This window comes from Ursus arctos, unplaced genomic scaffold, assembly GCF_023065955.2.
Source record: "Ursus arctos isolate Adak ecotype North America unplaced genomic scaffold, UrsArc2.0 scaffold_31, whole genome shotgun sequence".
Lineage (NCBI taxonomy): Eukaryota > Metazoa > Chordata > Mammalia > Carnivora > Ursidae > Ursus > Ursus arctos.
The window spans coordinates 15,613,703-15,685,791 of NW_026622997.1; the positions used below are offsets into that span (position 1 = coordinate 15,613,703).

At 41.2% G+C, this 72,089-nt stretch overlaps 1 protein-coding gene across 1 annotated transcript; it reads left to right on the forward strand.

Moving 5' to 3' along the window:
- Positions 1–14,569: 14,569 nt before the first annotated feature.
- Positions 14,570–49,344, forward strand: TMEM170B (transmembrane protein 170B). The gene is made up of 3 exons (XM_026511493.4): positions 14,570–15,230; positions 32,026–32,196; positions 41,425–49,344. Exons 1-3 carry the CDS (start codon positions 14,912–14,914, stop codon positions 41,553–41,555), a joined length of 621 nt encoding a protein of 206 aa, XP_026367278.1. The 5' UTR covers positions 14,570–14,911; the 3' UTR covers positions 41,556–49,344.
- Positions 49,345–72,089: the final 22,745 nt, after the last annotated feature.

Genomic DNA, 72,089 nt, shown 5'->3' on the forward strand with positions numbered 1-72,089 from the left:
GACATACAAACGGACAGCAGACACATGAAAAAATATTACACCTCATTTTTGCTCAAAAGAAATATTTTCTCAGGCTGGTCACTCAGCTGATATTACACCAGGCAACTTCTGACTATTTCCAAATAACAAATCCACCGTCAAATGATAAACATTAGTAGCATTGATGGCATTTTTAAAAAGCATGCTAACTATTTATTAAAGTAAGCCTAAAATATCCAAATGTGAAGGAAAAGATTCTGATTTCAAATAGAAAAGCAACCTTATGGGCATAAATGCTTGACTTCAAACCAGGAAAACTTTTTAACATAACTTTTTAAAAGTATATATTACATAGCAATCTGTTCCCATATACTTAAATAGTTAGCCCCAACTGGCTACTATTACTGAAGCAATGATGAAATTTTCAAGGATGCATTTCCAATGGAGGTCAACTCAGCAATTTCAAAGTAAGTAACCAATTTAAATACATGCATTTGTTTTCTTCCTCATCTCTTAGGCCTCAGTATGCATGAGAAGGAAATGGCCTTGTTTTTCAAAGGCTCACAAAGACTAGTAAGGAATAAATAATGATTTCAAAATGCTTAATAATCTATTCACATCATGTTTAGACTTTCAGAAAGGAAGGACAAGCAAAAGAAAAAGGGTCTTTAATTTGTCCCCAGTTTAAGTAACTTTCTCAGAGTTTCTGGACACCCCCCGCCCAAATAAATCATTACAAAACAGTCACTCTTTTTAAAATGTGATCTTTTTAAGTGGGTTCCTTAGTACACATGGACCACAAATTTTTCACCGCTGATCCTCACTCTGGAGTAAATGAATATGTTTATTCATCCTTCTGTATTTTATGTATCATATTTCACAGTAAAATACTAAACTGAACTTTATTTGAGCTTAGAAATCCACGATAAATACAAGGAGGTTGAATTAAAGGGGAGGCTCCCTTGGAAGCCAGGCTCTGAGAAGCAAGAAATGCTCCCTGGCTGCAGAGAGGAAGTTACACTTTATTGTGCAACTTGTTTGTTATCCGGAACCCTTGGCCTAATTCTGAGAGATGCCACTTCAACCGTTGACCTAACTTAGAGCCTTGCTTAATCAGTATCTGTTAATTTGATTTTAAGATACTGTGTTCTATTCCGTCGGTCATTGGGAATGATAAATTAAGAGAGGGAGCTGAGAGGTCTAGTTGATACAACCTTTTCTCAGATTTGGAATTGAGTCACATGATTTTGGCTGTGAGGAGGGCTCCGATTTATCCTATTTTTGTAATTCCTTCAGCATTTATGGAATATGTACATGTATGTATATGTACACTTACATTGTTTATGTATATATGTAATATATTTTACTGAGTACACACATATACTTTGTAATATATGAAAGTATATAATGTATATTATTCATATAATGTGTAATACATATGTATATATTATACATATCACATATAATACATATATAATAATATGCATATACATACACATATACATAAATAATTTGATTGTATATTATATACACATGTATAATACATGTCACATATGTATATTTTATATGTACATATTACACATGTATATTTCATATATGATGTTAGTGTATGCTCAGTCTCAGGTTATTTTTTTACTTGTTTCTTTATTGTTTCTAACGTATATTCTGTTCTTCCTTAAACCGATGCTGAGGTCTTCAAGGGTAGGAATAACAGCTTCTTTTTAAAAAAACCATATATAAATAGTATGAGGAAAGAAAAATGATGAAAATTATTAACTTGGGTTCAAGGTTGTACTTTAACAATGAGCCCAATGTTTTCCTTATATTCCCAGTTACCCCAGATATTTTCTATATGAGCTTGAAAAAGTTATATTATCTAAGATGGCATAAAAAATGGCCACTAAAAAATTTATATTCAGAGTTTTACTTTTCTTTAATGTGACGAGATATTTCCAGTTGACTTCAATCTATGATAGATTGGTTATGTAACTTATTGGATGGAAATTTAACATGGACTGGAGTGGTGGGGTAATGTTCATTCTGTATGTGATATAAAAAATTAGGCAGTTGGAATGGGGGCCGGAAGTTGATCTGGGTGAGTTCTCCAGGAAATGCCTTCCTTAGCTGCAAAAGTTTTGCTTGGGTAGAAGGGTTTTGTGATAAACAAGATCCACTCAAATTGTTTGGGTCTGATAGAAAATTTGGATCACCTAGATTTGATTACATTGAATTCACTAGTAGATTCCAAAAAATAGAATCACATTGAATTCACCAGTAGATTCCAGGAAATAGAATCAATGAAAACATCAAGTACAAGAGAATGCATTCTCTATCAGAAAAGTGTTGGAATATTAATTAGTTTAGCTAAACTGCTGAAACAAAAGTTCCAAAATACAATAGTTCAGTACCGAGAAAGTTCAAAGTAGGGTCCAGGTCAGTAGGGGTGCTCTGTGCCCTATTCCATGCACCCTTCCAAGAACCTGGGCTGATGACCGCTTTGATGTCTTCAAGCTGTGGCTTTCAAGGCTACTTGGATATCACCATCCCAATGGGACAGAAAAGCAAAAGAGTGTAAAGGAACAGTTATAAGAGATTTTTGTACACCAGGCCTGAAAGGGGCACACAGCACATCTGGGCACATTCTCTGGCTGTTCCCTAACTCCAAGGAGGGCTGGAGAACATATCTGGCTGTGTGCCCAGAAGGAAAGGAAGAATAGAATTTGGTGAACAGCTAACATCTCTGCCACAAGTATCATACAAGAAGATCTTCTGTAGTTTCTATAAATTTCAAGTCTCAGAAATCTTACTTAAAGAAAGGGGTATTTTGGGAGAGTAACAGTTAGGTCTTGGGGGTCTGAAGTTAAATGGAATTATGCTAGGGGACCTTGGCAGGTTACTGTCTGCTCAGAGCTATACTTTACTCATTGGAAAAGTAGAATAACAGCCGACCCTTAAAAGGCATTGTAAGGGTCGTAGTCGAGCAACTGGGAGATAGAAAACATCAAATGATAGCTTTTAAGCTGTTTGTAACACTTTCACCTTTCATTTCAGAGCTTCTTCCAATAATATGAGGGATATCCCCTCTGTTGAATATATTCTATAACCCAGATGTCTTCAAGGTTTTTTATTTATTTTTGAGAGAGGGAGAGAGAGAGAGAACACGAGCGGAGAGAGGGGCAGAGGGAGAAGCAGACTCCCCGCTGAGCAGGGACCCTCCCCCGCCCCCCCGATGCAGCATCATGACCCGAGCCGAACACAGACACTTAACAGACTGAGCCACCCAGGTGCCCTAACCTAGAGGTCTTCAAATCTCCTGAATTTCTTAGGTTACCCTTGCGATGGTTAATTTTATGTGTCAACTTGACTGGGCTATGAAGTGTCCAGATACTTGGTCGAATATTGTCCGGGGTGTTTCTTTGAGGGTGCTTCTAGATGAGATTAAGGTTTGAATCTGTAGACCAAGTAAAGTAGGGTGCCTTCTCTAATGTGCGTGGGCCTCACCCAATCAGGTGAGGCAGGACCCTTTTCCTGCTCTTCAAGCCACAACAAGAGGACTTCTCCTGGGGCTCTCTCTGTTGGCACCTATGTCCCTGTCCAGGTTCTGTGCTGTCCTGAGCCTGGGCCAATGAACACCAGAGGAACAAAACATGGGAAACTCATGGTCTGCTTGGTGGCAGTTCAAATTCTTGTCCTCTTCTCAAAGCCATTTGCTACTCTTTACTTTTCAAAGTTCCTCCCGCTTTCTGTCTAAGCGTAATAGCTGAATTCCGCAGAGGACACCAGGTGAAGGGTTTACTCCATCTTTCCTTGAACTGGGCCGTGACTTATTAGTTTTTTACTTAATCAAGTTTTCATTTAAGTATGAAGCAAAAACAACAACAAAAGATTTTAAGGAATTTATTGTATATTCCACAGACATTCTTAATGTCAATGATGAAGTAATATCGTGTAACTTATAGAAGTTGAGAGGGCAGAAGGTAAAGGGAATGTTTAAACCTATGGATTTCCTCATCTTTCATAGCTGGGATTGAAATGATATTTAAAGTGGCTAAGACTTAGAAAGAATCTGCAGAAGAGTTAATACCAATGGATGCCTGAGGAGTACCAAATGGTTGGGGACCAGGGGTGGAAGAAGGCTTTTCATTGAATATACTTCGTATGATGAGAGCTTTCATGTATTATGTCTAAAAAAGGGGTCAGAGCACCTGGGTGGCTCAGTCAGTTAAGAGTCTGCCTTCAGCTCAGGTCATGATCCCCAAGTCCTGGGATTGAGCCCCACGTCAGGCTCTCTGCTCAGTGCGAAGTCTGCTTCTCCCTCTCCCTCTGCCCCTCCAACCAATTTATGCATGCTCTTTCTCAAATAACAAATAAAATCTTTAAAAAAGGGGGGTTGAGGAGAAATAGAGGTAGATGTTTATCCATCAGAAGAATTCCTTACAAGTCCTTTTTGTGTATTCTTTAGAAGAAATATTGTTCAGAAAGTTGGCATTTCCATGTAGTTTTGTAAAAATCTATTAATATTTAAATAAGGCAATAATAAAAGCTAGCTTTAATTAAATATTTATAGCTCCCAGACTCCATTCTGAGTACTTGTCTGACCCTCACATTAGCTCTAGGAAATGTTAAAATAAAATACATAATATATAAATGAATAGTAGAAAAAATAAATATATATATTTTCCATTACAGGAGTACATTGGAGATTAGACAGGTTAATTTGCCTAGTGTTAAATATTCACATCTGGAAAAACATTCCAACTAGGATTAAACCCATGTAGTTTAGCAGTAGAAGTAAAGAGTAGAAAAAATATATAATCTACTATAATCTGTTGGGGAAGAGGAGGAAAAACAGATGTGAGGAAGTGGAAATAAGTAATTATAGGACTGCTTACAGTGGGTCAGGAGACAACCTAAACAGAGGATGATGTGTATATTAGTGATGGTAATAGAGATTACGATAAGAAATAAAAATAGAATCTACCCTTTTAGATTATAAGAAACACATAAAAGAAACACAAACCATACTAATTAAATACCTCTTTTAAAAAGCAACACAAATAGAAAGAATAATAAAACTATGCTACAACTGATACCACATACCTATTATATCAACAAACGGAAATGGTTTAAAATTTTCTATTAAAATAGTCTCATGGTGCATCACAAAGTCAAACTCAACAACAGAACTGCTAGAACAAAGTTATTCAGAAAGGTTGAAAAAGAATGGACAAAATTATGCTTGGCAAATACAAACAAGCACATTTTATTTAAGTCATGACCTTAACATCAGACAAGATTAAATTAAATGTTAAAAGCTTCTATAATACAAATAAAAAATATTATTTTTTTTAAGATTTTATTTATTTATTTGACAGAGAGAGCACAAGCGGGCAGAGTGGCAGGCAGAGGGAGAGGGAGAAGCAGACTCCCCACTGAGGAGAGAGCCCCATGCAGTCCTCCATCCCAGAACCCAGGGACCATGACCTGAGCTGAAGGCAGGTGCTTAACTGACTGAGCCCCCCGGGAGCACCAAACGAAGACATTTTAAGTTGAAAGGTGTTAACCTTAAAAATAAAACTGCCAGTTATTTTACCAGCAAAAATGTGTTTATTTGGGAATAACAGAGAATTGAAATCCTGGACACGCAAACTAAGGCAAAAACCAAAGGCAAGTCCACTGAACAAAGCAGGGGAGTGCTCTTTACAGAGGAGAGGGGCAAGTTGGGAGGCTGATACAAACAAAAAGTCCATTGGAGTAAACTGGGAGTTAGAAGTATAGTGACTCCTCATTGGCTGAGGTGTGACCTGCTCTAATTGGCTCGGCTGTTGCCTGGGAAGGAGGAAAACCTTTCTTCCTCCTGCTGGGGTAATAAAGTAGTAGCCAGGAGCAAGGTCTGTCTCTTCCTGTCAGGTTTGCAATTGATAACAAGTGCTAGGGCCCCAGGGCTCCAGTCGTCCAAATTCTAGACTCCATTTTAGTGAGGTTTCCTTTTGTTGGTTTTCACAAGAGTAAAAGTCATCATTAAATTCTAATATACTTGAAAATCTGTTCACTGAAAAGTATAGAATCAAAATTCATAAAGCCCAAACTACAAAAATAGGAGAGGGGCGCCTGGGTGGCACAGCGGTTAAGCGTCTGCCTTAGGCTCAGGGCGTGATCCCGGCGTTATGGGATCGAGACCCACATCAGGCTCCTCCGCTATGAGCCCACTTCTTCCTCTCCCACTCCCTCTGCTTGTGTTCCCTCTCTCGCTGGCTGTCTCTATCTCTGTCAAATAAATAAATAAAAATCTTTAAAAAAAAAAAAACTACAAAAATAGGAGAAATAGGCAGACACATTGAAAAGGTTCTATTCAAAGTCCCCTCTCCAGCCAAGCTTACAGACAAATCTCACAGGTGTCTGTACTTGGCCCTAACTTTGTTTTTTTGGTCATGGTGCCCCACATTCTCAGAAAAGAGACCACAACTACCAAACATATTTTTCTCTAGCTGGACCACAACCCACATCGTGGACCAGCCCTGGACAGAGCCCTTTGTGAAGTCTGTCACCTCCTGCTCTACCTGGCCAAGGGTTGACCTCCTCCTCACACACCCTCCCCCATGGGCACAGCTGCAACCCTCTCACATCCTTAAATTCCCTAGCAGAAACACAGGGCTGACATATCTCTTGATGACTGGCCCCTCTCCTCCCCTGGAGAGTGAATAAACTCTGTCCTCTTTGCTACTCTACTTCTTGGTGCAATTCTTTGCTGCCCATGTCACCGGCCACCCTAACACATATGTTATTTGTAGGAGACTGACCTCACTCAGACTGTTTTGGACTGTATTATTTGTTCAGATTATTTGTTGCCTTCATGCACCCATCTTTCCCCTCCTTCCTTATAGGTAGAATATACTTCTTTTTCCTATTCATTTTGGTCTTGATCATGCAACCTGCTTTGGCCAAAAGAATGTGAGTTTATGCGACATGGACCATGTCTGTTCATAAACTTTAAATGCACCTGCTTAGTTTGGCCCTGCCTCTCCTGTTCCTGCCAGCCCTAGAATCAGGGGTGAGGCAGGTGAGATAGGGTTATGCAAGTGCAGGGTCAGATTCTGTTTTTATTTAAAACTTTTGACATTTTGTTCATCATGGATTTTTGTATTAATATTGATTTTTTAAACTATTACACGAGAACATTATTTATCTTGATCACTGAGTTTTTGGAGTCCTCTTGAAATTTGCAGGCAAGGCCAGAGTGTTTGCTGTGACCCTGCTTCCTGCCCTAGACCATGAGAACAGCATGAACCCAGACAATGGCTCCTCCTCCAATCCCACATCTGAAATGAATAGACCTGGAGCTGGACTGAGCCAAAGCAAACAGATAGCAGGGGAACCAGCAACTGATCTGCACTCCTCGTGCACCACAAGCAAGAAATGAGATGTGTTGTTTAGGCCAATGCAATTTTGAGTTTCTTGGTTACGTAGCACAGGCTAGTGAAACCTAATGTATGGACAATGGACATCTAGCAGGTAAAAATAAGTGGAAGACTGTTAGTAACACAGTAAATATGGTAGATCTTATTCATAGACACCATGTTATTTCCTAAAAATAGAATACACCTTTTTTTTGTGCATACTCATTTACCAAAGTTAACCATATCCTGGGCTACAGAGAAAATGTGAATAAATTCCTCAAAGTAGAAATGGTATAGATAACATTCTTTGACCAGACTGTAATTACATTATGAATGGCTAATAAATATAAAACCTCCTCCCCCAAAAGCCAAAAATTAAATTATCTCTTTGAAATAATTTTAAAGTAGAAATCAAAACTACAATGGCAGAATTTCTGGAAGGTAATAATAGGAAATATTAATGGAACACTATGTTTCAAAAGCTCTAAGATAGAACTGAAATAGCTCTCAGTGAACACTCAAACTTATGTACTTATTAAGAAACAAGAACAAAAGTAAATGAATCAAACAGCTAATGTGATATTAATAGAAAATAATAAGACAATACAAAGGAAAACAGAAGAAAACTGATACTGATAAAAGTAAAAAAGTGAATGAATATATAGACACATGGAGAACTGATAAGTATCTCTAAGACCTAGTTAATTGGGAGAAATATAAAATGATCAGCAAATATAAATAAGATAAAACAAGGGAACCTGTAAATTCACAAAATAAGCAATGTCCTGGAGAAGTTAGAAGAATTACAGGAGGGATTGGTTAACAATGAAAATCGTTTTTTAAAATGGTGTCAGAGAGCTAAAAGTAGGTCAGAATAAAAAAATTATAAAAAGGAATCAAGAAGAGAAAAAACATAGCCAAATGGATTGATTGCCACAGGGAAAAAATATTAAATAGAAAAAGTTGACAAAGAGCTGCTTCCCCAAAACATCAACAGCAGTTTTATGGTTGAACTCCTCCAAACATTTAAGGAAGAGAGAAACCCAAGTAAGGGCAGCTTCCAATTATTTTGTATAAATCCAATACAAAATTAATTAGAAAAAAAATCCCTAAGTTAAACATGTCTCTAAACAGAGAACTGCAGATTAATCTCACGTATATCATCAATGGTACATTTTTTTTTTTTTAATTTTTGAAGTCTTTTATTTTTTAATTTGTTAGAGAGAGAGAGAAAGAGCACAGGAGCAGGGATTTAGGAGCAGAGGGAGAGGGAGAGAATCTTAAGCTCCACACCCAGTGTGGAGCCTGATGCGGGGCTTGATCTCATGACCCTGTGATCATGACCAGAGTCAAAATGAAGAGTCAGATGCTTAACTGACTGAGTCACCCAGGCGCCCCTCCCACCTTTTTAAAAGATTTTTTTTTTTTAAAGATTTTATTTATTTATTCGACAGAGACAGAGACAGCCAGCGAGAGAGGGAACACAAGCAGGGGGAGCGGGAGAGGAAGAAGCAGGCTCATAGCGGAAGAGCCTGATGTGGGGCTCGATCCCAGAACGCCGGGATCACGCCCTGAGCCGAAGGCAGACGCTTAACCGCTGTGCCACCCAGGCGCCCCTAAAAGATTTTATTTTTAAGTAATCTCTACACCCAATGTGGGACTTGAACCTACAACCCCGTAGTCAAGAGTCACATGGTGTACTGACTGAGCCAGCCAGGTGCCCTTGATGGCACAATTCCAATAAAAAATTAAGATACAGAATTGAGTAGCGTATTAAAAGAATGAGAGATCATGACCACGTGGCATTACTTGTAAGAATTCAAGGAGAATGCATTAGGGGATATATTAATACAATTCGCCATGTGTGGAAAACCAAAGGGAGAATCGCACGGTCATCATCAATAGATGTTAACCAGACATATTCAACCCCTTTTCAAAATCCAAATTCTTAAAATATGAAGATTTCTCAATTTCCCCTAAACTTATTTATAAATTTAACATAATTCCACTAAAAATATAACCAGTAATATTTTTAGAATTAGGAGGCTGATTTTAAAGTTCCTCTGGGATAATACACATTCAAGATTAATCAGAAAAAAAATTTTGAAAATGAAGAATATACAAGAGGGAATTTAGATTCTGAAGCATATTCTACAGTTAAAATAAAAACAGTGTAATACTGACACATGAACAGACAGATAGATGGAAAAGAAATGAATGTCTGGGGGCACCTGGGTGGCTCAGTCATTAAGCGTCTGCCTTTGGCTCAGGTCACGGTCCCAGCATCCTGGGATCTAGCCCAGCATCGGGCTCCCTGCTCCGCGAGGAGCCTGCTTCTCCCTCTCCAACTCCCCCCTGCTTGTGTTCCCTCTCTCACTGTCTCTCGCTGTCAAATAAATAAATAAATAAATAAATCTTAAAAAGAAAAGAAATGAATGCCTGGAAATAGAAGTATATAAAGAATTTTGTACATGATATAGCTGGCATTTTAGGTGGTTAGATATTTTAGGCAGTTAGATATTTTAGGCATTTAGGTGGGAAAATGATGGATTATTCAATAAATGTTTTGGGACAACCAAGTGGCCATCTGGAAAAAAAAATTGGATGTCTACCAAACTCCTTAAATTAAAAAACTTCCAAGTGGACCAAAGTTGTGAACAAAAACACTCATAAAATGTTTAGAAAATGTGTAAGAGACTTTAAAAATCAAATCTGAGAGAGAGGAAGACTTTTTCTAAAGCATGGCTGAAGACTCAGATACCATAAAAGGAAAGCCTGACAACGTAAATAGCAGAAATTTCTGTAGGACAAAAGGATTTTGCTGAAATTAAAAGGCAATGGAAAAACTTTATGGAAAAGATAAATGCAACACATATCACAAATGATTCACACTTGTTAAGTATCTAAAAGGTCTCACATGTAATTTTTAAAAGATAAAAGACCCAAAAGAAAAATGGGTAGAAGTCCCTGGAAAAGGTAATCCAAATGTTCCTATAGACATGAAAAAATGTTTAACCTCACCCAAAATTAGAAAAACATTAAGTAAAATACAATGAAATACCATTTTCACCATTTTGTTCTTGGCATACAATGTTCGCTGATGTTTAGCTCAACAGTGAAATAATTTAAGAACTGAATGTAGTGTGGACTATGTGTCACAAATTTACAGTTGCTGTTCAGTCAACAGACTATTTAATGTTTTATATTTGGCCTTCCATCTGTAATATGAACAGGATGGATGCAGGGTAATTTGTAGACACTGTGTTTTAGGGTGAAAACTGAGTCTTGTATGTTGCAAATGCAGGATTTTGTGTGTATGTGATTTTAGTAGTATTTTTCTTCTTATGCTCACATTTAGGCTTCAATGTATGAATTTTTAGAGTCCAACTATCATTATGTATTCTCTCTTTTTAAGACTTGGGATAATAAACAAGGTGGTTTGAATACACAGGTAGAGGGAGGGCACAAAAATAAGGTGGAAAATGGAGCTGGGGGCACTGAGAGTTATCTATCTGTCCTTCCATCTCAAACATACCCCTGATACTTCGTGACTGTGGATGGATGTCATATCCATCGCCAATGTGGAGAAGCTCCTCCTTTTCTGGGCAGCTCCATAATGGTAGCTTGGCATTCTAAGTGTGCCATATCTTACTGGGGAGATACAACAGGACACACCTTTGTATTTCCTGGTCCCAGAAATTTCAGCTTTTTAAATTCCCAAGGTGGGCAAAGTGGAATGATTCTAATTGTGGTAGGTAGATTACATTTAGGATGTGAATTTCCACATTTTCATTTTGCAACATTGTTTTTAGAATTACAGCTTTTAGAGAAGGAAATACTCTACCTTGTTTCTCTGATTTCATGTGATGGAAACGTCTCTAGACTGTAATAGGTGTTCTGAGAAACATTGCAACATGTAAATTTCAGTGCCATAGCTATCTTAGGATAATATATATGACTTCTTCTTCTTACTTCTGTCATTTCTTTCAACTGATTTTATTTTCTTCAGAAAACAACCAACAGTGCTCTCAATTTGTGTGCGTGTGTGTGTGTGTGTGTGTGTGTACAAAGAAGATTTGGACAGCTTTGTGTATGGATTTTGAAAACAAAATAATTTAATAGTGTTGTGAAATTTTAACTCATTCTTGTGAAAGTTAAATCTATAATATTTGACACAAGGCCTGACATGAGAAAGGAGCTTGGCGTTCATCATTACTACTTCTTAAAGGACACCAAAAATTTGAAGAGAGAGATAATATTATTCCCATGTTAAAGCTAGTAAGTGTTGGAGCCAGTGTTCAAACCATATTTTTCAGATAATCCATCTTTTTAACCTACTCCACCACTTAGGGTTTGGAGCCGCTGAAATGTGCAAGAAGATGAAATTAGATTGCCTGCATAATGTGATTCTATGCTGTACTACTGTAGAGCAAGAAAGGAAGATAATAAAGTGAAGGGAAAAAATTCTCAATAATTAATGTTTTTCTCAAAGGATCAATATCATTTTATATCCCAGCTGATTTTGAAAGCTTTTTTCTGGGCCCTCTCTGGACAATTAATTAATAAGATGCCTAAGACTTATGGATGTCCCCTCACTTGCAAGTAAAAAATAAACCAGGAACTGTTTGTGAATTGGGCACAAGATTGAAAGACACCTCTAGGATTCATTTGAGGCATTCTCTGACTTCTGCAGTGTGACTGAGCCATTGTTACATTAATTCAGTATCAAAAATCTGCAAGGAAAGAAGTTACACAGGTGACTTCTATTTGCATTCAGTTTGGAGTTTCATAACTCTGGCTTTTGGGACAATGTTCAATTCTCTAAGGAATATAGGCTTCCATGTAGTAGGTGTCATTAGTTTTATCAAGGCAAAGACAAATTAAATGCAATGCATTGGCCTAGAGAATAGGGACCTTATTCGTCTTCAAATCCTATAGATAACGCCTAACACAGAACATTACGGATAGTAGGTGACAAATAAATGCTTATTAAATTAAACTGAAAAGGAGGGGGGAAATTGTTGGGTTGTGAAAGCAGAGATCCACTTGAGGCTTCGTTACTGCGTCTTACTTTCTCATTTCCTGTAATTGCTTAGGTTTAGTTTTAAAAAATTATGAGAAACAAGAAAAATGCTGATTTTTCTATGAAGTTCATTCAATTATTCATACAGCTAATATTTATTGATTGTTATGTGCTAGGCCCTGCCCCAAGTTCTAATGTTTTAAATGTGTGCTACCATATTTAAATAATGTGTATAACCATAAGAACCCCAACCAATTTCATGCAAACTGACTAAAAGTTCCTGATGTGAGAGTTTAATGAGCTGTTGCTATAAACCCTTCATGGGATGTGCTCACGTTCTCTAATACCACTAACCAAATAATGCCAAGTCTCTTAATGCTACCATTAGGTAACCTGCACTTCCCCATTCAGAACTTTAAACTATAGAGTTAATTAGTGAGGTGAGAAAGATAGTGTCATTTTCTTTCTTTCTTTCTTTCTTTCTTTCTTTCTTTCTTTCTTTCTTTCTTTCTTCCTTCCTTCCTTCCTTCCTTTCTTTCTTAGATATTATTTATTTATTTGACAGAGAGAGACAGCGAGAGAGGTAACACAAGCAAGGGGAGTGTGAGAGGGAGAAGCAGGCTTCCCACGGAGCAGGGAGCCGGATGAGGGGCTCGATCCCAGGACCCTGGGATCATGACCTGAGCTGAAGACAGATGCTTAACGGCTGGGCCACCCAGGTGCCCTGAAGTAGTGTCACTTCTGTCAAATCACTTAATTCTGCAGGATTAGTTTTCTACCTGTAAAATAAAATCAATTATAAAAATATTAAATCTTGTTTTAAATCTGATATTCTATAATCTTTAATTAAGATCTAATACTTCTAAATTGCTGGAAGAAGATAAACTCTACATTATGAGTTTTGGCTCAATTCCTATTAATGATGCAAAAATTTCCCCTCCCTGCGTTGTGATATGAAACAGATAACACACACATATATAAACAATTACATACATATAAGATTATTTTTAAAGTGGCCACCAAGGCCATTGTTTTACAGGTGATTCAATCCTTCTGTGCTTTTGCCAAATATACTTGGTGATTTAGCTAAAACATGAACTTCTTTACTTCTCTTTGTAGATTTTCTTTTCCAGAAGGCAGAGGGGTTGAAAAAGGCTGGAGGGGGGCTGCCTAGGGCATATTTATGTTATTGCCAAAATTCAGTTCTTATTCTTCAAGTTAAAAGGTTTCACACTTCAAGGAGGAGTTTAATTTGCTGTAGTTGTAATTTAGACGGTTCCTCGGGCTCATGTTGGACACAGAGAAAGGCAGCAAACCATAGGAAGATAGTGTAGTTTGTCGTAGGGGAAAAAAAATTACAGAGACTTCCACAATTTAGATAAAAAGAATATTGCAACGAAAAGAGAGCTAGACCAGGGGATGGCGTTCAGGAGTAGGACACCTGCCGATTCCTCTGTCAATAGGTGATTTCAGATGCTAGCGTCACGGGAGGCCCAAGTTCTTGAAGCGAGAAGGACTGGATGAATGATAAAGGGGGTCTATTTCTGTTTTAGCGGCTTAAAAATATATTCTGCAGGTAGTGACCTAGCCAGATCAGCTGACTCACTTAAAAAAAACAAAACCCGCAAATTAATACATCTAAAATGTGAGATATTTACGCTCTTAAAAAAAAAAAAACTTGCACGCAAACGTCTTTATCAAAAGCATTTTGAGGCCAAAGATCTGTAATGCCACAGAATCTATCACACGTGCTTGAGCACCCCCAGCTCCCCACAAGGTGGGTCAGGGCTGCCCCTCAAGCCCGGGCTCCAGTATCTCCGCCCCCAGCTTGGCTCTGGGTCAGACTCCAGCTCTCACCAGGCGCGCGCCCGGGGTCTGCGGGCGGGGAGGGAGTGGAGGTGGTTCCCTTGGAGCACCCAATCAGCTGCGGGGCCGGGCGGTGGCGCTAGTGACGTAGGCCGCGCTTCCCTCCGCCCCACTGCGGGCCGACGCTCGGTGCCGTCAGCCACGCGAGCTCGCGCGCGCGGGGAGGGGGAGGAGGAGGGCTTTGGGGGCCGGCAGGATGTCGGAGGGCGGCGGGTCGCGGGGAGGGGCAGAGTGAGCATGCGCAGCGGCTCCGGGGATGGCGGGGGAGGTGGGGACCCGTGCGCGCGCGCACGAGCGGCCCGCCGGCGGCCGCGGGTGGAGGGGGCGGTTCCTCGAGTGTCGGCGGCCGGAGGGTGGGCAGGCTAGCGGCAGGTGCCGCAGCGGCCGCCGCCGCAGCCTCCTCCGGGTCCCGGGTCTCCTCGTCCTCCGGCGGTGATGAGCTCGGCCCGGTCGGGGGCTGCACCTGCCGTCTGCCCATCACCCCGGGCCTCCCTGCGTGACCTCGGCCTCCTCGCGTGCCCGGCCCCCGCGGCGCGGAGCTGCCCCTGAGAGGGAGCGGCAGCGGCCTCTTCCGCCCCGAGTCCTCGCTCGGGGGCCGCGCGGGGAGAGCGCCCGGCCCCCTCCCTTCCCCCGTCCGCCGTCCTCAATGTCTCCCCGGCGGGGAGGGGGCTGCCTGGGAGACGCGCTGAGCTGCCCCCCCCGGAGGCCCGTCGGCGGCAGCAGCAGCGCCCGACCCGGCGCCCCGCAGCCTTCCCCGGCGGCGGCGGCGGCCTGGAGGAGCCACGCACCCGCCGCCGCCCCCGGAGCCTCGCAGCCGCCGCCGCCACCCGGCGCCCGAGGAGAGGGCAGCGGGCGCCCCCCGGGGAAGATGAAGGCGGAGGGGGGCGACCACTCCATGATCAACCTGTCGGTGCAGCAGGTCCTGAGCCTCTGGGCCCACGGGACGGTGCTGAGGAACCTCACGGGTAATTGATGCGCCCGGGGTGGGGACTGGGATGCGGTGCCGCCCCCTGCCTCCTTTCTCCCTCCCGAGGAGGGGCCGCGCTCCTGCCGCCCCACCCCCGTGCGCGCCCCAATGGCAGGCTGGCGGTCCCGGGTCCTGGCCAGGAAGGTGTTAACTGGGTGCACTCCGCGCGGGTCCCCGGGGCGCCGACGCCCGACCCACTCCCCGGGCGCTCCTAGGGTCCTGATCGCGGGCGGAGAATCCACGACCCCCGCCTCCCGCCCAGCTCGGGGAGGGCTCCCGACGGCGCTGCCTTGTGTAGTACGAGCCGAATAGCGTTAGTGCTGAGACTCGGGAGCAGCGTTGGTTTACCGCCCCCCCCCCCCCACGCGCGCACACACACCCCGCTTCTTGCTGCTTAAATCCTTTTCTTTCTGACAAATCGCAAACCGAATGCAGGACTTAAATTCTCTGTTCACAGAGATCAGTTCGCTTCAACTGTTAAATTGTTGCTCTGGATGACTAATGAAGTAGGTTATAGTGGGTCAGGGGCTTGGGCCAAGGTCTAGTGTATACTAAGCATTTCAGCTTTAACCATGTATTTTCTCCCTCTTATTTCCTTTTGTCTGTCTGTCTGTCTCTCCCTCTGGCCTTGTGCTGCCGCTTCTGTGACATTTGATTTTTTTTTTTTCCCTTCATTCGTCAAGGCTGTCAAGAGGGAATTGGACTTAACTACATTATAATAATTAACCTCAATTTTAGTTGTAAAAGTGAGCAGTAATACTCATTTGTATCAAATTTGTAGGTTTGGTTTGTGAAGAAACACGTTTGTTAACGTGGAAATTCTTGTACTCTGAGTTATGAATTTAAAAAATACTCTTTAAAGATTAGTGGTTAGAAGAAAGATTCCATTGCAATTTGGTGACTCCTCATTCTCTGCTTCTCAGAGAAAAAACTTAACAAACTCAGGATTTAATTTTTGCAAACGTATAAAGCTAATTTTGGTAGGAACATTTAAAATACATTATGTGAAACTGGTTAAATTGTGAAGAGTATTTTACGAATATAACCTGTCCTGACAAATTACATACACATATGAGTATTATATATATGATAAATATATAATTTATAATATAGTAACATGTATATATTTATTACAAAATGTGGCATGACATGGAATTCAGGTATCTGTAGAGAAAAATTTTATGGAATTTTATACCACAGAATGACTTTAAAGACACTGATTTTCTTGAATGTGTCAACTATAAAATTAACATAGATTCTGGATTGATTCATGGTGTCCTCACTTTTAATCTGTGGTTATTTAACTTGGAGCAAACTGACCTTACATGATGGTTGAGGGTCAGGGACACATTTTTGTTTCTAAAAAAATATATTGACATGAAGACTATTCCATGATTCAGTTGAATTTGGAGCTAGCCTATGTTATCTTACTTCTGGCTTTGCTTGTATTTATCTACTGTTCATATTTCAAATGTTGTATCAATAGTGTTTGTAGGAGTGAAGTGAAAAATAAGAACTTAATATATATTTGTATTTGTTAAGGACTGACTTAGCTCATCATTTAGTTAGAGAAAATTAGTTTGGGGAGCCATAGAGTAGTGTAAATGTAACTTACCACTTGGCTACATTTAACAATAGTTCTAAAATACTTTCTTTAGGGTTCCAGTCATTATAGGGGCTTCCAGTTCTGTGAGTCAACCAGTAGGTTGATAATAGTAGTTTCAACCCAGGGTTAGCTCTCATGATCTCTTAATATAATCTTAATTGTCAGTTGCTCATCAGAATTTGCCATTTCGTAAAGGATATGCTGAACATCCAAAACTAGTTCCTCAGGTGGGACTTAGGAACATGGGGACCTCTTCTAGGAAATAACGAGCGTGAACATGCAAAATTCTGCTTGTCAGGGTAGAAATGGAGAAAGATGTAGGTTAGAAATAGGCTTCACCAGCAGGTGAGTGTACCACATGTTAGGAACCACCTCACTTCTAAAAAGGTGGATTCTGGAAGTGGTATCATTTGGTGTGATGTGGTTCATTGTGGTCTTCTCATGCTGGTGACCTTAGTCACCCGTATGTAGCTTGGTCATTAGTCCAGAGATGCTCACCACAGTGCCATTTAGAATTTGGTCTATTAAAAACAAACACACACCTCCTAAAACAAGACTACCACCACTTAGTGAGTAAGTGGTATGTATCGGCCACTTTACATATATTATTTCAAATCTTCAGAATAACTTTCCAAAGTAGAATTGCAGAGAAGAGAGGAAAAGTCAGTTGCCCCAACTCGTATCCCTAGTAAATGGCTGAGCAAGGCTTTCAACCACTGTCTGGGCCCGCAAAAGTACTCTTTCCTCTTTGCCACCTGCTTCTGCTCTTCCTCTTTACTTTCTTCAGGCAGAATGAGTTACTGCTTCACCCTGCTACTTCGGCTCCATGTACATGCTTTTATTATTATATCATTCAATGACATTATAATTTTTGTCTCTTCTAGACTGTGAGCTTTTGGAGGGTGGGTCATTGTCATTATCACAGAATTCTGGAATTTTAGCATTATTCTACCTGGCACATGTAGACACTCAATACATGTTTATTGAATTGCATTTCTAAAATAATACTTAACAGTTGCATTAGTTGAACATTTTGGTTGCATTAGTTTCCGGGTACATCTGGTGGAGTGAATATGCTGTTAACCGGGGAATGAGTTGTTTTAAGCAACTTCTATGGATATGTCATACTTTTAAACTACACAAATGCTTATTAAATGCACTTTTCTGTGTTATGGCTTTATGCATTTAATCTTTTCAATAATCTTGAGAAAGATTATTGTTTATGGATTCAGACATTGAAGCTAAGAGTAACTTGCTCAGCTCTGATACCTAATAAGTGAAAAATTATTACCTTTTTTTCAGGTTTTGATAACCCATTAACTTAGAAGACATGTTTGTCATCTTGATAAACTTAGAAGTGAAACAGGTAGAAAGGAGTATAGTGTAGAACCAGACTAATTTGGATTTAAGAAATGACTGTGTGAAGGATTTGCGGAAATCTGGTTAATAGGAACTCTGGTTAATTAAACAAAAGGAGAAGGCATTCTCATCTCTGTTTTTTCTTTATACTAAACATAAGTATCAGGTGTTATTTATTCTTCTCTTTGTATTTTACCCTAAACAAAGCAGGGAAGTTTATATATATATATATATATATATATATATTTTTTTTTTTTTTCCTTTAGACACTGACCTTTAGGAAATAGTCTTGTGTATGTATTACTTTGATAGAAACACATTTTCAAAAAAGTGAAAATAACTAGAAATTAGAACAAGCTTTAGAATTAGAAGCTCTGTAGTTTGACTCCTTCATTTTAGAAATACTGATGTATCACATCATTGAAGTGACCTGGCTGGGGCCAGTTACTCGGTGACGGAGGCAGGCCTGGAGATGACGTTCACTGATGCTTCATTCTGTACCTTTCATTTTATCCCACACAGATTCTTTTTTTTAAAAGATTTTATTTATTTACTTGACAGAGAGAGAGACAGCCCCCAAGGGAGAGAACACAAGCAGGGGTAGTGGGAGAGGAAGAAGCAGGCTCCCAGCGGAGCAGGGAGCCTGATGCGGGGCTCGATCCCAAGACCTCGGGATCACGCCCTGAGCCAAAGACAGATGCTCAATGATTGAGCCACCGAGGCGCCCCTATCCCACACAGATTCTTAACACAGGCATGTCTGGTGATAAATCTTAAAAATACTTAAGAATAGCCTAGGATTATTTGCCCCAATGAGCCTAAGAACGTGTGAATGGGACTAATTTTTGTCTAGCAAATAAAAGATACTGGAAAATGTCAGGTATTCTGGAATAATAATTCTTTCCCCAAATTTTAAGTTGCTGTTACCTGTGTGAAAGTTAGTGATCCCTATTTATTATGTATGTAGTTTCAGAAATCCTACCAAGTTTGCTCTGCTATTTATTTTTTCTCTTCCGGAAGACACTAGTATAGGGATTGCATATAGAACACATTAGTACCTGGAGAATCCATCTCTTCTGTTAATCACCATTGCCAAAGTTTTCTTCTGTATCCATCACTTCCCAGAGTGTGTAATTCAATAATTCCAAAATTATTAAAGGTGTATATGTTATGTGCTTCTTCAGCTTACGAAAGTAGAGATAAATGCCTTCCTTTCTTTATGAAACACTTTTTCTTTCTCTCCAAATGTTCTAAATCCCCCTCCCCCAGTATAAAATTACAGTCGGTATGCATGTACTCTTTCAGTTTTATGGGTAATTGGGCTTAAAAAAAAATCTACAGTGAAATATATTCCTTTGCTTTACTTTTATTTTCTTCAACTACTTTGGCTCCCAATTTTGTGTTCTGACCCAAATTTCGTTGCTAAGAATTTAGAGAAGAATTTTTTACTTAGAAAAAGGCAGGGTCCCTAAACCCATGGGTAAACAAAGGGTCAGGCTGGTACTGGGAAAAGGATAATTGGTCCCTGGGAAGAACGGCACAGGCTGGCCTCAGGCTCATCTCCTTTCTCAGTGTCCGTTGCAAATGTGGGGCAGGTGCCCCTCTTCTGTTGGTACAGACATTGGGCAGCTGGGAATTCAAACTTGAATGAAAGTCACATGTCTTTGTATGTGTATAAAATATATATGTGCTTATGTTTGTGTTATACATACACACTATTATAGTTCCCTTTTAGACTTTATACTTGCTAAGCTACTTTAGTGTTAATATTGATTGTCAGCAAAAAAAAGAAAAAAAAAAGAGAGAGAGAGAGAGAGAAAGGTGGGGGAAGTGGGAAGTTTGTATCCATTGTATGTAGTTGAAATTGTTCACACTCACACTGATATAGCCAGCACCTTCCTTCAGTATGCTCCCAAGAGAGTGCAGCTTTCTGGGGTACCCTGCTCCCCAGCTTTCTGGTGGGTTAAGTTCTTTCTAAATGCTCTATTATAGGAGGTTTTTCTGAAATACAGGTGAAGAATTCCTTACTCTTTCGTGGTACAGAGCCAATGAACTAGTTCTGTTATGATTTGTACCTTATAGGCTTTCACTTTTTGGAAGTTTTACCTGTATATCGTACTGAGAATGAAGCTACTATAATTTTTCAAAAACCAGAGTTGTCATGTACAGATTCTTACTTTCTTAATCCCCATCTCATTATCTTTGAATCACGCATCCATATGGTTCATCCATATCCTCTGGCAATAGCAAGTCTGAGGTCTAGATGACATTTCTTAAACTTAAAGCCACTTCTGGATAAGTCTTAGGACTGTGTAAGCTGTAATTTTGACACTTTAATAGACTCTTAATATAAACTTACCTTTGCTTCATTTGGTGATTGAAAGGAAGAACCAGAAAAGTAAGGTAATTCACTAAGAGAAGTCAAAATAGCTAGAAAGGAAGCCTAAACAGAAAACAAAGGGCGAGTCGGGGATGGGGAGAAGGCAGTGAAACCAGGAAAGGAAATTGGGATGAAGAAAAGTTCAATGTAAACTGCAAAACTCCTGGAGAAAACAGAGGCAGTAATCTTTTCAATATCGGCCATAGCAGCATTTTTCTAGAGATGTCTCATTGGGCAAAGGAAACAAAAGCAAAATTAAACTATTGGGACTACAGCAAAATAAAAAGCTTCTGTGCAGTGAAGGAAACCCATCAGAAAAATGAAAAGGCAATGCATTGAATGGGAGAAGATATTTGCAAATGATATATCTGATAAGGGATTAATATCCAAAATATCTAAGGAACATAAATAACACCAAAAAAAAATGAATAATCGAAACTAAAAAATAGGCAGAGGATCTAAATAGACATTTTTCCAAGGAACACCTATGCATGCATGGCCAACAGACACATGAAAAGATACTCAACATCGCTCACCATCAGGGAAATGTGAATTAAAACGACAATTACATATCGTCTATATCTGTCAGTCTGGCTAGAATCAAAACAACAAGAAATACAAGTGTTGGTGAGGATGTGAATTAAAAGGAACCCTCACACACTGTTGGTGGGAATGCAAACTGGTGCAGCCACTGTGGAAAACAGTATGAAGTTTCCTCAAAAAATTAAAAATAGAAATATCATGATCTAGTGATTCTACTGTGGGGTATTTACCCAAAGAAAATGAAAACACTACTTGCAAAAGATATACACAGATCTATTGTTATTGCAGCATTATTTACAGTAGCCAAGATGTGGAAGCAACCCAAGTGTCCATTGATTAATGGATGAATAGAGAAGATGTGGCATATATGTACAATGTAATATTAGCCAAATAAAGGGTGAGATCTTGCCATTTGTGACAACATGGATGGACCTAGAGGATGTTATGCTGGGTGAAATAGATAAGTCAGAGAAAGACAGATACCATATGATTGTACTTATATGTGAAATCTAAAACAAACAAACCAACAAACAAAAAGCAGAAACAGACCCATAAATACAGAGAACAATCTGGTGGTTGCCAGAGGGAAGGGAGATGGAGGCATGGGCAAAATAGATAAAGGGGAGTGAGAAATACAGGCCTCTGGTTATGGAATGAATAAGTCACCCAGATAAAAGGTATAGAATAGGGACTATAGCCAATGGTATTGTAATAGTGTTGTATGGAGACAGATGGTAGCTACACTTGTGAGCATAGTGCAATGTATAAACTTGTCCAATCACTATGTTGTGTACCTGAAACTAATGTAACATTATGTGTCAACTACACTTCTATTTAAAAAAAAGTCAGATGTAAGAAAAGAGCCTGGGGAGTACAGCATGTTGAATTTACCAAAGTATCAGATGAAAAATTCTGATAAATACCAAAATTGTAAAATAGTTACGTTCACTGAATATTTACTACGTGCCAGATACTGTGCAAAACATTTTGCATGCATCTCTTTTCCTATAATTGAAGTGGCCAGTGTAACTTACTGCTTTATTAAATGTATGTGATTATATCAGGAATGATAGGCTAATTGTGCTTTTAGTGGCTAAGTAGTTTAGCAATAAAAGGTGGTCATAGAATAAACAGTGGCAGTGGAAACATTTGAAAAAGGTCTCATTAGACTATCAATTTCTAGTAACCTTAGCTAAGTAGATTAAACTTGGAGGAAAAAAAAAAAGGAAATTTCTCACCAAATTTCATGTAAGTAGGAAGAACCAAACTTTTACCTGGGTCCAGTTGCATGTGTTCTTATAAATCTTGGCATATAATCTAGGAGGACTTTTTGTAAGAGTGAAGTGGTATAATAGGAGCTTTTGAAAAGCAGAGGATACCTGTATACTACTCTTGAGTATCAATGTCTAGCTAAGATGTTTTTGTCGGTGTTGTGCAACTGGATTTTCATGATAAAATTCCTCCCTTCTCCCATTCCCTACCGTGAATTACTTTAATCCAACATAGTTTCTTTTTTTTTTTTTTAAAGATTTTATTTATTTATTTGACAGACAGTCAGCGAGAGAGGGAACCCAAGCAGGGGGAGTGGGAGAGGAAGAAGCAGGCTCCTAGCAGAGGAGCCTGATGTGGGGCTCGATCCCATAAGGCTGGGATCATGCCCTGAGCCGAAGGCAGACGCTTAACTGCTGTGCCACCCAGGCGCCCCTCCAACATAGTTTCTGGACTTGTGCTGCTGGGTTTGGTTAAAGATACAGATCCAGGGTCCCAGTCCATATTTATGGAATTAGGATTTTTGAGAACAGGGTCTATGAAGCTACATTTTTAGCTAGTTCTTCTGGGTGATTTTGTTATTGAGAGCTCAAGGATTGGAAACACCCGATTTTTAAAAATCAAGTTTTTTGTGATCAATTTGTAGCTGTGTTGTGATATATAAAGCAAATTAATATGGAGAATTTGGTATAACTAAAGACTTATTAAATTTTCAATATAAACAACTCATTTCCAGGAGGATGCTCAAACCCTGTTTTGAGTGACTATCTTTTAATATTAATTGTTAATATTATTTTTAATATTTTTAATATTTTAGTAATGTTTTCTTTATATGAACTATTAGCTATAGAGAATAATTCCTATTAAGTGATCGTATTTTGAAAATTCGAGATGGCTTAGCTATATTAGACCTGAAATATGTGGGAGAATTTAACATTAACGATATTTATGTAAACACGTAGATAATATGCAGTTATTGGAATTTTTCCCTCTGGAATAATTTGGGTTCTGTCAGATCTTTGTATGCAAATAAAGAGTATAAAGAAGCAATAGGATCCTTAAATTTATGGGTCAAAAAACCGAGTTTTATCCTTGACTGCGACTAATTGGTTTTTGCACGTTAGACAAGCCACATGTTTCCCAGGCTGGGGTTCCTCATATGTAATACAGTCTGATGCCAGTTGTTCTCATGTTGATGTCAAGGGAAAGCTGATTTAGAAATTAGTTTGGAGAGAAAAGTTTAGTTAACTATGAGTTAAGAAAAATGGTTACTATTTGCATTTAATCTTTAATCTTTAAAATTAAGAAATTTTCTTTTTTAAGTGGGACTTCCTCAGACTTTTAATAGGCTGATTTGTAAGGTGAGGCTTTGGACCTAGAAAGTCTTTGTTCTCTGAACACCATTTAATAGCTCTTAGGATTGGTCCTTCTTAAAACTTAGTTTAGGAAACTCTGGATTCAGTATCTGAAGATCCCTTCTAGCTCTGAAATTTTGTCTTTGTTTTATTTTGTTCTGATGATCTGTGTGTGGCGGAACTCAGGATTACTGTCAGTGATATCCAAGGTGTGACAGTTCTGACCGTGCGTGTGTATTGCTCGCTCAGTTTTCTTGGTTGTGCTTGTATTTTCTGACCTGTCATTCATTTGGTCCTACATTGAGATTTAACTTTAGGAATTTGTTACATTGAGAATTTCATTGTAAGTTGTGCTCATTGATGTAGAAAGTTCGTCTTTCAGTGTTCAGTGTCACTATCCCTTGGAAATACTGTGTCATGAGATTGTAAAACATTTTACCAATTGCTGACAAGATTTTTTAGATCAGTGACTGATTCAAACAAACATGTTGTTACTGACTTACCTTTTTTTTTTTTTAGTATGACATGTATAATTTAAGATACTTGAGGGCATACAAGTAATAACAATTGAAACCATTGTATAATGCTGTATTAATTTCATAATGGATTCAGATTTTGACATTTAATTCTTATACTTTTGTAACTGAGTAGCTAATCAATTATGAGGAAGAACAAGTTGAATGACATCTTTTAGGAAGACAGTACGACGGCTTGAATATAGAACAGTTTTTGAACTATTTTAATTAGCCTTAACCTGATTTCTTTAAAGCAGTGATATTCTGATTGTTTTAAATTAAAAAAACTTGCTTTTTAAAGAAATTTCTTTTACTACTCAATGATGAGTACTGTAATTTACAGTTTGAAATTATATAATTAGCTGGCAAAAGGATAATTTAGTGTAAGTGGGTAATAAGTGTTGCCATAAGCTTTGAGAAAGGCAATGAATTAAGGCAACCCTTGAAAGTATCACCATTAAATTTAAAAACTAGTGTTTTTGCTCTCTTTAAGAAGCAGAAGAAGACAGTTATTAAATATTTATAGTAGCTTCAATTTCTATGTTAAATGAGGTTGCAAGTGGACAAATACAGCAACTTACTTTTAAATCCGCTTAATACGTTAAGACTGATTAAAAAGAAGAAAAAATGTCCATTACGTTTACCTTCATTTTAACTTTCTTTTTTGTTCGTTTCTTTGTGTAGAATTAAGCTTCCATCTAGTATCATATTCCTTCTGTCTGAAGAGCTTCCTTTAATATGTATTGTAGGTCTGCGGGCAATTAATTCTCCCAACTTTTCTTCTTTCTGAAAAAAGTCTTCATTTCACCTTCAGTTTTGAAAGCTAATTCTCTGGAATATAGATTTCTGACTTTACAGGTTCCCTCCTCCCCTTTAAGGCTCTAAAAAAATGTCACTCTGTTGTCTTCTGGTTTGATAGTTTCTGATGAGAAGTTTGCTAGACTTTTTTATCTTTGTTCCTCTATATGTGAAGTGTTCCCCCCCTCACTACTTTCAATATTTTCCCTTTATCTTTGATTTTTAGTCATTTCACTATGATGTATCTAGTTATGTGTGTGTGGCTTATTTTTATTTTATTGTGTTTTGGTTATTTTGGGAAGTCTTTATCTTGTTTGAAATTCTCTGGGAGTCTTAGATTTGTAGTTTGATATCTTTCATTATTTTTTAGAAAATTTTCAGGGGTCCCTGGGTGGCTCAGTCGTTAAGCATCTGTCTTCGGCTCAGGTCATGATCTCAGGGTCCTGGGATAGAGCCCCGCATCGGGCTCCCTGCTCAGCAGGAAGCCTGCTTCTCCCTCTCCCACCCTCCCCTGCTGGTGTTCCCTCTCTTGCTGTGTCTTTCTCTGTCCAATAAATAAATAAAGTCTTTAAAAAAAAAAGAAAATTTTCAGCCACTATCCTTTCAAATATTTTTCTTCTCCACTCTCCTTTACTTCTCCTTCTGGAACTCCAATTACATGTATGTTAAACCATTTGGAATTGTTCCACGGCTCTTAGATGGATGATTCCTCTCATCCCTTCTCCTCCTCCTTCTGTCCTATTCTTTTTTCTCTCATATTTTAGCTTGAATAATTTCTTTTGATCTATCTTTAAGTTTACTGATTCTTTGCTTAACTGTGTCAGCTCTATTGGTGAGACCGTTAAAGGAATTTTTTATCTCGGATATTATGGTTTTTGTTGTTTACTTTTGAAAAAGTTTCTAGCATTTCCATTTGACTTTTACTTGGAATTCCCATTTTTCTGCTAAAATTCCTCATCTGTTCATATGAGTTTTCCACCTTTTCCATGAGAGCCTTTAACATATAAATTATAGTAATTTTAAAGTCCCTGTGTGGTTGTTGTAAAGTCTCAGTCATTCCTGAGTTTGGTTCTATTGATTGCTTTACTTCTTGACAGTGGATTGTTTTTCCTATTTTCTTTACCCTCATTCCATCTCCAATATGTTTATCATTTGGTTAAATTTATTTTTAAAAATTCACATGTGACAGTGAATTCTCTTGGGACCTTTCTTGACATTGTCCTTCTTGTTCAAGCCTCTGTTCCCCATAACATCAGCTACATACTGTGCCCTGAAGAACCTGAGGTATTAGAATATACACCATTGAAGTATCATTAACTATACACTCAAAGTGTCAGCTCTTGCTAATATATGAAAACACTGTATTAAATTAATTAAAGTACTATAGTAAATGTTTTCAGCTTTGCAGGCCATATGATCTCTCTCATAACTACTCAGCTTTGCTTTTATAGCATGAAAGTAGCCATAGACAGTCTGGATGAGTAGGACTACGTTTCAAAAACTTTATGGACACTGAAATTCAAATTCTGTGTAATTTTGATGTGTCATGAAATATTGTTCTTTTGATTTTCAACCACTTCAAAATGTAGAAACCATTTTTAGCTCATAGACGATACAGAGACAGGTGGTGGGCCAGCTATGGCTCATGGACCCTACTTTGCTGACCTCTGATCTGGGGGACTTTTTCAAATTATAAATGCGTCATCTTCCCAAGAGTCTAATAAGCCACCTATGTGAGACACATCCCCAAACTGAGAAGTCATTGATGTTGGAAACTAAGGGGAGTGATTTCCACACTTTAGATTTGCTGGAATGAGAACAAAGCTTGAGATAATCTAATGTGAACACAGACTATTTAAACATACAGTGTGGACCATTTCTATAAAGAAGGTAGAAATCGTGAACAGCTTCAACGTCTGCTCTTACTGGCATGGTATTTTCAGCTTGAGGCTTAGAGTATATTGAGCACACAGTAAGGGTTCAGTATCTGTTAATGATTTTATTAGAAGGGTGAGATATTCTCTAGAGGATTAAAAAATACATTTAGTGTTTGTCTAATGAGATGGTTTTGTTGTTTTTATGACTTTTTGATTTTTAATAAGTATCTCTTATGTAACTTTAGCCTAGAGTAGTGATTTCTATTTCTGTTGTGTATTGTGACTATTTGGTAGAGTTGACAAAAATATTGTTGTTTAGGTCCTACCCACAAAGATTGCTTTAGTTTAGAGCAATTCTTGTGAGCAGCCTGGGTTGAGAAACTCTGGCCTATAGAGTATCTTCTTCGATGAATTTTAGAACGAAAAACTACTTTTTAAAGACAGAATGTTTGCAGCAAAATTTAAAAAATACATATTTCAGGCAGGTGCAGAAAAATATAAAGAATATATAAAATAATATCACCCATCTCTTATCTTTAAAAGATAGCCATTGACAAGTTTTCTGTTTGTGCATTTTTCTGCACATAAACAAACATTTTTAAGCACATAGGATTGTACAGTATGTACCATTCTTTGACTTGTTTTTACTCAGTTAATACATTTTAGACATCTAGAGAAAACCATTTCTCATAAATAATTTTGTCCAAGGATTAAAAACAAAAGCACAGAAGATAATTTTTGAGCAACTTGGCAACGGGAGCTGATGAGAGACACAGATTGGGAGCAGGGCTATTTCGAGTATTGTTTGGAGGCCGGGACACATCACAGTTCTCCGGTGCAACAATCCAGGCAAAATTTGTTTAGGATGAAGATTATGGACAGCTTTGAATAGGGAAAAATAACCACAGGACATTATGAGACGTGCCCAGGAAGAAGGAATATTTCCTTCCAGTGAATTAAGGCGATTATATGGATGGCAGGTTTCAGAGTTTTCTGTTTTGTGCATTATATTTTTAAAATTCTGTTTTGCATCTTGTTTAGCACTCGCAAAGTCTCCCTCTGGCCTGTCCTCCTCTCACTGTTGCTCACTTGCTGGAAGCTTGGATTAGGTGGGCTGTGGGTGGACAGGAAACACTGGGCCTGTGGATGTCCACAGCTGTATGGCCTAGACAGTTTAAGAAAAGGTGGTGGCATTCCACGCCTGTCCTCTTAGCACTTGTCCTTCCTCTAGGGCTCTTGGACATCTGTTCTTGCTCTGCTCTTAGGATCCTACAGTTCTCTTCACCTAAACTAACCCGGTAGGTTTCCTGTGTTTGTCAGTAGTGAGCGGGGCCTAGGACAGACTTGCTTATACAGAGTGGATCAAGATCTTCAGAGGCCCTGTCCACGGACCAGGCTGTGTGCATCTGTCAGGGAATTCACAATCATAGTGATAATGTAAAACGTTAAGTTAGCTATAGATATTCTTAGCAGAGTTCAATTTTTCCAAGATAAATAATTCGATTTTTTTTTAAAAGAGTGAAATACGAAAATAAATTTGAGTTTAGGTCGTTTGTGCTCAGTCTGCTTAAGGGATAACCCTGACCTGGTCACTAGAGGACTGTTTGAGGTTCTATTTTAGTTGTATAATTCTTTGATATCTTGAGGCTTTCTAAAACGTTAAATTTAGAATTTACATTTCCAAATGTTCAGGCAAATTTATTGTTGAGGCCAATAACTAGATAGTCACCAGGCAAACACTATTACTTATAATGTCAAATAATCCCTCACTCATAGTCTTAAATATAGTCAAGAATTTTTTCACGCTATTTGTATTCCAAGGACAACAAAGGAAAGTGCTTTCTGGGGTAGATCTGGTTAGCTACCAGAAGTGGGCTTGGGATGCGAGGCAGATGATTGACCTCTTTCTTAATAGTACATGCCTGTTGCTACAGAGCCTTTCTTGTCTCAGAGCTTCCCTTGATGAAAATGCCTCCATATTATTATTCCCTTATATTCCCACCTTTTTAGGTTCACTTTGAAAAATTACATCTTTTAAGATAGAAATATCTTCTGAGCAGGTTAAGCCTTTTTATCCTTAATGCATTTATTATAAATTGAAGCTATTTGTTTGGGAGTGACAGCATGAAAAACACTATTTTCCTGAAAGCTAGAAGAGAAGAACCTTAAAAGGCAAGCTTTGTCTACTTTTCCTTAATGACCAGCATCTGTCTCTTATGCCATCGAGAAGCATGCATAGTCCTTCAGCACACACTGAAAAATATATCCAATGTCTCTTCCTTCAAATGATTTCACATCAATTGCATCCAGTCTAAATGTTAATGCTTAAGAATTTGGTAGGCTGAAAATGATTTTATTTTTTAAATCTGTTTTCTGTGTATCCTCCCTTTTTTAAAAAAATTAAACTTTTTACTTTGAGATGATTATAGATTCACATGCATTTTTAAGAAATAATGTGGAGAGAACCTATATACCCTTTACCCGGTTTACCCAATGAGAACATCTTGGAAAACCACAGTGTAATATCAAAACCATGATATTGACATTGATCCCCCAACCTTATCCAGATTTCACCAGTGTTACTTGTATACGTGTACTTATTTATGTGTATTTATTTCTGTACAGTTTTGTCACTCGTACATGTATCCACCACTACAGTCCAACTATAGAATAGTTCCATTGCCACAAAGATCCCTAGTATTTACCTTCTTCTCTCTACACCTTCCTTCCTTCATGAGTTTTTTTTTTTAAGTTTGTTTGTTTATTTATTTATTTGAGAGTGGACAGGGGGGCGGGGGGAGCAGAGGGAGAAGGACAGGCAGACTCCCTGCTGAGTGCAGAGCCAGATGTGGGGCCCCATCCCAGGACCCTGAGATCATGACCTGAGGCAAAATCAAGAGTTGGGCGCCTAACTGACTGAGCCACCCAGGTCCCCCACTTCATGAGTCTTTTGTTTGTTTCTCATTTATGGTCATGACTTAAAATAATTATCTTTGAAATTTATATCCATACTTTAAAAAGTTTATTTTTTTCGTGTAGTTAAAAAAACACATAAAATTTCCCATCATAACTATTTTAAGTGTACATTTCAGTCGTGGTAAGTACCTTCACACTGTTGTATATCAGATCATCACATCTTTCTCACCTTTCAGAACTGCAGCTCTGTACCCTTAAATAACAGCTCCTCGTTTCCTTCTCCCCCAAGCCCCCGGGCAACCATCATTCTGTTTTCTCTCTATGAATTTGACTGCTTTAGATTTACCTCACGTGAATGGAAGCATACAGTATTTATCTTTCTGTGACTGGCTTTACTTTACTCAGTATAAAGTGCTCAAGGTTCCGCCCTGTCGTGGCGTGTCCCAGGGTTGCTTTCCTTTTTTAAGCTGAATACTACTCCATTGTATGTGCAGTCCACAGTCCGTTTATTCATTCGTCCGTTGGTGGACGCTCGAGCTGCTTCCATTTCTTGGCTATTGTGGATAATGCTGCTATGAGCATGAGTGTGCAGATCTCTCTTTGTGATCCTGCTTTTAATTCTTTGGGGTGTATACACAGAAGTGGAATTGCTAGATCAATGGTAGTTCCTTTTTAAAGTTTTTGAGGAGCCGCCATATTTCTCCATAGCAGCTACACCATTTTACATTCCCGTCAACAGGGCATATCTGTAATGATGTTAAATATGTTTTAATTCATCCATTTTTGTTCTCTTTATTTCATGACTGTTTCATTGACCTTTCTTTTTACACTTGATAGAGAGTGAATACTAGCACAAATAGCAGATATTTTGCATTTCAGAATGTTTGCATGCCAAGGACGATCCTCAAGGTGACCTCCCAACATTTTAGAGTCAGCTCTTTCAGCTCTAAGTACCAGAAGACTTACCTGAACTAGTTTACATAAAACAGGATTTTATTACAAGGAAACTGGGATGTTGCTTTGAAACAAAGGGTAGTAATGTGGCAGGCCTTAGAAATCACTGGAATGAGGGATTTGGTTGTCTCGTGTCTTTGATGGAGACATTTTTCTTTCGTCCTGTTCCGTGGCTCTCATCATGTGATGAAGAAATGGCTCTTCACAAATCCTTCAGCCACCTGAAGACTGAGGTGCTCCCTTGGGCCCAATCCAGAATTCCCACAGGAAGGGAATGATCGGCCCAGCTGGGATCAGTTGCCTCCCCCGATGTACCTCACCGCGGGCTTGGGCAGGGAGATGGAGTCAATGCAAGGACCTGGCAAAGCCCAGAGGAGCTGTACGGGTTGTCTAGGAGGGTGCAGGAAGCCAGAAAGAAATGAAATGAGCACTAGAGAGACAGAATGGAAGGTTTGCTCATCAACCGTGACCTAAACCAGAATGAACAGTAATTGAGGACACATTGAAGAAAGAACAATGGAGCTTGGAAAGGTCTGGGTAAGGACCTTTGGCAAAGAATTAAAAAAAATTCTGAGTGATGCCTTAGTATATAAAGTTGGCAAAGAATTAAAAAAAATTCTGAGTGATGCCTTAGTATATAAAGTTGAGAGCAGGGGTGGAATTGCCTGAAACGCCTTAGTATATAAAGTTGGCAAAGAATTAAAAAAAATTCTGAGTGATGCCTTAGTGTATAAAGTTGAGAGCCAGGGATGGAATTGCCTGAAATTCTTAAAATGATAAAAGATAAAATCGTTGATTTCTGGAACAATTTGGATTAAGGAGTAGATTTCAAACATGTCTTAACATTGTTATTTAGTGTAGAGAATGGAAAATCATATCTCAAACAACAATTAATTAACTTTATTCCGAAAGATTCGCAAATATATTAGGGATTGATTAGACCCGTGGATGGATTATAGCTGCATGATGGAGACATTTAGAGCCAATCAGAGTGTATCCTTCATATTCCGAAGTCTTGGAACCCTTTCCCCATGGAGCGTCCGTGACGGTGACTGTCGTTCACGCTTATTCAGTGACACTACGTAGGAGGCGCTGTCCTGGGCGTTTTTATACCCAATATCTCATTGACCCTTCCTCCAAACCCTGGGCGCTCCCTGTTTGTTAAAGCGAATTTTCTAGGATGTTTTCAACAGAATTATTAACGCTCTGCTTTTCCTTTCAGAGATGTGGTACTGGATCTTTCTGTGGGCTCTCTTCTCCTCTCTGTTTGTCCATGGTGCTGCGGGCGTGTTGATGTTTGTGATGCTGCAGAGACATAGGCAGGGGAGAGTAATCTCGCTCGTTGCAGTCAGCATCGGATTTCTGGCTTCCGTAACCGGAGCAATGATTACTAGTAAGTTGATTTTGTTTTGTTTAAGGCCCTAACTGTATATGCACTGTATTCTTACGACGACTGTGACCTTAGCGTCATCTCCCACGGCGGCTATTTTCAGCACCGATCACACTGCCCCTGGAAGGTGAAGATCAGTTCGTTTACTCGCTGAACGGATAGTTTTTGTCCTTCTCTGTGAAGACTCGTTATGCAAGGTTCTGTGAGAAATAGAACAACTCATAAAAATTGTCAAGGGGCACAGAAACTCGTGGGGAAATTTATTTTCTAGTGGACATAGTTTTTGCTTTAAAGGAACTCCCTAAGTAGTCTGGGAGAGAGATAGGCACACAAATTTGACAGTGATAATTGTCATTAAAAAAGTGAAAATAGAGCCCGTAGGTCCTCAATGTGATCTGCCTAGGAATACAAAGTAAAATCGCACTTGCTTCTTAAACACAAATTGTTAGGACACAAATCTCCCCTGACCTTCTAGAGATCAGCCACATGAGTGTGTCCTCGAGCTGTGTGCAGCTCTCCTCTTGGGCTGTGCACAGTGCACTGCATACAGGCCTCGGGGTCATTCCCTCTGCCTCTCCTTCACACCGGACCGGGGCCCCAGCTCCACCTGGGGTTCAGAGAGCTGGTGCTGGTTTCTGCTGTGCTGTTCAGCCAGAACTTAGATGCGTCCTCTTGAGACCGGAGGGTTCTGCGGCCGCGTCCTTGGTGCGACTCTGCCAGCCAGCGGCTGCTTCTCTGTGCTGCTGCTGAATTCTGCCACAGCTGGGGGTAGAAGAGGCTTATATTGCCACTCTCTTCTAGCCTGCTCCCGTATGTCTGGGGCAGCTCATTGCTGCCACAAAAAGGACATCTTCCTCCCTTCTGATTGGTTCCTAGGCCCCCAGATAAGAGTAAGTCCTTTTCTTCTGTAGTTCAAAGGCCTCCTTTTGTGTAGGACAGTCACCTTTTCCCAGAGGGATTGGCATACCTTGCCTGGGGAGGAAAGCCCTGTTCCCACGTCTCTGTGTCTGTCCTGTGGCGCTGATAGGACATTCATAAAATAGTTGTGGGACAAAGTATAACTATGATTTTTTATTGGGATTTAATTGAATGGAGAGGTTAATTTGGGAGGAACTGGCATGTAAACTGTTCCTCCCAAGAACATGTATTAGATTTCCATGTATTCATCTGTTTTTCATCCTTCCTTCACTCACCGTTCGGTGTTTCTGTGTTACTCCGTATTAGGTTTTTGTTGTGGCTGCTTGCAACCTGTAACCTTGTCGTGCGGTGCCTCATGCATTTTGCCATCGAGAGGGTTTGAAACAAGCACTTAGGGTTAGCTGCAGCGCAGGCTACACATAGTGAAGGGTAGAGATTCAGCCGGAAAGACAGTGGAGCCAAATCCTACAGGGTCGTGGAAGGCGAGCCAAAAAATTTGGACTTTTTTCCCTGCAGGCCTCGCAAAACAAATAAGATCATTTTGAATGAGGTTGGCAAGGGACAAAGCAGCCCAACAGAAAAATTTGTTTTAATAGCTGAATATAGTTATACGTAAAGAACCAAGAGAAAACTCTGATAGCGCAGGGACCTTGTCTGTCTTCACCACCGCTGTGTTCCTAACAGTAAAGCAGTACCTGCATCATAACAGATACTCAGAAAATACTGGTTGGAGGGATGGGTGGAGTAGGGGAGGAGGTGCGGAGGAAAGAAAGGAGGAAATGGGGGAGGGAAGGGGAAGTAAGAGGCCTCACCTGTGATCTGAACTTGAGGCTGGGATCTGAACAGGAGTAGTACCTGTGGTTGAACATGACGTAAGGACTATGGCAAAAGGAAACAGTCTGAATTAGTTTTGTTCACCGTGGCGGCATACAGAGAGGCTCGGAAGGGACTGCCAGTGTTTTCGATGGGGGCCAATGCTGTAATTGTGAACCCACGAACAGAGGAGGAAAGAAGGAACAGCCCACTCAGGAGGTGTAAGTAGTGTGTGGGGATGTGTATTTATTGCCGTAAATTATTGTACAAGCTCAGAGAGCAGGAGAAATGTCACTGTCCTTCAGTTTATCTCTAGTGGTGCATTTTAGAAACTGCAGTGTTATAGTTTAAATCCTTAAAAAGATAAGTCTGACATAATTTCAAGTAAAAATTTGTATCCAGATTAGCCATAAAACATTTAAACTTCTGGCTAGTCTTTTGACCTGAAGACAGTTGAATTAAGAACACTAGCCAAAATGAGACTATTTTAGCTATATTTTCTAAATGCAATTTGTGAGCGTCTGTAGACTCAGAGCTGTGTATTCAAGTCTGCAAACGATTGCTTCATATCTATTCTGAATAAGATATTGACTGAATATAGATACACACCTATTATATTTTACTCCTTCTTAGATTTTATTTTCAATATAGTGATTTTTTGTTTTAGTTGGTATTGATAGTTAGTTAATCCAAAATTGGGAAAAATGGTGTCTGGGTAGTGCCATCAGCTGGCATTATACACCTGACTAATTTTAGCAAATCTGAAGGTATAAAACGACATCTCTGTGTTGGATTAATTTGCATTTCTCTGATCACTAAGGAGTTTGAACATCTCTTCCTATTCTCATTATATATTTTGATTTCTTTTTCTGCAAATCGATTCTTTAAATTATGTGCTTCTTTGGGGGTTCTTGCTTCCTTCTCCTTAAATTATAGGGGCTTCTTATACATGAGAGGTATTGGTCTCCTGTTGGTTTTGGACTTTGCAAATAACTTCTCAGTCTTTTATCAGTTACCTTCATCTATGATATCTACTGAGGAGAAAGCCTTAATTTCTGTGCTATCAGCTCAAAGAGTTTTTTGCCTTATGGTTTATAATTTAAGACGTTCTTCCCCACACCAAGGTCAAAAGATATGCTGATATATTTTCTAATGTTAATTTTATAGTTTTAATACCGAGGTCTTTAATTCCTCTAGAACAGGAGTCAGCAAACATTTCCTTAAGGGAATTATGTTAAACTTTGCAAGCCTGGTGGTCCCTGTCACAGCTCTTTGACTCTGCCATTGTAGTGTGAAAGCAGATAGAGATGTGTGTAAATGAAGAGACCTGGCTTTTTCCAATAAAACTTTATTTACAAACAGGGGTCTGGCATTTAGGCATAATTTCATAAATTCCTGACTTGTGCCCTGGTCTAGAGTCTAACTTTGTATTTGGTATTAGATAGGATTCCAGGTGTATTTATTTTTCATCCCACATAATAAGTCAGTTTTGACCACACCATCCACTCAAAGCACTCATCCTCATTGATCCACCTTTTTTATGTATTATGCTCAAGGCACAAAGATCTGTCTCAAACCTGTTCTGATTTGTTAGTCTTTTTATGTGTCCTTACAGCAAGGTCACTTTTTTTTTTTTAAATCCTTGTAGTTTTGTGATATTTCTTAATACATGGTTGGGCTAGATCCCTCTCATTTCTTCCCCAAAGTTAACATAGCTGTTATGGACTTTTATTCTTTCACATAGATTTTAGAATATGTCTACTCAGTTTCTCTAAAAGTATAACTGGGATTTTTGTTGGGATTCAATTGAATGGAGAGGTTAATTTGGGAAGAACTGGCAGAGTAAACTGTTCCACCCAAGAACAATTATTAGATTTCCATGTCTTCAGATCATCTTCTGTGTCTTTCCTTAGAGTTTAAAAATGTCTTTCTCAACAAGAGGGTTGCATATTTTTGGTTAATTCTTAAACTCTTATATTGTGGTTGTTGTTCGTGGTATCTTTCAATGACATTGGTTAGTTTTATTGGTGTAGAGAAACGCCGTTCAGTTTTCTGAGTTGAGTCTATGAAAGATAAACAAAGCAAAAAACTGGTACTTTGGAAAGATACTAAGATGAATAGATTGCTGGCAAACTAATAAAACAAAAGTTAAGGCAGAAAAGCAAAGTATAGAACAAAATAGAATAAATGACTACAGACCCAACGATAGAGATAGAATAAAGAATGATAAAAATGACAGTTTTGCAAACAGGGATATATTCCTAAGTATGAAATGTCAAAATTGGCGTATGAGTACATTTAAGCAATTGCAGTGCTGAAGACCCTCACCCCCCAAAGGAACTCCAGCTCAACTGGAGTTTACAGATGAGTTCTACCAAATTTTGAAGGAATGGTTTAGTTCCTGTTTTATCCAAATTATTGAGGAAATGGAAAAAGTAAAAGCCATGCACAGCTTAATTTGCTGACGCCAGTGTAATCTTGTTAAGCAAGATAAAGACGGAGCAGGAGTGGAAAAGTATACGCTCATTTACCTTTTGAGTGTTACCGTAGGAATGCAAAGATAACTCAGGATCAGACATGACCATGGCTGTATGGCAATAAAACATTATTTATGGAAACTGAAATTTAAATTTTGTATGATTTTCATGTATCATGAAGTATTCTTCTTTTGATTTTAAAAAAAACCACTTAAAAATGTAAAAACCAGTCTTCGCTCCTGTGCCACGTCTGTGTGATGTGGTATGCAGGTCGGACCTGTGGACCACAGCTCGCCGGCCCCTCATCTGACCACACAGGCTGATAGAACCAACACCGTTAAAGCCAAATCTGCCTTAACCTTCACATCTACTTTCTCTCGGAAAATACAGAGGCCAAATCAGATCACTTCCATTAGTGTGTTGCTGTGTATTGACATCTTCCGTCCACTGGTGGCTCTTCTTCTTGCCTCTCTCGACCTTGTAGGTTCATATCTTTCACTAACCCTACGTCAGCTCAGCAGTGTTGCTTCCTCCACTTTGTCTTCACTCTGCCAGCCTTCGCTAGTCCCTCGGTCCTCGGGAGCTCTCTCCTTATTTCTAAGCGGTTCTTTCTGCCGTTGTTGGTAGTGGCAGTTCCAGACAGGCATCATTTATTTCAAGCATCCTGTTCCGCTTGTGTCTTCTTTGTTCTTGTATGACTTAGCCTTGTATTTCACCAAAAAAATAAAGACAATAAAATTTGTGGTCTTTCATCTGGCTAGTGTTCAGCAAAATACACTGTAGAGAGAGTGAAAACTAAAGCAAAAATTGGGGGGAAAGACATTTGTGAACATATATAAATATAAAAAGATTAATATCCAAACTGTATTTTACAAACCCTATAAATCCAATAAGAAGGAAACTCAGTAGAAAAAAAGGACAAAAGATTTGACAAGCATTTCATAAAAGTAGAAAACCCTCCTGGTCTCTAATATGGGAAGAAAAGTTCAGTCACATTAATTATCAGGGAAATGCAAATTAATCACAGAGATGACATCTCTTACTTACAAGACTGACAAAAATTAAAAAAAGATACCAACTGCTTCTGAAGATACGGAGTTAACTGGAATATAAATGGGTACAACTACTTTAGAAGACAGTTTGGCATTACTTAGTAAAGTTGAAAATGCCCATAATGTAAGACTGAGCAATTCTGCTTTTACCCATGTTGAAGAGAAATTTTGACTGCATGTGTGGGCACAAGGATGTTCACAGAATCAGTGTTTGTCATTGTTAAGGGTTGGAAACAAATGTTATTGGCAGTTGGATGGATAAGTTATGGTATATTCATGCTTCAATATATGTATTGAATATTTATATATATAAAATATGTATTTTAAAGACTTTTTTATTTGAGAGAGAGAGAGAGTGGAGGGGGAGGGGCAGAGGGAGCGAGAACCTCAAGCAGGCTCCATGCTGAGCTTGGAGTACGACGTGGGGCTGGATCCCACGACCCTGAGATCATGACTGGAGCCGAGACCAAGAGTCAGACACTTAACTGACTTGCCACCCAGGTGCCCCTACATATATTTTTATAAATACTCTTTCAAATCTGCTCAATATTTAGTAGCAGTGTTTCCAAATTCATTTATTAGGCACGCAAAGTTGTTTTCTTGCCAATCCTTTAGATTAAGAGTTCCACTGGTACGGTCTTTTCTGACCAGTGCTTCTGGGTGTGAAATCCCAGTGCAGTGGGGGCTTCTGTAAATCTACTTCTTTTGGAGGGAAGTTGTAACTTCTGAATTTCTTCCTAACTGATTATCCACTGGAAAGAAAATGGCAGTTTGTTCTATTTTCTGTATAACACTATGGAGGCTTGTAGGGCTTGTCCATCTGTTTCTTGAAAGATTTTAAAGAAGAATGGGTTATTTAGTAGTATTGTTTGTTTTTCCTGGAACAGCAGGGCCTTCCAGCATGAAATCCGTTTTAATCACAAGACCAGCTCAATAATAAAGGAGTCAGCTTATTTAGGAAAGAAGATGACGGTAGAGTGGAAAGGTTCTCAGTACTCATTTTCTACTCCTTAACTCTCTTTTTCTTATTCCATTCTCGCTTTGTCTCTTTGGGTAGTACGTTTCCATGGCTCCTGACCTCCAGTTAAATTCTAAACCCTACAGGAGATGTCCAAACATGCTTTCCGGGTCCTCCACCTCCAGCCAAAGGACCCCACCCTGAACTTCAGAGGCACAGAAATAATAAATACAAGTACCATTCCTTTTAGTCACAGAGAAAACACTTGACATTGAACATGTACACAATTTTTTTTATTCTACAAGCATTTGCTACCTAGCTTAAAGTATAATTTATTCCTTATTATTTCAGATCAGGAGTTCAGTGAATTTCGTCATTACTTACTAGTATTTTAGTTTGGAAAATAGGATTGAAACATATTCTGACCTTGAAGATGAAAGTTTCTTGGAATTAGAGAGAAGTGTAGGCAAGTTGGTGTAGAAATTGTTAGATTTTTAAAATTAATTTTAATTACATAAGTAACATACGACTGCATATTCTCCTTGTAGAACTTAAAACATTATGGGTAAGGCAAAGGTCTCTTTGGACTAGCACTCCCAAACCAGTGCCCTTCTCAGTTGTAATCCCTATTTTCAGTTTGGCTTATATCCCCCAGACTGTATGTATATATGAATATTACATTCATTCATATTTACATATATACATGCTTACACACACGCACACATGCGTACAGATATATGTACTAGTAGAGAATATACATAGTTTTAGGTTTCATTTTCTTTTTTGCATAAATGATATGTCTTAGGTTTTTTCTATGTCAGTTCATAAGGTTTTTATTCTTCTTTTGAAATTGTATGGGTCTCATAGTGTGGGCTTGATCTAGTTTACCCATGCCAGACTAAAGAATATTGGGTTCTTGCTTTTGATTTTGCGGTAGTTTTTTTTGTTTTTGTTTTTGTTTTTGCTACTACAAAAAATACACCTTTGTTATTACATGTGTGTTTGTGTGTATATATGTTTGTGTCTGTACTCTGGACATGGCTCAAGTATTTTTCTAGTCCGTCCCTTTTGGGTTTTCCTCTTTTTTATGTAGTTTTAAGTAGTCCTCTTTTCCTAAGATCATACATACATTCTCTTCTGTTTTAAAGTTTACATTTATAGCTTTGTTTTTAACATTTTGTTCTTTAACCCATGTGAAATTTATTCTGGGCAGTGGTGTGAAGTAGGGACCTAGATTTATTCCTTCTAATGGCTGCTAGTTGTTCCAACACCATGGAAATTTAGGGTAAATCCACATAAAAACAGTATTTCTCAGGTTTATTTTAGTATTTTTATTTTAATATAATTTTTGATAACAAAGCATAAGATCTTTAATTTTTTTTGTTTTCAAAGATTTATTTATTTATTACTTTAGAGAGAAAGAGACTGAGATCACGTAGGAGGAAGGGGCAGAGGGAGAGGGAAAGAGAGAATCCCAAGCAGACTCCTCTCTGAGCACAGAGCCCAGTGCAAGGTTTGATCCCAGGACCCTGAAATCATGACCTGAGGCAAAATCAAGAGTCAGCTGCTTAACCCCCTGAGCCACCCAGATGCCCCAGATCTTTAAAATTTTTAAAGAGTGTTCACCAATTCTAAAATTTGAGGATATCACCAGTTATACTAGTGAAGTTTATTACTCGATTAAGTAAATGTTGGTGCCACTAGGAGTTTTATTTAATGTTGAGGTGTTTATCAGTTACTTATGATTTTCTGAACTCCTTGTTTTCTTTTTCATGTACGTGAACGTGTGAAATGTGATAGAGTGATTTGGGGATTTATAGTCAGACTAACCTGGAATTTCAATTTGGGCTAGTCATTGAAACTCTCTGAACCTCTGTTTTTCATCTTTACATTAGGTGATAATACTGTGGAGTGGAATGATATTTAAAGATAGTATTTGTAAAGTTGCTATATCAATATACATTGTATGTAGTAAAAATGTAATACATTTTGATTTCCTTCTTAAAAAATATGCATATGAAGTCCTTGGCATAGATGAATAACTTCCTTTTCTGGTTTATATCTCTTTAGAGGAATATAGTTACTTTTATTTGGGAGATTTTAAGAGAAATACAGAGTTAATTCTTAGCTAATTTTTTATGAACAGACTTCTATCTCAAATAATTGTCATTTCAGTGTCTCTGAATCATTTACTTCTGGTCTTTTCTTTTGTTTGGCCACTCTAGGATAGATAGTTTTTTCTAGGGGAAAGTTTGAAGGCCATCTCAATCTGTGAGAAGGCATACTCAAATTTAAATGTTTCATTATATAGTGTATTAATAAGGTGAAGTGTTGAATCAGATGGGCTCTGAGACTCCTGAACTCTGGGATTCTCCCAGACTCAGAAGTGTGCATGATCTAAACATTGTTCCCCGAACAGATGTCAGGTGCATCTTGCATTTTTATTAGATGTCAAGATACTGGTCTCTAAATAACTATATGGTTGTATGCTTTATTAAAAAAACATAATAAACTTTATATGATAGATTCTGAAATGTAGTAGTCAACTATTCAATATTTCATGACATTTAAGAATTAATTTTTTTAAAATTTCTTGAATAACTTAGAAACTGCATTAAATTGTGTAGTTTTCTGTATTTTCATTTATAATTATCAGTATATTGAGTTGTATGTTTATAAAAATAGTGATGTCTGTTTAGTTCAATGCCCAGGTGAGAGAGTACAGTAACAAATTATTCATGTTTTATGAACATGTTTGGTGTCAAGTAAACAGCATGTACTGTAGATATGTATTTTGCAGCTGGATAGAAAAGCCTTCCTTCGGTGAAGTGGTGTGGGCAAGTGTGGCTTTTTCCACTCCCACGGGAACTTCCGTGGACAGTTTGGAAGATGAGAATGACGGATGACTGACTCTGGCGTGCTGGGATGTAGAGCGATCTGCCGTCCCCACGGTGCAGTGTGTTACGAAGGGAATGAACGTGTTGTTTTGTTTCTCTGCCCCCTTCTCATGCAGGCGCAGCAGTCGCGGGCATCTACCGGGTCGCAGGGAAGAACATGGCCCCTTTGGAGGCGCTGGTGTGGGGCGTGGGACAGACTGTATTGACATTAATCATCTCCTTCTCAAGGATCCTCGCCACACTCTGAGCTTTCGGTGGGAATGTCTTACTTCACATAAGGAAACAGATGTACAGATTGTCAGAACACGGCGTTGTGAAGGAGCGGCAATGAAATCGAGGAGGAGAATGTGGAAGGAGCAGGTCGCAGCAGCCGGCCTGAGCTGTGTGCAAAGATCGCCCTCTGGTGTCCAAGTGATTGCACTACCGCACTGCACCTTACGTGCCTCCGTCCCAGGCCAGGCGCATCACACTACGGGAAGCTACTCGAAGAAGCACCTTGTTTAGCGGCCAATCAGGTTAACATTGGTGTTGACTCATTGTTCTTAACAGTGTTGTGTTGAGTTACAGGGACGTTTGGAGGAATTGATATATGTGCCAAACTCTTCTCTTTTTTTTAACATTGATCATGTGACAATTTCCAAGTGCAGATGTAGATGAGTGCTGTGAACCATATTTGACATGAATTCAGGTAACTAGTGAGATTTTTGTTTCGTGACGCTAAATCCCGTATGAGTGCTGAACACCGAATCATTTAATAGGAGGTAAACTATTTGGTTTTTAATGTTGAACGTTTCTGGGATTTAGGGCTTTAATATGTTTAGGCATTGTTATTTACTTTAATTTATATGGAAAATAATATGTAATGGAAAACTAGCTAAACTCTTTCAAGGACTCCAAGTAGACCCGGACGGTGCATCCTTTCCACTCACTTAAATAACACTCTTTTAATGGTTTCCCTCCTACGTAACTATTCTATTGACATGAATTCAAAAACTTCATGGGTCACACACATTGACTGTAGTTCGTGTGTCATAAAAATATAATTTGAAAATTTTCTTATAAACTTTGTAAGAAAAGAAGTCTGAAATGCATGTTGCATTCTTTGACCCTTCTAAAGAAAGTTTTTGCCATGTATCTCATGGAGAAAACATCTTTATAACTAGTATCTCGGTGGGATTATATTACTTGTTGCATATATCTTGATTTTTGACAAAACATAAACAGTCTTTCATTCTGGAGTATTACCTATATTCAAAGAGTGGCCTAAATTAGGCCGTGAAAACAAAGAGCCTCATTTGTAGATAAGTAACAAGTAAGTTATATAAGAAGAGTAATAAACTATCTTACATTGGGCATGTGGTAACATAATTTCGCTAAGTAAAAATTGGGGAATATAATAAATAATTTAAAAATTTGGCAGTTAATCTCAGCATATCGGTACAGTACTGAACATACATTACGCTGACTCTGTTGTTCGGTTCTTGATTTGTGCAGTTAACTTTCCTAGAATCAGTGATGACATTTATTAGAATGAAAAGGTCCTTAGTAATACAACATTTTAAGAGGTTTTGGCAAGATGCAGTTGTTTCTAAGAGTGCAAGGAGTAAGGGAAACAGAACCTGGTTGAATTTGTCTCCTCCTGAGATTGTTTTATTTTTTTTTAATTTTATTTATTTATTTTTTTTAAGATTTTATTTATTTATTTGACAGAGATAGAGACAGCCAGCGAGAGAGGGAACACAAGCAGGGGGAGTGGGAGAGGGAGAAGCAGGCTCATAGCGGAAGAGCCTGATGTGGGGCTCGACCCCGGAACGCCAGGATCACGCCCTGAGCCGAAGGCAGACGCTTTAACTGCTGTGCCACCCAGGCACCCCCTGAGATTGTTTTAAATACCAGGTCCTCTTATAAATGTGCTGACTCAAAAAGCCACTGCAGAAAATATGAAGTTAAGGGCGATCTAAAAAATAATCTTCATACTCTAGCCTCACTGTTTTATAACCCGATTTGGTAAAAAGTACGTTTCTATTAGGTCCCATTCAGTTTAAGACCTTCATTACCCACACCACTTTTTCTCCCCTGAAAAGCAGAATGTGTATCAATGACTTAACAATAGGGGGTTGGGGATACTTTTACCAGTATGGAAGCCAATTTGGGGGGTTTACTAATGCTGTGGCTTGGAAATCTGTTTTTAAAGAAACCAGTAAGCAACTATGCATCCCTAGAGATCTTTGAAGTAATCTTAAAATCAATTCTTTTTATTATGTACAAGCCTAAAATTATTTTCATGTGTTCTTTATGTTCCTGATGTTTTCCCAAATTAAATTTAGGCACAAATTTTCCAAGTCAATTTGATTTCTCCTTTTCTTTTAGACTTGAATTGTGTTCTTCCTTTACTTTGGCTCTTCTGTTGGTAATTTCAAGTGTTCATAAAAATCTTTGAGAGGAGTTACCAATAATGTGTTCACATTGTTTCAGATCTATGATATGAATATTTATTTTAACATATGGTTGTTTCACGACTTAAGGAAGTTATCATGATAAGGGAATACGGAGACATGGTTTAGAATCCAAAATTAGCCAGAAAATAACCTGGACACATTAAATCCATCGATGTGTGGACCAAAGAGATTTCAACTCCTGTTTTTGCTCTAAGAATGGAAGTATAATTGGATGGTTAATAATTAGTCTATGGAGTGTCCTGCGGCTATCCCCATCAGGTTGCTTTACACTCTCAATTGTGTTTGTGTGTGTACTTTTAACCATTGGGGGAACTGTTGGTTTCTTTGCTGTTTTCAGTTCTTTCCATTGGGATTTTGTGCAAATGTCACTCTCTTGATGTTTTGAAATGCAGTTGAATAGTGTGAATTGATGAAATTGTCTTAATAGCTATTTCTATGCCGAGATTTTTTTTTTTAAATCAGTGGTTTTCCTACAGAGACAACTAATGCTTAATGATATATATCCCCCCACACATATATGTCATTATATACATGTATGTAAAGCTGCTATATATGAATATAGTCTAATTGGAAAGCTTTTGTTCAGTGAACACTTTCATGTTCTAGTAGAGAATTTTATATATTTGTTCAGTTGAATGAGCTTTTAAATAAGTAAGGATGTTTGAGATTTTTGAACTTGGAGACATTTTTCTTGGTTTATTAGTGCTGGAGACCCTTGTTTGTGATGTGACAAAAGCCCTTATTGGTGTATTTGGGTTACACCATCTTAAAATTTACATGTGATTTAGCAGTAAACTTTCTTCGTGATAAATGCAGGAAGGAAGGGGGAAATCCTTTAGAGTTTACACTCCTTTATTAAAAAAAAAAATGTTTACTAAAGTACTACTGATGGTGAAATCAGTTCCCCAAAGAAGAGATCTATGCCAATATGCACAAACTAATTATTATTTAACATGCTGATTAGAACTGTCCATAGATCAGAATCAATCAGGGGGGCCACCAAAGCTACAAGTAATACATAAAACTTTTAAATGAAGGAGGTGCCAGTGATCTTCCCCATGGGATGACTCCACTGGTTGCCTAGAACGAGGACATTTCTAAATGATGGCTCTATTCGGCGCACACAGCTTAATCATTCTCACTTTAGATCTCAGTGTATAATAAATAGTCTTATAGTTTGTTACCCAGTGTACTTTCTTAGTATTTGCAATGTACATTTCCATTGCCCAAAAAAGCATAAGGGTTTTGTTTGTACTTTAAGTGAGAAATAAGGAAATGAGCTGCCCCGTATATCATGCATCTGTGATATAAGGAACAGGGATAAGTTCAAGTCAAAGAGTGTTGTTGAACAGGCCTTTAAAGATCTAATTAAGACACAAACAGCGCTGCCGTGTTACTGTGGCCAAGCCAGCACTGCCATGCCAACTAACTCAGTCTCGTAAGCGTGTTTGGTGGATCTGCTGTTTTCAAAGTGCTGTACTGAGTATTTCTATAGTAAGTACAAGGATGACCGAGGGGGGATCCCTGCCCTTGAGTCCACCGAGAGCTAGCAAGGTGATTGATTGTACACCCTAAAAAGGTTGGGACATTTTACTTCCCAATTCTGTTTGAGAGTTGAAGTCCTGTTCCCCCTGCCCCCAAATTCTGGTTTTCCCATTTTATCCACCAAAAGGACTTTCTGTAGCTGAGATATCATCACTGTGACAGAGTGGACGGAGCACTAGACTCTAAGCCCACCCCATCAACTCGAAGCCAGGGCTTGTCGACGTCTTGCGGATGAGCGCAGAGCAGTACATGTTTGGCAGCAGGTGGTCAAGAAGAGAGTCATTAGAATGGTTTTAATGACATTTTTAACAGCAATCGAATGGGTGGTTTTGTAAAATTCATCTATTTTCTTCTGTTTCCACATGTTCCCCTACATATATTTTAAGAAGGAAACTGAAAAATGTCTCTTATAATCTTGCTTCCTTTACCTCCTCTCCACCTCTTTATTTCAAAAATGAGCAGATTCTCCAAGACCACTTGTGGGAGTTGGTGGCGGTGGAGATGGCCGGGGCAAGCAGGGTGAAATTGCTGTGTTTATCGCTAGTTAAACTGGAGCGTAGCCAGCGCTGACTTCTCTGCCTTTGCCTTACCCTGCTCGCTTCCCGCTCGCTTCCCTTGGATCATTCAGCCAACATCCATTGAATGTCTACCGCATGCAACCTAACTGTCCTCGTTTTAGGGATGGGAAAGGGTGTCCTCTGTATCCTCCTCTCCTCCACCACCCTGGGCTGCGGGCTTCAGGCGTCCTGTCAGTTCTGCAGGAAGGAGAACCGGGCTTCAGCGCCTACCGCGTCCTTCCTCCCATGGACCAAAGGTGCTTACGCCCTACTCGTTTGTCTCTAACTGCGAGGAGATACTGTTACTTTTGATTTACGTCCAGGTTATAATTCACAAAGTCACAAGATGCTAAGGATATTTTTTCTGAAATATTCTCGAACTACTTCACTCTTGCTATTAAATTTTTTCTCTCTCAGAACGTCTTAATCAGACTCTCTTCAAAGAGTCCTTTCTTGTCTGTAAGATGTGAAGACCATCGGACGTCAGGAAGAAATTCTGGTAGACCTAGATGGAGAGAAGGTGGGCACCGCTTGCTGGGTCGCTGTGTAAATTGCCGTTCCTTTCAATAATCAGGGGTGAGAATCTCAGTGTTGAAAACGGGCTAGTGATCCTATCAGTTGGCTCATAATTTCTCTTAACTCCTAGTCCTTTTTATAACAGCTTGTGGGGACACTCTTAAGGTGCAAAACGACATTATTTCATTAAAGATGATAAGGTTTTTCAAACATGCGGTAGCATTTTGTAGCAGCGGGCAGTTTAAAGGCAGGAAGAAGGGCTGGAGGGAAGGGCCCGCCAGCTGGGGCGGTCGCGAGAAGTCCCATGGGCGATGGGAACACAGCTGCCCCCTGGTGGTAGATCCGTAAACTACACTGTGTGAGGATGTCTGCGGCAGGATTACAACATGCTGTGTCTTGTGAGACTGAACGGAGCATTTGCAATCCTATTACGTGTGTGTGTGGTGATGGGTGTGCTCTTCTCACGGAAGGATCTCTGTTCAGTGTAGACAGTACAGTGTGTTTGAGGAGGCTGCTAAAGTCGTTATCTGAAAACGTATCTGTGAATTTGGGGAAGTGGTTAATATGTAAAGTATTTTCAGTAAATGTGGCAATGCAGCAGCGAATACTTTATTAAATTGATGGAGGCACCCACATTTCTGAATGAACTGAGCTCTGAACTGTAACGGTCTCCTCTCGAGTTTGGAGGACTCGGCTTTACATTCATCGCGCATATGCTGAACTTACATAATGACCCTTTGTCGGTTTCAAGAACTAATTTTGCAGTTTCATAAAAATCTCCCTCTTCCTTCCATACCGATGTCATATGTTCTAGTTTAAACATATGTACAGTTTGTTGATAGACCCAGAAGTGTGGTTTAGAAGAAAATGTTCTTAACACCTTATGGTTATGCAGCTATAATCTTACTGAAAAATAAATGCTATAGGTAAGCCAAGAGAGCATGAACTTCTTACATATTTTTTGGATTATACACTGCACCCATAACGATCTCCCCTCAGTGGGAATGTGACTGCCCCCTCTTTGGGAATGTATTTAGGTATGTAACTGAAACTGGAAAGCAGTGTAACACAAATATATAGAAAGAGGAACTATCATTCATAATTACCGTAACTAACACTTTTTCTCCTAAATACATACTGATGATTTCCAAAGTTCATCTCTTGTTTTAGAGCCCTGTATAAATGAATGCTAACTGGACAGTACTACTGATGATGAGAAATTTCTCTTGTTTTTAAACTAAAATATTTGCACATCATCACTAAGTATCTTGGGGGGAGGAACGTTTTAAAGTTTTCTCCATGGAGAGTGAAATAGAGGCACTTGTTTGAAAAGTAATTAAAAATGATTTACTTTCAAAGTTGGATGAGTTGATGGTCTAATTGTTGACACTTTCTTGGTATCTGTGATATCAGATGCATTTATGATGGAGAAATTTTTACAGTTTCAACCCTCTACTCAATACACACACACGAGCTATACACGTTTAGATGAACAAATAAAATTCCACAGTATTTTTCATTTAGTACTATAACTTGCTAAAATTCCTAGGATTCTACCATGAAGTATTAACCCCTGACTCTAGTCATCTGAGGACAAGTGGATCAACTTCAAGTTAACCAACAAAAATGGCTTGATTTAAATAGCAAAAATATAGTTTACCCGATAGGTATTAAAAATTCACTTTCAAATTGTGTTAACTCTCAGACCACTGATGAATCATTTAGTAAAATACAGTAGTTTTTAAAAGCTAAATGATGCCTTAGTGCCTTGGAAGTTAAGATACTTTTGCAAAGTGAATTTGGCAGGATTCAAGATCGGCGCGCTCGTCACTGGGGATTTAGAGTTTAGGGACGGTATAACTGAATTAACTCCTTATGGTGAATAAAAATCAGCCATTTTGCCATTGACTCCGACAGATGACAACTACTTTCCTTACATTTTCATGATGCGGTATTCGTCTATAATTTTTTTTTCTTTTTACAAGTAAGTTTGAAATGGAGAAAAATGTAGTCAAGACAATTACATGTGGGATTTTAAAATTTAGTTTTCTCGTAAACTAGAAACTCTAGTGTGAACAGTGTTAGTGTCGTTATATCGTAGTACAAGGGCAGAAACTTTATGTAAACTTTAGGCATATGTTTACTATCAGGGATTTATTTTTACTATAGAAATACTTAATGTACTGTGAAGTTTAAAGACAGGAAGGATAAATGTCGGACGGGGTCACGCACAAAAGCAAAGGTACATGTGATGAGGAACCCTGCGTTATGTGAACACAATCCGCCCCTTCTGTTAAGACTATAAACTACACTGTATGAGTATGTGACTGCATGTTTACATAATACAGTTTAATTTCGAAGGATTACTTTAAAGACTATGTTTGTGTATAATACCTAACGAGCTGTAAATATTGTATACTATTGATTTTTAATTTTATATAAGCGATTTTTTTATTTCCCAATTCATGTACAAATCTCACTGTGTATATAGCGTAATTTCCTGGAGAACACAGGTTTTGCAGTGAACTGTTTTTTAATCGTGGTAAGCATCAGGCTAGCCTTCAGGATGTTGGTCTTTATTTTAAATTATTTTCCACCACTCATTTTCTTCGAAGGGCAGCCATAAGCATATGCAAGTTATTTTTGACTCTAGAAAGTTGGTCTGCAAACACAAGATCTAGGTTCCAATTCGTTGCTTTAAAGAAAAGATGCACAATGAATATCATCCACTGTCTAATCACAGGACCGTTTCTGAGGTCCATGTGTCTCTCCTCTTTGTAATATACAGGGTGAACTCTTTACTGACACACACAGGACAACTGTTAAAAGTGAATCCAGCACTTAAACATCATTACATAGAATTTATTGGATTAAAAATTTGTAATATACAGTATTTTAATAAAATTTCTGTATTCAATTTCATGCACTTATATATAAATAAACCTGTCTTTAAAAGCTTTATGGGGTGTTTTGACTCTTGATGACATAGACTCTCCGCTCGTTCACTGCAGACTGGACTGTTTTCTCTTTCCCCCTGTTCAGGTCTTCTTGGCTGGTTTTACATGTGGATTTTGGAGGTAGTCCTGCAAAAAGCAAGCAAGAAGTCCACAAGCTAAACTTGCTTGAGTTTATTGTTTTACCTAGGACCAGTCGTAGGCCAAATAAACATCTTCTTCTAAGAATTATTGTTTTAAAAGGCACACTATCAATTTTATGAATAAATGACTACCATTTATTGAGTGTTTATTATCTGTTAAGACATTTTATATGTATCCTTCAAGTTAAGTGGATTACTAAGGTTTACGAAGGTAATCCTTTACGGATAAAGCATTGGAGGTTCTGAGAAGGTGAGAAACTTCTCAAGGTCACACGGCTGATAATGCTGTGCTCGGGTTTTCTTAGTCTCCTACCTGTGTGTTTTCTCCAGTTTGCTCTCTTGGCTTCTACAGAGCATTCTGGAAGCTCCTACCTGCAATGAGAGAAAATCTCATTCTTGACCAAGACCAGATGGCCTCATGGGGATTTGAAAAAATTATCAACTCAGGATTTGTATTGTCAAATTTATGAATATTTTGAATTTTTGCTAGGGATTTCCAGGGGCTGGTACTAGGTACCTAGTTAGGCTCATCTGTTCTCCTGCCTGAAAAAAGATTGGGACTGACAGAGCCAGTCCCTGTAATTGTTACAAACCCCACGGGAATAAAAGCGAGGTAACTTTAAAAACTGTGCAAGCAAAATGGAAGTAAACATTTTTTTTTCCACATACGTGGACATACTAATTACTTAATTCAAATATAATTTATTTTTTCTAAGTAACTTTTTCATTCAACCATAAGAATTATAAAATTATTATTTCATAAGTCTTAAAACGTTCTTGAGCAAAACATAAATCTTGAGATTAAAAAGACATTTTCTATGTTGTGTCTATTATCTTTGGCTCTTGAAGTAATATTTTTACAATGTTTTTCTAATGGGTAAGTTTTGGGTATTTTGATATTTACCGAGCATTGAGAAAAAAATATCAAATTTCAAAGTTATTGCCCCTGGGGCAGAACAAGAGCAGAGGGAAAGGTAATCTGGAGGAAAGATGTTCAGGTGTTAGGCTGAGCTCCACGATGAAGCATGAGTCCTAGTCAGACTCGTGGAGGAAGAGTAACTCAGACCTACTGGCTAGGCAACTGTGCCATCTATGTGTTGAAACAGAACCCTTGTTAATTTATAAAATAGTGCCGAAAGTTTCAGGGTACGGGGAGAAAGGTAAATAGGACCTATAGCTGAGCTTTAAGGAGTAGAACATGGGTTCACCTCCAGCTTCTAATGGAATCTTACCAGAAGAATTTTGACAGAAGAATCGTTTCCGTTCCATTGTTCTTGCTGAACTGCCATTGATTTTCCATTATTTGTTGGTATCAGACATCTTTCTTTTGGCCAGTTTTATGAATATTCTTCAGGCTCAGAGACTTCTGGGGACTGATTTGCAATATGGAATCACCATCGGGAGGTTTTCTTGCAAAGCAAGAGTTTTATCACTAGATGGCGCAATGGCTCTATTATATTTTCCTCTGCTTTTGTCTTCGCCATCACCTACCAACACAGCCTGTACTTTTGGGCTCAATTCTGCACGATACATCTGATGTTCATTTTTTGTTTTCTGACAAAAATACACAGAAGGAAACTAAATATGATAAATATCAAGAGCTACGTATTATCACCAACAAATTTAACTTTTCAAAGAACATTAAGATTGTGTTCAGGGGTTATTTGCAAATAAGAAAAATCACATTAATTGTATGATTTGGTAAATCATTAATCTGGACCTGGATTATGCATTTTTCTCAAATTGGTTGTTAGTCTAATAGTTAATGCTTTAGTGACATTTAGTTATGTGGTCGGTCAACTTGTTGGATAAAAGGAAATAGACCAACATAATGCTATGGGCCTTGTATCCTGAGACTTGGTTATGGATTCCTGCTCTGCTGTTTGGTATGTGGACTTGGCCAAGTTATTTTCCCTCAGTGATCTTCAGTTTTCTCCTCAGTAAACAGTGACAGTGTCTCCTATTGCATTGGACGGCCGTTCAGCAAATACTTGACCCACTGGCATCTTCCTCTTGTGTGTTGTGTGCACGTGGAAAGATGATGTACTTCTAGACTTTGCCGTACGTTTTGGTGGTGAGTTCAGATACCTCCATTTCGAAGTCAGAGCCGGATGCCGTGTCCATACAGTGCAACAGTGTGTTTTCAGAGGGGATTTGTTTCAGGTTCAAACCATCCCACTGAACCACGAGCTGCTTTGGCAACAGTCCGCTGAGGGAATTTCTCAGAGACATACCTCAGGAGAAAAGAGCCGGTTAGAAAAAAAGAACGGACAAACTTGCTCAGCAAGCGAATTCGTTGCATTCTGCACACCAAATACGTACAAGATGAGGAAGCCACCGCAGCCAACATCAAGGAAGTTGCCCGACGACGGCCGTGACTCGCCTGTCAGCTGTACACATCGTCCGCGGCCACCTCAGATCCTGTTGTGAGTGGTCTTCTTGGCTTTGTTTATTGTTTCCGGAGACAGCTTAGAGTTCAAACCCAGGGAAGTGTTGGGCTTTTCAGCTCCAGAGTTTCTGACCTTAAAAGCACAGGCCTTTGTACACGGCCTGGTCTGTGGCAGCCGTGGAGACACACATGCCTACGCACTCAGGGTCTTAAAGAAATCGAGGCCGAAGACCAGAGAATGTACCAAACTGAGTTTCACAAAACGACGCGGCTCCCGTACCCTTTGCTTCGTTTTTGTGGGAATCGGTGTTGGTGGGTGAGTCCAACTTGTGACACAAGACACTTGTGTCATCTTCGGTGTAGAAAACAGGAGGAGGGACAGAGATGGGTGGGAGACATAGAGCTGAGGGAACAACAGTCTTGAGGGACTTAGAACCTTCTGAAAGCCCTGTGCGTGTGGGCTGTTGGGGAAAGGATCAGATCTGGGTCTTCTCCCTGGTTCTGACCCCTCGTGCCCATGAGACCTCATGTTAGAGTAATCTCTCTGTGCCAGCTTCTTCTGGAAAATAGACTGGCTCTTTTCATCTTATCTTAAATACAGGTTGAAACTTTCCATGGGACAACATCAGTATAGATCCGTCATTCATGGCGCTTACTAGACCCAGACCAGTTTGGCATCATGGACCTGACATTTGTCATATCTGTTATAGTTCGAAGATTTGGTCCACCTTTCGATTTCTTACTGAAGCTTGTTTAACTTGGAGACTTTTTGCAAAGTGAAGGAAAAGGGACGAAATTTTTAAATCTAAGGTATAACTTGTTTTGTTTTGTTTTGGTTTTTTTAAACAACATTTGGAGGAAATGTGTAAAGCCTATAATGTTGATAGGGGAGTCCTTGTAATAATGTTGATACTCAACTTTTACTCTCAAACCATTCTTCACATCTATAATCTCATTTTATCCTCACAATTTGTTCTTATTTGAGGAAAAGATAAAATGCTTTTTTTTTTTTAAATCAAAGCCATTTACCTGGTTAAATATAGGTATTTTATAGTCAGCAGTTTGGACAGATGCTAATAATAAGAACAGACAGAAAATGGCCACAGCAGCCTACTTGCCTAGACTCAGGTAACCCTCAACACCTAAAGAGATCCCGCTGGAAACTGATTACTTCCTGCATAACCCACGACTAGATAATTCTCACAATGCTTTGGCTTAAGACGTTTTCAGAAAGGATGCAGAAGGCCCATATGTATTCTACTGAGATTTTATTAGCCTATTTTCTTCCATCAGAAATATCTTCCTTGTGATGAACACGTTTAGTCCTAAGACTTCCACGCCAGTGTTGCTAGAATGCTCATCAGTGGAAGTGCCACCATATTTAATTAAGGTTTTCCCACGAGTTAGCTTCACCAAGCAGACAATTACTTCCATAAATAAAACAGCATGATTGTCAGGGACTCTTGTTTTCACCTTAACTGGTTGAATGTGCACCACAAATTATCCGGACAGGAAAAGTTGCCAAGTCAAAGCAAAACATTAAGTCTTCCTAGACATTTTGCATCCAGAAGAGACCAAAGAAAAAGGTGTAATTTTGGTCTCACAGAGGTGGGAAGCAGTGTGTTGGGACATCTGTAGATTTGGGCCTGTGGTATGTCAGCAGCAGACTCGTTGGCTACGATAGGACAAGTGGACAGCATGAATCAAGATTAAGTGAAAACACACCCACCCATGACATCAGGAATCTGTTGGTGGTACTTGAAACTGTATTGGGAAAATTACTAAAAGCTTGAACCAAAATTTAGATTACAACAGTGTCCATAAATAAGGACCAACTTAACATGATGTCAACCCCTTCACAATGAAGGAAACAAGAGGCAGAGATAATAAATCGGTGAATAACCCCCAAAGAATTTTTGCCTGAAACCCTCACCACTTTATAAACACCACTTTATATCTTAAAGCATTTCTTTCTCAAATGTATATAAACTTTGTCTTCACTCCCCATCTCTGGAAGGGGGCAGAGGTGGCTAAGGGTCAAAGGGTTTCGTCACATGCAGAATACAGAATTAAGACGGTTCAAGCAGATAAGATTTTTTTTTTTGTCAAAACGATCCCAAAAGATTACGAAATAAGCCCTTGAAATAGATTCTGTCACAAGAGCAGGGCTTCTTCCATAAGCTAAAATGAGAACAATCAAGCTAAAAATAAGTACGAATTTTTTTTTTAAAGAAATATCCATTTAGTGTCTCTATTATTAGAAAATATCAGATGTCAACTGGAGAAATGTATCAAATCATTTGGTAAGGCTCCAGTTTTTGATGTGCACCTTTTAGTGTCCTGTAATTATCTTGGCTGTGATTAACCCAGGTTGGACTCATTTTATCTGAAGCTACCAATAACTTGGGCTTTTAATGCAGTAAAATTGGCATACAAGGCCCAATCTCTCTACAATTTCCCAGCCTCACTGCTTTTGAGCCACAGAGAAACATGGGTTTCATGTAAATGTAAATAGCATTTACTAAGAGTATTCCAAAGATCACTCATTGGGAGGGGCTCTTGAGAAAAAGAATTCCCAGGACAAACAGGTGATAAAACTCGCCTTCCATATTCCTGACTTAGTCAGGCACAAGTCACACAAGCCTATTAAGGACTTTGAAAAGCTTTGAGTTAAAAGCCCTATTTGGCTTTGCTTTGTTGCCATGAATCCTCTGAAAAGTTGTCCATGGCAATAAGGGAAATCTCACTGGCTCATTCTGTGGTCTTCCGGAAAGCATTTCCAAACGTAACGTACTTCTAAATTTCCACCTGGTATACCCACCCCAAAACCGCTGGCTCAATCGCCCTAAATATGAAGTAGGGTTTTAATATCCAAGTTTTAACCTAAATTTTTTTTTAAAGATTTTATTTATTTATGTGACAGAGAGACAGCCAGTGAGAGAGGGAACACAGCAGGGGAGTGGGAGAGGAAGAAGCAGGCTCACAGCGGAGGAGCCCGATGTGGGACTCGATCCTGGAACGCTGGGACCACGCCCTGAGCCGAAGGCAGACGCTTAACGACTGCGCTACCCAGGCGCCCCCTAACCTAAAATTTTAATCCCCACGGCCCAGGGTTGCTCCTCGCTGGCTTCCAACTTACACTGACTTTCTGGTTCCTCATCCCCTGCCTGGCCCAGGGACCTCTGCCCACAGGTCCCTACCTGGCCAGGTGATGTCATGCGTGGCGAATGTATGTCAGGCATTTCCGTAACTAGCGTGCCCTTCTGGGGCTTCCCGGTCTCACGTTCTCAGGCTGGCATTTGCCATCCATGACCCAGGCAGGCTCAAGTTAGACATAGTCACTGGGATCTTCATGTCAACTCCAGGGCTGTGTCTGGCAAGTGTCAAGTGAGAGGTATAGGCTGGATGTCACAGCATTTCCAGGGGCCAGGAGGGTCAGGGACAGCTTCACAAGTGACGTGGCATTAGGATGGGACTACAAAGGGTGTTTCTCCAGGCAGAAAGGGCCACCTCTGTTGAGGAAGAAAAGGATAGAGCCAGATAGTGCAGGAGAAAGAACAACAGAAACCCAGGCAAGGGGTCGGGATGTGCCAAGAGAGTGACAGACGGGAGAGGGTGAAGTGGGAGACAGCAGAAGAGGGGCCTGGAAGGTGCATAGACACCACATGGAAGAGCCCTGACCTGGACACATGAAATTGACTTTTATCCTAGAGGCAGAGGGAGCCACTGAAACTTCGGGAGAAAGAAAAGCACACCTCCATCTGAGATAAGAGGGAAGGAGAGCAGTGGGGTCCGGGTACTCCCCATCATTCCAGTGTCCCCTTCTCGATCTTAGAGGAAAGAGCAAAGGCTCCCAGTCAGAATCCTCCTCCTGATCCCGCCGAGGATTGCCACTTACCTTATGATCTTGAGAAACTTACTTCATCTCTCAAAAATCTCAGTTTCCCCGTGTATGAAATGATTGCAAAAGCTATCTCGGCAGGGACCCTGTTCTTGTGAGGGGACAAGTTCCACACTCGTCAAGCGGCTGCGCTCTTGGAAGAAGACTTGGCTGCCCACCATTTGCATCAACGTGCATGGAACTGGAGGGGATTATGCTGGTTGAAATAAGTCAATCAGAGAAAGACAATTATATGGTTTCACTCATATGTGGAATATAAGAAATAGTGCAGAGGATCATAGGGGAAGGGAGGGGAAACCAGATAGGAAGAGATCAGAGAGGGAGAGACTCTACTCTTGACTCTGGGAACCAAACTGAGGGTTGCTGGAGGGAAGTGGGGGGATGGGGCAACTGGAGGATGGGCGTTAAGGAGGGCACGTGATGTGATGAGCACTGGGTGCTATACGCAACTGATGAACTCTACCTCTGAAACTAACGATGTACTATATGTTGGCTAATTGAATTTAAATAAATAAATAAAAAAGGCACGGCTGCAGACGTAGCTGGGAGAGCGGTGCCCTTGGCCATCACTCTGCTCTGCTGGACACAGAGACATTGACGGACGTGCCCCAGCGGCCTCCCTGAGCCCACACGGCCCGCAGTGCCCACGACAGACAGGATCCTGCCGCTCCTGTGTTTCCCCATCTCGAGGGGCTGTGTTCGTCTGGTTGCCGGGAGCCCCTTAGCTCTGCTCTCGTGGGCAGCATCAGCGCTAGCCTTAGCTGTCATCAGGGGAAAAGCAGCCACCTGGGCTGGCTCTGGGAGCAGGACTGCTGAAACCCAATCTGCCCAATTACCTCCCAGGCAACGGAGACAGTCGGAGGGAGGTGAAACCCATTGACCCCAGCCTGGCGGTTTTCTCCTAAAGCTGGAAAATCTCAATCCCTCGTGGCTTTCCCCTTTCTTCCTTCTGAAGTTCCTTCACTGGGGGAGGGAATGCCTGATGGGAATTGCCTGTAATAGCTCTTACCTGGACGCTACCTGGGGCCCAAGGTGTTGAAAAGAAGCAAAAGTAGACTCTCCTCTGTGAGAGTTTATTTTAAACTGTAAGACACTTAGTAAATGGTTATTACCAGCCAACAATTTATTTATGTCCCTTCCGTCCTTATCCTGTCTCTATCTGTCGGGATTTTATAAAATTGATTTGAACCCTGGGGCACCTGGGTGGCTCAGACAATTGAGCATCCAGCTCTTGGTTTCAGCTCAGGTCGTGATCACAGGGTCGTGGGATCGAGTCCCGCATCAGGCTCTGTGCTCAGTGGGGTGTCTCCTTGAGAGTGTCTCTCCCTCTGTGCTGCCCCCTTCTCACCCATGTGCCATCCCCCCAAAATAAATAGATAATTCTTAAAAAAAAATTGATTTTAACCCTTCATCCCAGACTCTCTTTCTGGACTAAAGGCCTTGTCTCATTCTCTCCTCATGTGGTAGCTTTTTTATCACGTGTCCGTTTGGTCCCTTGTCCATGCTCCTGTGTGTTCCGCCTCCTCCAGGCATGACACCACCACGGCTCTACTCCAGGGGGCGCTGTGCTTGGACTTGGTTTCTGGGGAAGAACTTGCATAGGCTCTGAGTTATAGGGAAGAAAGCCAATGGAGAAGGAGGGAAAGGTGACTGAGACAGGGAGCGAGACGGAGAGAGGGAGGGAGGGAGAGAGAGAGGAAGAGAGAGAAAGAGAGAGGGGGGAAAAGAGGGAGAGAGGAGAGGGAGGGAGAGAGGGATAGGGATAGAGAGAAGGGAGGGAGAGAGGGAAAGAGAGAGGGAGGGAGAAGGAAGGTGAGAGGACAGAGAGAGAGGGGAAGAGAAAGAGATGGGTAGGGAGGGGCAAGGGAGAGAGCAGGAGAGGGAAAGAGGGGGAGGAAGAGGGAGAGAGGGGGAGGGAGAGCTAGAGATAGAGAGAGAGGGAAGGGGAGGAAGAGAGAGAAGGAGGAGTAGAGAGATTGTTGGGGGAAAGTCTCAAAGGGGAACAGGAAGGAGAGCAAAGAGCCTCCAGAAGTTCACACAGGGTGGGGGAGGGTGAAAGCCTTGACCGGCTGAGGCTTCTCTTGCAATGACAGGGAAGAACGGGATATAAGACTGTGTGGCTGCGGGAAAGAAAGTTCGTGCCATTGCTACAATATCTGTATCACGTGATAGTGAAATCACCACATACCCTCCCAGTGGAGAAGGGCGCTCTCTCTCTGTAAGAAGGAAGAGCATCGGAGCCCGGGCTGGTCGCGGGCTTAGTTTAGGGCTTCTTGCTGTTGGCTTCTGCTGCGGCTGTTGATTGTGCCTTTTCTGGTCTTCTGGGGCCTGGGGTAATCTTCATACAGAACATGGCGAGTCTACATTTCCATCCTGTACGCCCCAGAAGCCCAGATCCTGCTAAAACTTTAAAGGCTGTGTTTTACCTCTTCGACTTCCCTACTGATTAATTGCAGTTATAATGAAATATCAGATCTTTCAAATCCACTTGCTACCAGCAGGATTGTCAGAATATCTTCCTGGATTTGTAAATAGGTATTTAGAGGCCTTCGAACGCTAGGCAGTAAGCAACCTATACGTAGCTAGATCAATAAATAATTTATGGCACAAATCATTTGTTTTGAGTAGAATGTGGTGGGAAGTTTCTCAGGAATGGTCTCTGCAGTGCACAAAACATTTTCCTTTTGTTTTATTACAAACAATAAACTGCCTAAAACCACACTAAGACTTTTGGGATACATCAGAGCCATATTTTATGGGCTGGAGATTAGATAACAGTGTCCTATCAGTGGTCAGTTTCTTGAATTTGACAACTCTGTTGTGGTTATGTAGGAGGGGCAAAAACACTGCTCCACCCAGGAGTAAAGGGCCATCTCTCAAGTAGTTTAGGGGAAAAAATATGGGGAGGGGGAGTCTGGCTACATGGACTTGGCAGGATTCTTGTTGACCTTGGGCAATGCAGAGACAAACACAGAAGCCCACATGTCAAGGCCTAGTTGGGAAGAGTTCCAAAAAGCCTGGACTCAAGTTTGGTCAAAGAGAATTTGTACCAAATGGCCAGTGGTGGTTTACAGAGAGAATAACATGAATTGAGCTGAATGTCCAGAATGAGTTACTACCTGCAATTAGATCCTTTTATTCTACATGCCCTTTGCTACGAAGACTGTCCTTGACCAAACATTAGTCAGGCTCCTCTGAGCCCTCTTTTCGACTAGGCCTTAAAATTGGCCCCCTTCCTGTCTTTGGCCTACCCAGCCCAGACTTAGCTAAGAACCCTGCTAGGTCATCTAGCAAGAGTCCCCTATTTTTTTTTTTTAATGATTTTTTATTATATCGTGTTAGTCACCATACAGTACATCCCCGGATTCCGATGTAAAGTTCGATGCTTCATTAGTTGCATATAACACCCAGTCCACCATGCAATACATGCCCTCCTTACTACCCATCACCGGTCTATCCCAATCCCCCACCCCCCTCCCCTCTGAGGCCCTCAGTTTGTTTCTCATAGTCCATAGTCTCTCATGTTTCATTCCCCCTTTTTTGACATGACCTCTGAGTAATACCCATCCACACCTTCCCTCCGACCCCGCTCCTTGGGTGTAAATCCTCACGTGTCCTTACCATGTTCAGAGGTGAGCCCAGTCTCTCTCCCCCTACTGCAATAGTCTTGAAAAAGTCTTTTGTACCATTTTAACAAGTGTCAGAATCATTTTCTCCTTAACAGCACCCTTTAGGTCCCAGGTCTTATTTTTATGGAGATGCTAAGACTGGTCCCATCTAGGATGGAAGTGCTTACGGATCCTCAGGGAGAGGGCGTCTGCCATGAGAAGACAGCCATGAAAACAGAAAAATGACAAGAGCAAAAGTTAGGGTGGTAGGAGTCAGTTGCTGTGAGAGTCTAGAAGACGGAGACATTTACCCTGAGCCAAAAAACGGAACTGTGTGCTAAAGAATGGGTAGAATTTTGCCAAGTAGAGAAACAGAGGAAGGAAGATTCCAGGAAGAGAATTTTGAATGGAGACCATCCATGTCTTGGCTTAAACAAGTGATTATACTGGTAGGGTTTCCAGGTACTGTTTGGGGGTCCCCCTCAAATCACTCCATGGGGCCCACAGCTGCTTTGCCTACCCTCGGCCCCACCCCCAGGAAAATGCTCATTGCAATGACCCACATGCAACAATGCCCCACCTTCCCTATTATAAAGGGATTTACTAAAAAGGAACTTTGGCCTTAGGCTTTAAATGTCAAAAAGAAATGTTTCTCTCTTTCTTTAAAAACACAAGCTTCCTGGGGCGCCTGGGTGGTGCAGTTCTTAAGCCTCTGCCTTTGGCTCAGGGTGTGATCCCAGCGTTATGGGATCGAGCCCCACATCAGGCTCCTCCGCTATGAGCCTGCTTCTTCCTCTCCCACTCCCCCTGCTTGTGTTCCCTCTCTCGCTGGCTGTCTCTAGCTCTGTCAAATAAATAAATAAAATCTTTAAAAAAAAATCACACAAGCTTTCTTTTGGTTCTTCTGAAAGTTACCCAGAAGACCAAAGGGGGTGAAGCAGGGAAGGAAGAAGGAAAAGAGAAAGCTTGGCACCAGGGCCTAGAAAATGAGTCCCTACGTGTGGAAAATGTTTTCACAGTTTCTCCTAGGCAGGACTTGAAGCAAAGAAATCATGCAGAAAAGCACATGGAAAATTCAAGCAAAATATTTTTAGCTAGTTGTCCTTTTTGTAAGAGTAGTATCTCCTTTAAAAGGAAAAATTATCAGAAGAATGTTATGGTACTAACACTTGGAAGGGAGGCAGGAGCAGGAATAAGTCAGAGGTAAAAATATCCCAGTTTGGGGTATACCTTTGTGGGGCCTGCGTTCACAGCACCTCGTCTTTCTGGACTGGATGGTCTGGAACTCTGCTCTTAAAACTGGTAGAACAACATCCCTTGCCTGTGGGAATGCGTCTCAGGACCATTTCTCCATTCTCAAAATGCTCCCTTACAACTCCCTCCCTGCTTCCCTCCCTCCCTCCCTTCTTCCTTCTCATTTTACTTTACTGGGTTCAAGAAAAAGAAGCACCTGGGAGGTGGTGAAGATTCTGGTTAGGAGCCAGACTTGAGAGTCACAATGCCCTGAAATTGAGTCTTAACTCTGCTACTTACTATATACGTGACCTTGGGCAAATTAATTTCTCTGGGCTTCTGTTTCCTGATCTGTAAGGTGGGAAGGGTAGTAGTGGCCACCTCACGGGGTGGCCAGGATGGTTAAAGGAGAGAAGAGTACAAGGGAATTCTCAGGAGAAAGAGAGGAGCTCTCTAGAAACCTACTGATGGACTGCTCAAGGGGCAAGGGGTGTAAGAGAAGCCAGCTGTTGGGGATGCCCAATCGAGCTCTCATGGGATTTTCATACTTTCCAGTGTCATTTCAGTGCTCCCTGACTTTCTATTGTTGCACCTGGCTGGATTGCTTGGATAAAATAAACTCTGAGCTAATCCTACTCCCTGTTCTGCAAAATTCTCTGATAACAGGTTCTTTCTCAAAATCTTCCACTGCCCCGAAAATAAAGCCAACTCCAAGTAAAATTGTGATGCCCAGAGGGCTTCGCTTTGGTATTGCTTTGTTTTCTTTCCTCTCTACCTCCTCTTTCTGTAGGTTTTTCATCTCTGTTTCTTCCCTGCCCTCCTAAAATCCCAAGTACCCAGCGGTCTAAACACCTAGACTGCAACGGCCTGCCCAGTTCTGCCTCCTTCCTTGTTTTCCAGAATGGTCTGTCCTGGTCGTGGCCTCCCCCCAGTCTCATTTCCTGGGACAGGCAACCCACAGGTGACCAATCCACAGGCAACCACATGAGTGGCCTTCTTTCCTGTGCCTCTCTTGTCATTCTGATTTCCAAGGCACGTCTCTACTAGTGAAAGAGTGACACATTTCCAGCACCTCCAGTGTACCCAGCATGTAGGGAATTCCCTGTTCTTCCTGGCAGTTAGGCTGGCTCCAGCCACGCCAGGGTCATAACTCTCAAGAGACCCACTGCCGGATAGAGAGAGCGGGCTGCAGGGCTGAAAGCTAGACAGGTCACACAGCAGAGGTGGGAGTGTGGGCGGGCCATCCTGCAGCCAGAGATCTGCTTGCCCCGGGTGTTCTAGTAGCCTGACTTTGCTGATTGGAACAAATCTTGGAATGGATACAGAGTCCTCTCCTTTTCTCGGAAAGTGTTGTTGAGCTCACTTGGGCGGTTGGAAAGGAGCGAGCTTCTAAGACTTGCGTGCTGTGATTTCAAGGTCTCTGTGGGGTCTAGACCTTCTGTGTCTATTAACGTTCTTTCCTCTTTAACCAGATAGGGATTTCCAAACCTTTCTTTCCAAACCTGGCAAGACGGGCCGCACCTCTACTGCCCCTCCTACCTGACTCCCCACTCAGTCAATGACCTTGGCTCATTCACGGGGCCCCTCAGCTTCCCTCACCTGCCTGCTTTCTTTACTTGTCTGTCCCTCCTGCCTCTCCCCTCTTCTCAGGACCCATGTTTTCCTCTGCCTCTCGAAGGCTAATGCCCTAGTCCCTGACCTTGACTTTGAATCCTCCTGCAAATCCCACTGACTTTGTTCTGTTATCTGTGTCTTCTCTTATTTCTCTTGGGATGGTCTTCTGGCAGATTTTTATGAATAGTCTCACATCTTTACAGTCTTTGTGAGTGGGAAAAACCTATGTCCCCTCCTCCTTTGAACTCCTGCACTTCTTCCTCCCCTCGCCGGTGGCTAAGATCTTAGAGGTGACATTGTCTCTCACAGCCCGCACTTGCTGGACCTCTCTCTGACTTCCACCACCACAGGCTTCCTGGATGCTGAGCCCAAAGCCCTCCGGGTTACTGTCCTCCTCCCTGATGCACAGTACTGTCCCCTTCTCGAAACTTTCTCTTTCCCCACTTCAGTGGCACTTTTTCCATTGTGATTTTTTCCCCCTAACCCTTGGTATCATCCTGTTTTCTTTACTGTGTTCTCCCTTTCTCGCCCTTCCCCATCCTCCTCTTCAATGCACAGGTTCTGTCCTGGTATATATTCCGTTTTCTCTATGTACACTCTTTGGTCCCTTTTGGTTTTCTTCTGATTTTGTCTGTCAATGACATCTAAGTAGGCACTTGTATCTTTTCCAAACTCCAGATTTTCCTTCCATCCCTGCCCTCCTCCCTTCGCTCCCTTCCTCTCGTCTGTCCAACAGGTGTGGGCCAACTCCTGTACCAGGACATTGGAGTAGCACATACAATGACACGGGGCAAGTGCGGTGATGTGGGCAGAAGGGGACATTTCGGGAGCACCAGTAGGGACAACTAAATCAGAATGAGGGTGGGGACGATGCGGAAAGACTCTTCTCAAAGAAGTGGCATTGAGGGGGAACAATGGGATGAGCTAGAGAACTAAAGGGTGGGGACTGTGTGCGGGGCAGAGTCTGCAGGACCAAGCAGTAGGGCCTCATGCATTTCTGCTGGCTTCTTACCTCTGCTCCATTCCTGCTTTCAAATCTCCACCTGATGAGGCGTCGTCTTGGGACAGACCCTTCAGGTTGGACAGGTTTCAAACTTCTTATCCCTTCCCACCCCTTCCATGCTGGTCTCAGGAAAAGTCACATCGGTATCTCTTCCCCAACTCTCCAGAATGTCATATCTGACTCCCCTTGTTGGCTCACCCTTCACGTTGGCTCCACCTTTGCAACATCTATCTCGTCCTTCCCCGTCTGCCTTTCCCATGAAAACATTCCCTGTTCTTTTATTTTTTATTTTTTAAAAAGATTTTTATTTATTTATATATATATATATATTTATTTATTTATTTTGGAGAGCGAGAGCTAGAGAGAGCATGTAATTAGTAGGGGGTGGGGATGGGAGGGAGAGGGACAAGCAGACAGACTCTGTGCTGAGTGCAGAGCCTGACATGACACGGGGCTCGATCCCATGACTCCAAGATCTTGACCTGAGCTGAAATCAGGAGTCAGACGCTCAACTGACGGAGCTACCCAGGCGTCCCCAAAGTTCCCTGTTCTTCTGGCTCTTCCTCCTTCGCTGAGGTCTCCAATCTCTTCCGCTTTCAATGAACATGTATATTTCTGTTTACAGATATTTTCCTGAAATACACTGTTCATCATATTACCCCTTTCCTCAAAAACTGTCAAATCACTGTACAATAACTTATCAGACTCTGATGTCAGGCACTTTTACCATTTGACTCAAACAAATATGTCAACTTTTTCTCTCACCGTTTATTTCCAGAGTGTGGTCCAGGCAATGCCTTGTGACTGTTGTGATGGGATCAGGCAGGCACTCTGCATCTCGCCTTCCAGGATTTGCACAGACAATTTCCCCACCTGCGTTAGCCTTCTTTTCCATGGTCTTTTTTTTTTTTTTTAATTGTGGCAAAAGACATATGTGAGAAAACTTACTATTTTAAGCATTTTCAAGTGTACAGGTCACTGGCGTTAAGTACATTCACACTGTTATGCAACCGTCACCACCATCCACCTCCAGAACTTTTTTTTATCTTTTGTAACTAGAACTGCACAGCTGTTCAAAGCTAACTCCCCATTCCCTCCTCTCCCAGCCCCTGGCAATCACCCTTCTACTTTCCCTCTCTCTGAATTTGTCTACTCTAGGGACCTCATATAAGTGGAATCATACAGGTTTATTTCACTCAGCATGATGTCCTCAACGTTCATCCATGTTGTTGTACATGTCAGAGTTTCCCTCGTTTTTAAGGCTGAGTAATATTCCATTATATGTACAGACCATGTTTGGTTTATCCATTCATTTACTGATAGACACTTGGGTTGTTTCCACCTTTTGACTGTTGTGACTAATGCTGCTGTGAACATGGGTGTGCAAATATCTGTTCTAGTCCTTGCTTTCAATTCTTTTTGGTATATAACGAGAAGTGGAACTCCTGGCTCATATGGTAATTCTATTTGGAATTTTTTTGAGGAACCGCCATATTGCTGTTCAAGTAACTACACCCTGTTACCTTCCCAACAACAGTGCACAAGTATTCGGATGTCTCCACCTTGTTCTGGCCAATACTTGTTCTTTTCTTTTTCTTTTTTCAATAGTAGCCAACCTAATGGGTATAAGGTGGTTTTATAGTCTCCTTTTGAAACCCTTTTGCATATCTTGAAAAATTCTTTTAAAGTCAGTAGATTATTTTTGTATCTTTATTACTTAATGATAAAAACAAGGCATACCCATTAGAATAAATCCAAAGATTCCCTTAAAAAAAAACCCAAAATCAAAATTTAAAAAAAATTAAAAAAATCCATTAGAGTGACTGCTCTCCCCCAAACCTTGCCCCCCAAATTCTTTGACATTTTGTTCTTCTCTCCCCCAACAGCTGCACCCCGAGAAGTGGGAATGACATTCGAAGGCGTGCACTTGCCCTATGGCTTACGTATGTCCATTCCCACTGGTTACTGCCTGTGCCTTCCTGGTGACTTGATATTCAGAATATCAGTCTTTGCCTGGGAGTCCTTTCTCCTGGATACCTCAAACTCACAACAGAACGAAGAGAGGAGAAGTTCTGGGGCAGCACCCACAAGCCAGGGGACGCAGATACCCTGAACGACTTCTCATTTGGCTCACTCAGGAAGAATCCCTTTAAGACCCTGCTCACAAGGCCCAGGTGATACGAAGTCTCTCTTCCCACTTCCACCTCCCAGTGAAGGTCACGTCTTCCTCCTCTTTGTGCTCCCACAGCACTTTATTTGGGTGTGCAATTACATCTGATTCCTAATAAACCTCTGCTTTTTATTATAGTTATTTGCGTATCTCTATCCTCATCCCTGGAACTGTTGGCTTTTTCACTCCCTTTAGTGATGGCCAAACTACCTTGCATGTAACAGGCATAAGATAAGTGTTGCCCAATTCGACTGCATCGGGGCTATTGCTCTGGAAGGCCCTGGTGATTTCATCGCTGGACGCGTTTGAACACGCGTGCAGTATTGAACTAATCCAGGGAAGCCTGTGTGAGTTCCAGCAGCACTAGCTGCACAGCTAATGATGTGTTTTTCCAGAGCCAGAGACGCTGACTGGGACCCTGGGCCTGCACTGTGGTTTAGAAACGACAGGTAAGCTTGCTTCCTGGGGTCTCTTTTCCACCAAAGTCACTTTCCAGGACAGATTGTCTGCACCCCCGGGGGTGGGAGTGGATGAGAAGCTTTTATGTCAGGAGAGAAAATGGTGACGGGGCACCTGATTTCTCTTCTGAGCTCATTCTCATCCAGCCCCATCCCGCAGGCCTCACTCAGGCCGATGCCCAAGAATCCTGGTTGGAATCCAAAGTCTTGAGACTGTAACTCCTGACTGCTCAGCCACAGGGGCCGTGTGGGTTGTTCGTGGCTAGGCCCCGAATTCCTAACTGTGGACTACCCTATGCAGCCCGGGGGTGTCTAAGAGACATAAAGCTAAGGGGCACTCCGGGATCCTTCCCTGGAGAGCTGGGCCAGAGCACCTATCAGCGCATCAAGACTGCAGAGCCTGAAGAGACAAAGGAAAGGAACAAAACAATCAGGAATTCGCCCTCCTGAATGGAGGCCGTGGTCAGATCTGTAACGTGTCGTGGTGACACTGAATCCAAAGGACACTGTCTGGGGTTGATCGGACTGTCCAGGCCACTACGAGGGCACCGTCTCCACTAGATCGTGGATGGCTCATTGGGACGTCACCCAGGAGCAGGGGCCTGGGGTGGAGGGGAGATAGCACTTTCTCGCAGGGCAGCTCTAGGGTGGGTCCCTGACGTGAAGCTTTTGATGGCTGAGGCGGCCATCTCAAAGACGGTCTTCTCGAATCAGCACATTGCCCACTCCACAACTCGATACAGAGCCAGGCCACCCCACCCACGAAGGTCTCCTTGCAGAAAGCTCCGAGGGCCGAACTAACAGACGGTTCGAGTTACCCTGCTTTTCCCTTCCCGTGCTTTCCTTCCTGCTCTTGTTTTAAATTCGCCAATAAAAAGTGAACCTGAAAAACCCTAGGCACTCCACTTTCGACCCCACTGCAGCGAAACCCCAGGTCTGTGAGTTCTCTCTCTCTCTCTTCCCCCACCCCGCACACCCTCACTGTGTGGTCTTGGGCGCGCTGTGGTGTGCCCTCCAGGACCTGTGAGTAATAAACCTTGTTTTTTCAAAGTTCCTCGGTGGCGGTTGCTGGGTGAATCTTGCAATCATAACAAGAAGCATGGAGGGCCAGTCGGGCCACAACACTGGCTCAGGGCAGGGAGACGTCGGTGGGGGCTGCCGCAGCAGCTCGGGGCCAGGTGCGGGCCGCAGGGGACAGAGCCGATAGCATCTATGGCCAGGGACGGGCTGAGGCTGACCCAGGACAGCAGCCTGGAGAGAGCTTTTATTTGCAGTGAGGAATTTAACCCCTGAGAAAAGCAATCCCAGCAGGAGGACTTAAGGGAACCAGGAAAGTGAGAAACAGAAGGAAAAGGGCTCTGGGAAGGGAGAAAACAGGTGGCTCAGAGTCTACGCTGTGTGTTTCATTTGATTTTTGTCAGAGTTAGAAAATGGTTCGAAGAGGAGTGCCCCAGGCTCTTTCCCAATTAGACTCCCTAGACCTTGCCTTTTAAAATCTTGTCGTGTCTATTTAAAAGGTTCTGTAGAAGAATGGAATAGCATAAAAAATCCATTCTGCCTCTAAGCCTAAGCAATTTTTATCAGCTTCCAGAAGCTTCCTTTTTGAATCATCTGTTAATCAGCTTTCTTTTAGGAACTTGGAATAGGTAACTAAGTACAAAGGACTCATTGAAAGCCACAGATAGGACTTGTAGATCAGTGGGGGAGATACAGGAACCACCACCCCACCCCCAGGCACCCCAAGGCAGAACCTTCAAGGGTCTCCTTTGGAGCTTTCCCGTCAAGAATCGACTCCTGTTCTTGGCCTGGCTGCCCCAAGGGCGGGGTGCAGGAGGCCTGGGAAAGGAAGAAAACCAGATTGCAACACCACTTGTTTTGTTTCTCCTAACAACCCCCCCCCTTTCCCCACTCCAGTTGGGGCCCTCATGGGTACCATTTGTTCTCATACAAAGGCACAAATAGATCTGTTGTGAGTTCCCCGGGTACCTGACTCTGTTACCTGACATCGGGATGGTTTGTTTTCTGGGATGCCTACAGCTGCACACATTCCTTTCTGGGGTGAACGCTGTGTATAGACATAAACAGCCAGCTAAGCTGCAGGGAATAAACCTGTAGCTGACTTTTCTTTCTTCGGAACTACAGTCCTGCCGAGATAAATATACAGAAAGACAGATTATAAAGGAGGAAGGACGCCGTGTCAGCATGAGGGCTCCAAAGAGAACAAAAGAGTTATCATGCACAGAGGCCGAAAATAGAATATAAAGCTCTCAAGGCTGGGGAAACAGTGGAGGCCTCCCGGGGAACCACCTGCAAAAAAAAAAAAAAAAAAAAAAAAAAAAAAAAAATCTGAACCTCCCAGGAAAACAAGCCCTGGGTTGACTTGTGTGAAAGCAAAACTTGAAAATCCGTGTTGAGTAATGCCAGGGGATGGAGGGGAGAGAAGCCACTGCCTTCGACTTTCGTTCTGAGTAAGGCAGCCTGGCCTTGGGCGTAGGGGCTTATTTCCAAGCTGCCCCAGTCTGATGAGTGGAGCTGGGGGCAGGTCTTTGAAATGGGCCCTGCTGACCACTCAGACGGCAGGAGAGCTGCCAAGGAGTGCGTGTTTCTAAAACAATATACGGTAGTTTGATTTTACATTTAAGACCCTTTATAAAAGCAGAGGCTCTCCCCCAGCCCCTTCAGGTTTTTGGCAAGCTTGCTGGAATCCAGGGAACCAAGTCAAGGCTGTCTTTCGCTCTGACTTTGTGCGGTACCTTTGCTCCTTTGCAGATGACGCCGCTCATGAAAACCGTGCTGGACAAAGGTGATTTCTCCTTTCAGGCTTGATTTCAACGGGGAGTTAACCTCGGAGTCCCCCAACTCCGTACCTAGGTTCAGCTTCCTCCCCCTCCCAGGCACTTCCCTTTATCATCCTGTCCTTTAAGTAGCCTACATTTTGTTTAGAGGCCGCAAGCTGGTTTCAGATCCAGTTGGCCACCTGCCCTCCGGTGACAGAGACAGCCGGCTGACGGCCCTAAGGATGCTCGGCGGGGTGCAGCGGTCTGGTGAGACAAACCCAGGACAGGAAGGCGCCCTTCAAGAAACCTCAGCCTTCGGATTAACGTAATAATGAAGCCATGATGCCCCTTCGAGGGCCTTCGGGCTCTGCTGCTAGCTTCTCCAAACAGAAGCCCTCAGCTAGACATTCAAGCCCGGTACCTCCCATCAGCATACCAGGGCCGAGCGCCAGGATCCGTGCCCATCCCAGGGAACATGGCTTCAATTCTAAACACCTGCCATCGAAGCTCTTCCTGCCATATTCGAATTGGCTCTGTTTGTTCAATACTATACCTCTTTTGTCAAATCTTAATTAGCGCCTGTGAGTTTGAGCCGTCCATCCTCCAGATATTATCCCTCACCCGGTACCAACCCTGCCTTCCAGGAAGATCCACACTGACCAGTGGTTTTCATCTGCCTGATGCTGTTGAATTTTGGAAGCGAGGCAGATGCCTTCAGTCATTCATTCATTTATTCGTTCTTGCATAAATTAATTTTGAGTGTCTAGTATGTGCCAGTCACTGGTCTGCATCCTTGAAATACCTGAACAAGAAAACTTGTTGCCTTGAAAGCTCACATTGTAAGGGGGGGAGTGTGGGAGACAGATGGTAAACAATAAACAGTAAGTACACTGGGTGGCACATCAGAAGTCATAGAAACAAGGGGCGCCTGGGTGGTGTAGTTGGTTAAGCCTCAGACTCTTGGTTCTTGGTTTTGGCTCAGGTCATGGTCTCAGGGTGGTGAGATCTAGCCCCACCTTTGGCTCTACGCTCAGTGGGGAGTCTGCTTATGACTCTCTCTCCCTCTCCCTCCACCCCTCCCCCACCATATGCATGCATGCTCTCTCCCTCTTTCTAAAATAAATAAATAAATCCTAAAAAAAAGAAGTTATAGAGACAAAATAGAAGCAAAATTGGAGCAGATAAAGGGGGAATCTGGTGTGCAGGTGGCGTGGGGAAAGGAAAAGTGTAAAAAAATTTTCAAGGGCAACTTTACTGAACAAGTGAGAAAAATAATAAATGAGAATTTCTGTTCCTTCTTATGAAGGGTTGGTCTTGCCGATGAACAAGTATCAGGACAATGAGACACATATCATTGTCTGTAGAATTAAATCTCATATTCTGCAGATAGTTATGTTTATTTATAAGGCAATATTCGGAATATCATTTTATACTTATGTATACATTCTCTTTGTATACACAGATACATAATAATTCCTGCTATAATTTAATTTAAAAAATGTAGCCTCAGGGAGCTCTGATACCTTTTCCAAGCCAAGTGGATATAGATTCCCATATATATGAAATTTCTAGTTTCCCACATAGTCTTTTTGTTTATTCAGGAAGAACTTTCTAACCTGATCCAACTCACTTGCTCAACTGGGTGACATGAACAGCAGAGGCAACTCCCCCGCCTTTCGACCCTGTCCTGCTGACCAAGCTTAAAGCTACTTCATGCTGGCCTTCAGCCCAAGATGGCTCTTGGGAGCAGAGGGAATTCCAGGCGTGGGGGCTGGTACAGCAACAGGAGACTCGCGCTCCTCACAAAGGAAGATGGCGCTGGGGAGCAGGGCTATTGCCCACACATGTCCTTGCACACTTCATTAAGCTCTGAGCCCTGAGTCAGACCCCAGTTTCTGGTTTCTTTGAAAGTATTTGGTACACAAATAAGCAAATTGGGGATAAGGAATGTCCAGTCATTGTTCGAGGATTTTCTGGAATTCGGAGCATTGTGATTTTTGTTGTTTAGAAAGGCTTTGGTTGCCTGTTTATCATACAGTGCAGGCTCTTGAATAACTTCCTGGGGGACTGGCCCACATTCTTGGTCCCGTTGGCGTCTCTTGCCCAGCAAGGCTCACTCAGGGCGTCTTCCCAACATCCTGTCTGAGAATGACCTTCTTTTCTCCACTTACTAAGCTCCGAGTCCTTATTGAAATGACCTCCTGCACAGGAAGGCCCACTGTGGCGCCTGGCAAGAGAAAACAGTTCTGGTTTCTAGGAAGTTAGATACACACACACATACACACACACACACACGAAGTCTCGGTCAGAAAAGGCAAAATGTTTGTGTTCCTCCGCGGGCCTGATACAGAAAACTAGCCGACATTCCAGCAACGTACTGAACAGAGGTGAAGGCAGGTGCAGGGAACCCAGCTGGAAGCCAGGGAGCACAACAAGCCTCCCGTCTGCAGGCATAGCAGCCTCAGTGACCCCACCAGGCGGATGTGGCCGCTTAAACAAAGCCAAGGGCATGCGTGCGTCTGTCTGTGGGGACACTCCGGCTTAAAAACGACTCAGTGGAAAGCCTATAAAGCCCGAAGCATGTCAGAGAAAAATAACCGTGGAATTTATCTTAACATCTAGGAAGAAGTTTGCTCTTGCCACATATGTTCTAAAGTGGGCAGGCTTTTTTCACTTTTACCAGTGAGAGTGAGGGGAACCCCAAAGAAGGGGGCGGGTATGTTCTTTAAATTCATTGTAGTCCAGGGACCCTGGATGGCTCAGTTGGGTGAGCGTCTGACTCTTGATTTCAGTTCAAGTCATGATCTCAGGATTGTGAGATGGAGCCCCGCATAGTCGGATCTGTGCTCAGCGGGGAGTCTGCTTCTCCTTCTCCCTCTGCCCCTCCCCCTGCTTGTGCTCTTTCACTCTCTTTCTCTCTCTAAATAAATAAATAAATAAATCGTTAAAAAAATAAATTCATTGTAGGTCTTAAATGAGACCTGCTTGAACATGAAAAAGAACTTTAAGGATCCCTCTCTCTCTGGTACAATGATACAATTTTGGAAATAGGACCTTTGCAAAGCTCATATACAAGAAACTCATAAGGACTCTGATGACCAACGAGGAATTGTGCCTTGCCCTTGGTCACCTGTTGGGTCATCTGTCCGTCGTAATGCAGAACTGCGATTCCCAGTTCCGGGTGTTCACGTGCTGAATTGCCCTCTCTGGGCTGGTGAGGAGGGCCAGCATCATGGGTGGGTGAACAGTGCAGTGGTTCGGAGCCCACTCTTAGAAGGGCCCCACACCTTCTGGTGTAACACTCTGCTGTCACGATCTTGAAATTCTTAATAATATTGTTTTTGAACTTGTGTTCTGTAAATGAAGTCCGATGGGATAGCAGAATATGCATGTGAGCTGAGTAGTTACACACAATATGGATGTCCATTGGTTCTTGTTCTTACTGCCCATCTAC

What these genes read in the sequence shown, in the direction of transcription:
- TMEM170B (XM_026511493.4), top strand. Translation starts at nt 14,912, where the DNA reads ATGTCTCCCCGGCGGGGAGGGGGCTGCCTGGGAGACGCGCTGAGCTGC. An exon ending in GGTGCTGAGGAACCTCACGG is followed by an intron (nt 15,231 to 32,025) that starts GTAATTGATGCG and finishes TTTTCCTTTCAG; the next exon opens with AGATGTGGTACTGGATCTTT. An exon ending in AACCGGAGCAATGATTACTA is followed by an intron (nt 32,197 to 41,424) that starts GTAAGTTGATTT and finishes CTTCTCATGCAG; the next exon opens with GCGCAGCAGTCGCGGGCATC.